Source organism: Chanodichthys erythropterus, chromosome 2 (genome assembly GCF_024489055.1).
Source record: "Chanodichthys erythropterus isolate Z2021 chromosome 2, ASM2448905v1, whole genome shotgun sequence".
In the NCBI taxonomy this organism is placed as follows: domain Eukaryota; kingdom Metazoa; phylum Chordata; class Actinopteri; order Cypriniformes; family Xenocyprididae; genus Chanodichthys; species Chanodichthys erythropterus.
Genome location: NC_090222.1, coordinates 15213449 through 15285537, shown reverse-complemented (window position 1 = coordinate 15285537; position 72089 = coordinate 15213449). Strand labels below are relative to the sequence as shown.

General features: G+C 38.0%; 3 protein-coding genes across 8 annotated transcripts in view; 2 read left to right on the top strand and 1 right to left on the bottom strand.

Moving 5' to 3' along the window:
• Positions 1-27606: 27606 nt before the first annotated feature.
• Positions 27607-29343, top strand: sp8b (sp8 transcription factor b). Its single transcript, XM_067393220.1, has 2 exons — positions 27607-27627; positions 27997-29343. Exons 1-2 carry the CDS (start codon positions 27607-27609, stop codon positions 29341-29343), a joined length of 1368 nt encoding a protein of 455 aa, XP_067249321.1.
• Positions 29344-31424: 2081 nt separating this feature from the next.
• abcb5 (ATP-binding cassette, sub-family B (MDR/TAP), member 5) lies at positions 31425-53243 on the bottom strand. 2 transcript variants are annotated; one of them, XM_067393210.1, is made up of 28 exons: positions 53192-53243; positions 52793-52910; positions 51298-51361; positions 51014-51176; positions 50693-50795; positions 50334-50525; positions 50045-50216; positions 47970-48094; positions 47618-47795; positions 47414-47527; positions 47202-47312; positions 46753-46878; positions 46363-46566; positions 43907-44077; positions 43553-43714; positions 41576-41809; positions 41321-41464; positions 40432-40536; positions 40198-40275; positions 40011-40094; positions 38053-38256; positions 37823-37923; positions 36882-37022; positions 36633-36789; positions 36282-36479; positions 35968-36174; positions 32662-32808; positions 31425-32253 (listed from the first exon to the last, which is right to left on the bottom strand). In XM_067393210.1, the coding sequence occupies exons 1-28, from the start codon at positions 53241-53243 to the stop codon at positions 32053-32055; spliced, it is 4056 nt and encodes a 1351-aa protein (XP_067249311.1). In that variant the 3' UTR covers positions 31425-32052. The 2 variants fall into 2 exon arrangements, with proteins under 2 accessions (XP_067249311.1, XP_067249307.1); XM_067393206.1 differs by having other exon boundaries at positions 41321-41470; positions 51026-51176.
• A 14873-nt stretch (positions 53244-68116) lies between these two features.
• macc1 (MET transcriptional regulator MACC1) overlaps positions 68117-72089 on the top strand; it is a 6188-nt gene continuing 2215 nt past the window's right edge. For 2 of the 5 annotated variants that reach the window (XM_067393201.1, XM_067393175.1), the window contains exons 1-4: positions 68160-68209; positions 69801-70090; positions 70309-70469; positions 70681-72089. The exon at positions 70681-72089 is cut by the window's right edge and continues 642 nt beyond it. In XM_067393201.1, coding sequence (XP_067249302.1) covers positions 70352-70469; positions 70681-72089 — 1527 coding nt within the window. In that variant the 5' untranslated portion in view covers positions 68160-68209; positions 69801-70090; positions 70309-70351. Of the gene's footprint in view, positions 68210-69800; positions 70091-70308; positions 70470-70680 lie in introns of all 5 variants that reach the window. The other 3 variants (XM_067393188.1, XM_067393180.1, XM_067393194.1) reach the window with 3 other exon arrangements.

The following is a 72089-nucleotide window of genomic DNA, read 5'->3' as shown; positions in this document are numbered from 1 at the left end:
AAGTCAAAAGAAATGTTCAAATATGAAATGAAGATCAGGTGGAGTTTCATTCACTTTAAATCTCAAAAACATCAATTCAATTATTAGAAGTTAAAATTCTTGTATCTTTCAAGACTAAAATAATGAAAATATCCTTCTCTAACTATTGTATGTGTGGCAACTGTTTCCGAGCTGTGATTCTGGCAGGTGTGCAGTGAAATTCCACCCTTCACCACAAGTGATCTTGATAACACAGTACATCTCCCATTCTAATCATCATTAATATCTCATCACAGTTTGTGTTAATTAAAAAAGCTACAAGGCTGATGAGTGTTAAATGTGATGTGGCTGGATCTTATATTCATTGGCTTGGCTCGTCCCATCTTTAAGTAATTTTATAAATGTGCCAAACATAATCAGATAAAACAGGATGGCAACTTTTTTTTTTTTTTTTTTTTTACAGAACCATTAAACTACCCTGAGGAACAAACAAAAAAACAACAGTTCAGATGTGATAAGATCATTATTATTGTCTACACTTGCTTTGGCAAACTTTTTGATCGTAATAAATCTTCCTTAAATCCTACATAAAAGTCAGATTCAGAGTTTAATTATATTACCTACTAGAAAGCATAGGGAATAAGAACATACGGCACAATTATTTAAAGGGTTAGTTCACCCAAAAATGAAATTTCTGTCATTAATGACTCACCCTCATTTTGTTCCAAACCTGTAAGACCTTTGTTCATCTTCGGAACATAAATTAGGGCTGGGCGATATATTGCATGCTATTCTCACGCGCATTTCGTCAGTAAAGCCGTTTCCCTTATTACCTCTAAATCGCCATCACCTGCTTTCAAATGGAGCGGCATTTAATAGACAAAGCCGTAGTTCACGGAGAAGCCACGCAAAATCGCGTTCAGTATCGAAGATGAATCGACTTCGATACTGAACCCGATTTTGCGTGGCTTATCAGTGATCTACGGCTTTGTCTATTAAATGCCGCTGCATTTGAAAGCAGGTGATGGCGATTTAGAGATAATCAGGGAACCGGCTTTACTGACGAAATGCGCGTGAGAATCGCATGCAATATATCGCCCAGCCCTAACATAAATTAAGATATTTTTGATGAAATCGGAGAGCTCTCTGACTCCTCAATAGACAGCAATTTAATTACCACTTTCAATGCCCAGAAAGGTAGTAAAGACATCATTAAAAAAGTCAACGTGACTGCAGTGGCTCAACCTTAATTTTATGAAGTGAAGAGAATACTTTGTGTGCAAAAACAAAACAAAAAATATAGCTGCTAGCAGCGATGGCGGGCCCAAGCCCGGTGGCACCGCCACCCCGGTGGCTTCAGGGCAACTGTGCACAGCGGGCAATAGGCACTTAAAATGGTTAAACATCAAAGGACTATGTCAAATTCACTCCACATTTACTGCACTACAAGGTGCCGCTATAGAGCCCCTCCTCCCTGCCCATTTTCAAAGGATTACATGTGCCAAGTTTTAACATTATTCTGATGAATTTTGAAGCAAATCAGGTAAAAATAAGAGGGTGATCTCAATGTATGCTGAAAGTGACACATTTTCTGCTTCCAGTTGGTGGCGCTATGACTTTGAATCACAATAGTCAAATCCATGTGATCAGCCTTGTACAACGAAGACTAAGCCAAAGTTTCATCAAAATCAATTAATGTATGCAGAAGTTATCACACTTTGTTTCCCTTTTCTTGTCATAAATTCGTTGCCTCGCCACGGCCAAACCGTTTGAGATATCCAAAATCCGTTTGCAATTAAACAACTTCAATGTGTTAGCAACAAGTTAAAAAAGCTTGGTGTAAATTGGATAAACCCTGTAGGAGTAGTAGTATAAAATTCATAGCCTGTTTTTTTCAAAAAATTAACATTCAAACAAAAATAGCCGACTTCCTGTTGGTCGGAGCTAATGAATGTAAATTAGAAAATTGTCCAGCTTGATGAGATCAATATGTGTACAGAGTTTGGTGACTGTAGGAAAAACTAACCCCCCCACTTTTGTCAAAAGGTGGCGCTACTGAGCCCCTCCACCACGCCCATTTCTATGGCTTTGTCCATGTCTACTGGTTGACAATATTGATGTGTGTGTCGAGTTTCATGCAATTTGAAGCATGTTAAGAGCCTCAAAAACACTCAAGAATAGTATTACAGTTTGACCTGTTGCCATGGCAACAATATTTCAAATATCAAAAATCCTGTCATAGGTCTACATCTGCTGTGTATTGACATTACATTGATGAAGTTTGAAGCAAATCAGGTAAAAATAAGAGGGTGATCTCAAAGCATTTCAAAAAGTGATACACTTCCTGCTGCCAGTTGGTGGCGCTATGACTTTGACTCACAATAGTCACATCCATGTGATCAGACTACTACAACCAACACACTCGTGAAGTTTCATAAAGATCAATATATGTATGCAGACGTTATAACACATTTCCTGTTTCCTTTTTCTCGCCATAAATTCGTTGCCTCGCCACGGCCAAACCGTTCGAGATATCAAAAATCCCCTGGCAATTTTTAATCATCAGTGTCTTGACTTCATGCTGACCGAGTTTGGTGGCGATCGGATTAATCGTCTAGGAGGAGTATATCAAATTCCAGAGCATGCGTTTTTCAAACAACCCTTAATAGCTGACTTCCTGTTGGCGTGGCGTTTAACTTAGAGCGCGAAAGTTGTTCGGCCCGATGAGGTCTATATGTGTACCGAGTTTCATACTAATACGTGCAAGTGTGTTTAATATATGGACCAAATTTTCAGACTTTTTTCAAGGGGGCGCTGTCGAGCCCCCCTGCCACGCCCGGATACCAGCCTCTGGGGCGTCCTAATGGCCGCGGATTCCAATGTGTGTGCCAATTTTCAAGAGTTTTTGAGCATGTTAAGGCCCCCGAAAAGCCCCGGAAGATGAAAAAAATAAAAATAAAAAAAACGAGCAGCGATGGCGGGCCCAAGCCCGGTGGCACCGCCACCCCGGTGGCTTCAGGGCAACTGTGCACAGCGGGCAATAGGCACTTAAAACGGTTAAACATCAAAGGACTATGTCAAATTCACTCCACATTTACTGCACTACAAGGTGCCGTTATAGAGCCCCTCCTCCCTGCCCATTTTCAAAGGATTACATGTGCCAAGTTTTAACATTATTCTGATGAATTTTGAAGCAAATCAGGTAAAAATAAGAGGGTGATCTCAATGTATGCTGAAAGTGACACATTTTCTGCTTCCAGTTGGTGGCGCTATGACTTTGAATCACAATAGTCAAATCCATGTGATCAGCCTTGTACAACGAAGACTAAGCCAAAGTTTCATCAAAATCAATTAATGTATGCAGAAGTTATAACACTTTGTTTCCCTTTTCTTGCCATAAATTCGTTGCCTCGCCACGGCCAAACCGTTTGAGATATCCAAAATGCGTTTGCAATTAAACAACTTCAATGTGTTAGCAACAAGTTAAAAAAAGCTTGGTGTAAATTGGATAAACCCTGTAGGAGTAGTAGTATAAAATTCATAGCCTGTTTTTTCGAAAAATTAACATTCAAACCAAAATAGCTGACTTCCTGTTGGTCGGAGCTAATGAATGTAAATTAGAAAATTGTCCGGCTTGATGAGAATAATATGTGTACCGAGTTTGGTGACTGTAGGAAAAACTAACCCCCCCACTTTTGTCAAAAGGTGGCGCTAGTGAGCCCCTCCACCACGCCCATTTCTATGGCTTTGTCCATGTCTACTGGTTGACAATATTGATGTGTGTGTCGAGTTTCATGCAATTTGAAGCATGTTAAGAGCCTCAAAAACACTCAAGAATATTATTACAGTTTGACCTGTTGCCATGGCAACAATATTTCAAATATCAAAAATCCTGTCATAGGTCTACATCTGCTGTGTATTGACATTACACTGATGAAGTTTGAAGCAAATCAGGTAAAAATAAGAGGGTGATCTCAAAACATTTCAAAAAGTGATACACTTCCTGCTGCCAGTTGGTGGCGCTATAACTTTGACTCACAATAGTCACATCCATGTGATCAGACTCCTATAACGAACACACTCGTGAAGTTTCATAAAGATCAATATATGTATTAAGACGTTATAACACATTTCCTGTTTCCTTTTTCTCGCCATAAATTCGTTGCCTCGCCACGGCCAAACCGTTCGAGATATCAAAAATCCCCTGGCAATTTTTAATCATCAGTGTCTTGACTTCATGCTGACCGAGTTTGGTGGCGATCGGATTAATCGTCTAGGAGGAGTATATCAAATTCCAGAGCATGCGTTTTTCAAACAACCCTTAATAGCTGACTTCCTGTTGGCGTGGCGATTAACTTAGAGCGCGAAAGTTGTTCGGCCCGATGAGGTCTATATGTGTACCGAGTTTCATACTAATACGTGCAAGCATGTTTAATATATGGACCAAATTTTCAGACTTTTTTCAAGGGGGCGCTGTCGAGCCCCCCTGCCACGCCCGGGTACCAGCCTCTCCGGCGTCCTAATGGCCGCGGATTCCAATGTGTGTGCCAATTTTCAAGAGTTTTTGAGCATGTTAAGGCCCCCAAAAAGCCCCGGAAGACGGAAAAAAAATAAAAAAAAAAATAAATAAATAAATAAATATAGCTGCGAGCAGCGATGGCGGGCCCAAGCCCGGTGGCACCGCCACCCCGGTGGCTTCAGGGCAACTGTGCACAGCGGGCAATAGGCACTTAAAACGGTTAAACATCAAAGGACTATGTCAAATTCACTCCACATTTACTGCACTACAAGGTGCCGCTATAGAGCCCCTCCTCCCTTCCCATTTTCAAAGGATTACATGTGCCAAGTTTTAACATTATTCTGATGAATTTTGAAGCAAATCAGGTAAAAATAAGAGGGTGATCTCAATGTATGCTGAAAGTGACACATTTTCTGCTTCCAGTTGGTGGCGCTATGACTTTGAATCACAATAGTCAAATCCATGTGATCAGCCTTGTACAACGAAGGCTAAGCCAAAGTTTCATCAAAATCAATTAATGTATGCAGAAGTTATAACACTTTGTTTCCCTTTTCTTGCCATAAATTCGTTGCCTCGCCACGGCCAAACCGTTTGAGATATCCAAAATCCGTTTGCAATTAAACAACTTCAATGTGTTAGCAACAAGTTAAAAATAGCTTGGTGTAAATTGGATAAACCCTGTAGGAGTAGTAGTATAAAATTCATAGCCTGTTTTTTCAAAAAATTAACATTCAAACCAAAATAGCTGACTTCCTGTTGGTCGGAGCTAATGAATGTAAATTAGAAAATTGTCCGGCTTGATGAGAATAATATGTGTACCGAGTTTGGTGACTGTAGGAAAAACTACACCCCCCACTTTTGTCAAAAGGTGGCGCTACTGAGCCCCTCCACCACGCCCATTTCTATGGCTTTGTCCATGTCTACTGGTTGACAATATTGATGTGTGTGTCGAGTTTCATGCAATTTGAAGCATGTTAAGAGCCTCAAAAACACTCAAGAATATTATTACAGTTTGACCTGTTGCCATGGCAACAATATTTCAAATATCAAAAATCCTGTCATAGGTCTACATCTGCTGTGTATTGACATTACACTGATGAAGTTTGAAGCAAATCAGGTAAAAATAAGAGGGTGATCTCAAAGCATTTTAAAAGTGATACACTTCTTGCTGCCATTTGGTGGCGCTATAACTTTGACTCACAATAGTTACATCCATGTGATCAGACTACTACAACCAACACACTCCTGAAGTTTCATAAACATCAATCAATGTACGCAGAAGTTATAACACATTTCCTGTTTCCCTTTTCTCGCCATAAATTCGTTGCCTCGCCACGGCCAAACCGTTTGAGATATCCAAAATCCGTTTGCAATTAAACAACTTCAATGTGTTAGCAACAAGTTAAAAAAAGCTTGGTGTAAATTGGATAAACCCTGTAGGAGTAGTAGTATAAAATTCATAGCCTGTTTTTTCAAAAAATTAACATTCAAACCAAAATAGCTGACTTCCTGTTGGTCGGAGCTAATGAATGTAAATTAGAAAATTGTCCGGCTTGATGAGAATAATATGTGTACCGAGTTTGGTGACTGTAGGAAAAACTAACCCCCACTTTTGTCAAAAGGTGGCGCTACTGAGCCCCTCCACCACGCCCATTTCTATGGCTTTGTCCATGTCTACTGGTTGACAATATTGATGTGTGTGTCGAGTTTCATGCAATTTGAAGCATGTTAAGAGCCTCAAAAACACTCAAGAATATTATTACAGTTTGACCTGTTGCCATGGCAACAATATTTCAAATATCAAAAATCCTGTCATAGGTCTACATCTGCTGTGTATTGACATTACACTGATGAAGTTTGAAGCAAATCAGGTAAAAATAAGAGGGTGATCTCAAAACATTTCAAAAAGTGATACACTTCCTGCTGCCAGTTGGTGGCGCTATAACTTTGACTCACAATAGTCACATCCATGTGATCAGACTCCTATAACGAACACACTCGTGAAGTTTCATAAAGATCAATATATGTATTAAGACGTTATAACACATTTCCTGTTTCCTTTTTCTCGCCATAAATTCGTTGCCTCGCCACGGCCAAACCGTTCGAGATATCAAAAATCCCCTGGCAATTTTTAATCATCAGTGTCTTGACTTCATGCTGACCGAGTTTGGTGGCGATCGGATTAATCGTCTAGGAGGAGTATATCAAATTCCAGAGCATGCGTTTTTCAAACAACCCTTAATAGCTGACTTCCTGTTGGCGTGGCGATTAACTTAGAGCGCGAAAGTTGTTCGGCCCGATGAGGTCTATATGTGTACCGAGTTTCATACTAATACGTGCAAGCATGTTTAATATATGGACCAAATTTTCAGACTTTTTTCAAGGGGGCGCTGTCGAGCCCCCCTGCCACGCCCGGGTACCAGCCTCTCCGGCGTCCTAATGGCCGCGGATTCCAATGTGTGTGCCAATTTTCAAGAGTTTTTGAGCATGTTAAGGCCCCCAAAAAGCCCCGGAAGACGGAAAAAAAAAAAAAAAAAAAAATAATAATAATAATAATCCTTAGAAGAACAAGAGGGCCCTGCGCGAATTTTCGCTTGGGCCCTAATAATGACTTTATTAAACAATTTATTCAACAAAAGTCGTTATTGTTGTTTTGTTTTTGCACACAAAAAGTATTCTCATCGCTTTTTAAAATTAAGGTTGAACCACTGCAGTCACGTTGACTGTTTAATAGGGGTGTGACGAGATCTCGTATCACGAGATCTCGCGAGACTAAAATGTAACGAGATTTCTCGTTGAGGCGAAAAGTAGTCTCGTGATGTTGCCATGACAGAGTGGTTAGGATGATCATGAAAGAATATGCCACCGCTACATTTACATTACACCCCCACTGTCGTTTTGCTTTGTATTAAAAAAAAAAACAAAAACATTTAATTCAGTTGAATAACGGCTACTGATGCTCCATATTTACAGAGTACGCGTGATCGCAAAAGTGAAAGTAAACGCGAGCGCACATTCAAACACGATTTCAATACCCCGCATTTTGAAAGCGGCTCCCTGAAGAATGAAAATATCTCTCAATATGAAAGCTATTTTAGGCTGGGCAGTGTAGTTGTAACCATCTCTTAGCTCTGTATCAAAAAATTTTGGTCTTATTTGCACTTTGAATATTGAGAGAGTGCGATTATGGTTGCACTTTTTTGTAAAGTGTTACCATAAAAATGAATAACAGTTTTCTCTTAATCTTATTCAGCACAAACAGTAAGGTTTCATTTGTTAACATTAGTTCAGTACATGGAAAAGACATACAGTGAGTCTCAAACTCCATTGTTTCCTCCTTCTTATATAAATCTCATTTGTTTAAAATCTCAACATAACACCGACTGTTACGTAACAGTCGGGGTGTACGCCTCCAATATTTGCATAAGCCAGCCCATGTTCCCAACATTATGAAAGGGATTACACGTCTGGATCCGCACAGCCGAATCAACAGACTAGGTCAGCAAGCAAGGACAATAGCGAAAAATGGCAGATGGAGCAATAATAACTGACATGATTCATGATAACATGATATTTTTAGTGATATTTGTGAATTGTCTTTCTAAATGTTTCGTTAGCATGTTGCTAATGTACTGTTAAATGTGGTTAAAGTTACCATCGTTTCTTACTGTATTCACGGAGACAAGAGAGCCGTCACTATTTTCATTTTTAAACACTTGCAGTCTGTATAATTCATAAACACAACTTCATTCTTTATAAATCTCTCCAACAGTGTAGCATTAGCCGTTAGCCACGGAGCACTATCAAACTCATTCAGAATCAAATGTAAACATTCAAATAAACACTGTACTTACGTGATTAGACATGCTGCATGACGAACACTTTGTAAAGATCTTTGCTTATCTTTCTGCACTCTTTTATTTTTTCTCATTTCTCTTATTGCATTACTTCATGGTCTCAAGCAGGAAAATCTACTCTTAGACCTTTACATAGTTTATACAAACGTGCTATAAAAGTGTTTGATAAGAAACCAGACAGATATCATCATTGTCTTATAATTCAAAAACATAATCTTTTGTACTTTTAAAAACTTTGTAATATTTCACAATTGTAGTTTAATGTATAAAATCGTGAATGATCTTGCACCTCCAGCTTTAAAGATGTTTGTTTCACTGCGCAATGAAAGTTTAAGACAGACGAGCCTCCTTAAGAGGTGACTGTGAAGCGCATTTTAGAAGGACAGATTTTGGACGCTCAGCTTTTTCTGTAAAAGCTGTTAATAATTGGAATAGTTTACCAACTGATATTAGAAAGTGTACTACCTTTGTCCAGTTTAAATTTCATTTGAAAAGATTTTTAAAGGCATGTCAGGTTTGTGATCATTAATTATACAAGGTAATGTTTTTTGAATATGTTTTTATACTTTTTGTATTCTATTGTGTTTGATTTCTATTGTATTTTTATTGATAATTTGATGTACTCCTGCCCAGGGACAGCAGATGAAATTTAGCTTGGTAGCTAATTCTGGGGTAATATTTTATTGTCCATTGTCCCTGTCAAATAAAGAAGAATAAAAAAACAAAATAATAAATAAAGATCCATTTTGAGGGTTATATTAGCTGTGTGAACTTTTTTTATGTTATTTAAGGCAAGCACAAGCTCTTGGGGCGTGGAGCACCAGATTTAAAGGGGCTGCGTACCCTGAATCGGCGCATTTATAATGATGCCCCAAAATAGGCAGTTAAAAAAATGAATTAAGAAAAATCTATGGGGTATTTTGAGCTGAAACTTCACAGACACATTCAGGGGACACCTTAGACTTATATTACATCTTTTTAAAAAAAGTTCTAGGGCACCTTTAATGTTAATAAATTAGATCTTATTGTAAAGTGTTACCATTTTTACTTGTACTGTTTTTATTTCTATGATCAGTTTGTGGAAAGGAGTTTAGTTAGGAGGTCAAAAGTTGTAGAAGCTCATAAATCATGTACAGCAAGGTCTGAAGAGACTGAAATCATACAGAAGAGAAGTCAGTCAGTTGAGTTAGTGGCAAAACCTTTTACTTTGGTTGAGTATTGTTGTCTGTTACTGCATCTGATAATTCATACTCAGAAAGTAGAACTGAAATGACATTCATTACAAGATGATTAGTTAAAACATTTCAAATGCACCTGCAGAATATTTTTTCTAGTCATGTATTTCGCCATTGAGGATTTCTTAAAAATAGTGTGTAAAAATCTTGTCTCGTCTCGTAAACTCAATCTCTAGTCTCGTCTTGTCTTGTGAGCTACCTGTCTCGTCACACCACTACTGTTTAACGATGTTTTTAATACTTTTCTGGAACTTGATTATGGTAATTATGTTGCTTTCTATGGGAGATAAAAAAACTCTCAGATTTCATCAAAAATATCTTAATTTTTGTATTCCAAAGATGAACGAAGGTCTTACAGGTTTGAAACGACATGCAGGGTGAGTAATTAATGACAGAAATTTAATTTTTGAATGAACTAACTTCAGACTATGACACTGGCATCATTAAAACACAAATGATAAAATGAAAAACATCCAGCATGCGCATGTGCAATAATCATTAAGCAAAGCATAAAAACAAAAAATATGTGTATTTATTATAATACTGTGTACTTATTTAAATATTTAGTATTTTAAATATTTCTTCCTTTTCAATTGGTACAATGACTTATTATTAGAGTTAAATTTCCAACTTTGAAAAGGTTCTTACATGATTTGTGATCTAAATTAATATTCGGTCATAACATTATAAAATCACTGACAAGAAATTAACCCTGCAAATTCTCCAGGAACTCAGTGCTTCTGCCAAAAAGCCCCAGTATTAAGACTCGGTCAGACTCCATATGAACAGCATGAAAACATTTCTCCTGCATCTTCGCTAATGTTAAATATAGAGGCACTGTTTGTCTAACATTTTTGGCTAATGAGCCATGAAACACATTTGCTACTGTTGACCTAGTAATTTTAAGTAATATGGCTATTAAAAGCCATTATGTGTCAGTCAGCTGGAACAGAGTGGGGTTGAACTGTTCTCAGAGGGGTTTGAAGTACACTGGTAAATCAGATTGACTGAAGCAGCCTTGCTGTTAGCTCTGTGTGATAACCTGACTGAAGGTGTGCGGGCCGACCAGGGCTGGAAGTTTAATTTACATGCCACATATTAGGGGAGAAAGCTACCCTCTATCACTATACCCAATAGTTTGCAGGAAAAGACAGTTTCGAATGTAAATACTGTGAGCATAAAATATTGCACGCATTTACCATATTCTTCTCCCGATTCTCCTTCATAAATGCAAACTCCCTCGAGAACCATCAGACGTTCCAAGAACTAATTCCCTTCCATATGCATGAACCTCGACCACACACACACACACATCCATACACACACTAATATCCTCCCAGACCTCATTAATACAGTGCTGTGGATGACTGCTCTACAGGGCCTGACTTAGAATCACAGTGGAAGGCAAGAAAATCAGATTAAACAATTAGTGTCAATTAGCCCCGGCCAAATCATTCCACAAACAATTGGTCTCTAGTGCCCTGCTTAATTACGAGCGACTCTCAGCGCCTTATCAAGAGCCTCGTCTGGCCCGTGATTCATGTCCGACTCTCCACTGTCCCGCAGGCACCATCAATTATCCTCCTGTAAACAAATCCTTGATAATAAATGACATGCCTTGCTGAGCTCTATTAGCATAGCCTTATTTATGCCTGCTCGCTAGTCCCACTGCAAAACTGCAAGTGATCATGAGGCCCTCCTGATTAGAGAGGGCCGGACACTGGGGGAAACTGTGAAACGATGAGGATGTTAATAGAAACACCAGACATCCTGGGCAGAAATGATGTAGTGCACATGTGTTTGTCACTGTTTTTTTTTTTTTCTTCTGTTCAGCTATCAAAGTGATAAATATTAAAGATTTAAAAATGATTCTATGGCTGTGTTTAGGTCCATTTTTTTACGCCCTTCACTCGCCAACTTCCTTCCATCTCATTCACTTGGATGTACGTCATTGCTTACATTGCACGAGTGCCCACTACTGGCGGAATCCTTGCAGTGGGTTTTTATGGAACGCCCTTGATCACTTGGAATCCACAATGGAGCTGATTTATTATTTACCGTTTTTTTCCCTTGTAAACTTGTTTTACACATCATAGGCCTGTATGTATGCTTGGGCTGTTGGAGAAAATATTTAAAAAATATAAAACGCAACATCAGTTACGCTTTCTTTCTAAGTTGAATACGGAAGGCGGTCTGGCGGAAGCTATTTTACTTTATAACTTGTTAAATATGGATATCTTCGCTTCAGAAGGCTTTTATTAAGAAGGCTTTTATTTTATCCCCCCTCCCCCCTTGGGTCAAAATCGAGGGGTCAACTAGAGGGTCTGTCCAAATAGACAATGCCCTTGCCCACTTGGCGAACACACTTAAAAATGGCAGCGGGGAAGTGCTTAGAGAAGTTTGCAAGTGTGTCTAAAAGTGAAGACACAGACTACAGGTGTCCTATATGGGCCCTTTTGTGTCAAAAAGGATGATTATTATTTAAATGATCAATTTAATTATTTTATATGAAGGCCTCATTATTTTTAGATAATGTCTTATGTGTAGATGTTATTGTTTTAGCTTTGTCCCAAATCTTTATTCATAAAACTTCACTGTAAAAAAAATCCCAGTAAAATTTACGGTAAAAAAACGGCAGCTGTGGTTGCCAGATCTTTACCGTAAACAATACAGTAGCAACGTAAAAAAGAAATCTGTTAAATTTACGGTAAAATAAAGTATTTCATTAACTGATATAATGTTAATTTACCAAGCTAATGAAGTACTAATATCTGTTTTGTACCTTTATAATACACTGACAGTCACCAAACACAGTGGTGATAAGAGTCACATGATGAATCAAAGTTCATCACAAGCAGTTTTTCCACAAGCTGAGAAGGACAACACTAACATATAGAAGGTGCACACAGTGTCATTCACACACTAAACACCATCATGGTAAGATGCATGAAATTTAAAAAATGCAATAAACATTAATTTAACAACATTAGATGTAACATAAATCCCTAATGTACATAACTGATAAGAAAAAAATGAGAAAAACTAAGAAGAAACAGAATTATTTCAACGAAAATATATCAAATGTGAAGTGTCACGCAGGGAATTGTGGGAATGTCAATTTACGGTTTTTCACTGTAAATTTTACAATGAATTGTTATTTCTCACTTCCAAAAACTGTGAATTTAATGGTATTTTACCATAAAATTATTAAATGTACCGTTAGATCTATTATGGTTATTCACCGTTTATAGTACGGAAACTTTCTGTAAACCAATTGACAGTTTTTCACCGCAGCATTTTTAGTCTTTTACTGTTAAAATCACGGTCATTTTTTACAGTGTTGAAAAAAATTTTAATTAAATTTTTACTTAATATGAAAATTGATTCAATAGGGTAAGGCTACAATAATGATTTATATTTTGAGCTATCGGGTCGAATTTCATGGGAAAATGGCTTACGTGATTCGTTCTTCTGTGTTATGCCACCCATGTCCTTAAAGGGTTAGTTCACCCAAAAATGAAAATTCTGTCATCAATTACTCACCCTCATGTCGTTCTACACCCGTAAGACCTTTGTTCATCTTTGGAATACAAATTAAGATATTGTTGATGAAATCCGATGGCTCAGTGAGGGCTCTATTGAGAGAAAAGCTATTCAAACACTCAAGGTCCATAAACATATTTGAAACAGTTTGTGTGAGTTCAATGGTTCTATCTTAATATTATAAAACGACAAGAATACTTTTTGTGAAAAATGAAATAAAGACTTTTCAACAATATATGGGCCGATTTCAAAACACTGCTTCAGAGCTTTACGAATCAGTGAATCGGAGCACCAAAGTCATGTGATTTCAGCAGTTTAGCCGTTTAATAGGAGATCAGAATCACTAATTCCAAACAAAAGATTCATAAAGCTCAGAAGCTTCATGAAGCAGTGTTTTGAAATCGGCCCATATATATTGTTGAAAAGTCGTTATTTTGTTGGTTGTGGTTGTTTGTGGTTTTTTGGTGCACAAAAAATATTCTTGTCGTTTTATAATATTAAGATCACTTAATATTAACTTAATCACTTAACTCACACGAACTGTTTCAAATATGTTTTAGTACCTTCATGGACCTTGAGAGTTTGAATGGCTTTGCTCTCAATAGAGGCCTCACTGACCCATCGGATTTCATCAACAATATCTTAATTTGTGTTCCGCAGATGAACTGAGGTCTTACTGGTGTGGAACGACATGAGGGTAATTAATGACATTATTTTCATTTTTGGGTGAACTAACCCTTTAACAGAAAACTAGGTCCATCTACTGTGGTGTGTGGTTTATAGAGCAATAAATAGAGTTGCGTAGAATTTGAACTAGTGAGCTAGCTAGCATTTAACATGAACCGTTTTAAACGCGATCTCGTTAACAGTTAACCTCTGTCGAATCACCCATTCGTCAAAACAAAGAAACGTCGAACTGCGGAGAGTCAGTGAAAGTTACCAAGCCTCTGCCAAAACCAAATTCAAACCACATCGGTAGACATGATGATACTTACTTGCTCTGGTGGCCTTTTTCTGAAACAGTCTTTGTTGGAAATTACTGTCAGTGATGCTTGACAAATGTGACAGATCCGCTCCCGTACGACGATCACATTTAACCATGAAGATTCATCCGCGCAGAAGTGCCGAAGCACAGCTGACGTAAAAGAGCTAATACGCAAGTAACATTCAGTTTCATTTCAAACACAGATGTCGATAGAGAGCTCAAGGTTCCGTAGTGCTGTTTTTAATGTAACATTTCAAAAACGATAATATTCTATTCTGTATTTATAGGCCGATACATATGGGCTACATAAAGACTTCATTACAACGCACTTTTTTTTTTTCAAACTTTTTGATCACCAGACAATTCTGTACAAAGACCACTAATAAATAAAAATAAAGAAACTAAGCTAAATATCACGTGTTTCCAGAATATTTTATTGTGTAATTTTAAACAATAGTTGCGTTCCAAATGACGCACTATACACTATGCACTTGTACACTATGTACTTATGCACTATGTATACTCATCCATGTAGTGCGTAAATAGTATAAGGTTTTTTTATGTGCGTCCCAATTCACATACTTATGCACTATGCTATGACGTTTTTAAGTATAAATAGTGCGAGTAGTGCGTTCACACTGAAAATTCCAAAAAGAAAAAGTACACTTTAAATACCCGGATGATGCACTAAATTAACGGAAAAAAAAGAAGTGGGGAATGTTGGACACTTCATGCACTCAACTGTCGCAGCTTTAATTACGTAGTGGAGGGTAAGGGGGTGTCAGACACCGATGTTAAATGACAAAATAACCTTATTCAATTCACGCACTACATGGATGCGCATAAGTACATAGTGTATAAGCGTATAGTACGTAATTTGGGACGCAACTTTTGTCATTTAACATCGGTGTCTGACACCCCCTTCCCCTCCACTACGTAATTAAAGCTGCGACAGTTGAGTGCATGAAGTGTCCAACATTCCACACTTCATTTTTTTCCATTAATTGAGTGCATCATCCGGGTATTTAAAGTGTATTTTTTCTTTTTGGAATTTTCACTGTGAACGAACTACTCGCACTATTTATACTTAAAAACGTCACAGAATAGTGCATAAGTACGCAAAATGGGGCACACCTCAAGTTTTTTAGGATCAAATATTAAAATAGCCATTGCTTTCCATAGAACACTATTAAACAAAAAAGGGCCTAGCCTTCATAATTTGAGATTTACATAACTAGGAAATGATGACTTTCAGAAACATTGTAAGACACTTAAAATGAGTGAGAATCTGAAGTGTGTTTTATGGGAGTTTATTTTTGAAAAGTTTACAGGGCCATAGTGCCCACAAAAACAAACATACATGAAGTTTACCCTTCCATATCAGTTCTTACCCATCATGAACTTACCCTGTTGGCTTTTACAAATACCAAATGAGGGGAGGAGCATAGCAATTGCTTCATTTCAGCTTGGTATAATGCTGCATATCATTCCTCACAAAATAAGATCCGCCAACACCCAAACCGACGCTGATTCTTTGATGTACAGTGTAACCATGACAAAAAGCACACACAATCTCACACCCCCACGCACACATAAATACACGTGTTGCAGGGGGAGACAGCAGGCGTGATGACATGTTAAATTACCCTAGTGATGTATGGTTTAATGAACCCCCTTGTGTTGATCATGCTTCACATTAATCAGCCTGCTCCAGCAGATTCCCTTATTTTCTCAATGCTCCCCTGATAAACTGCAATTTCATTTAACCTTGGACAGCAACTTTAATAGCTTCCACAGGACAACTGTCAATACTTGCCTGGGTATACAGTGATTAAATTGCATGGCGAGAAGACTGTCCTGACTTCCTTTATCAAGCCCCTCCCTCATCCCTCCATTTCTCTTATTTTTACTTCTTCCTCAACATGATTTTTACTTAAGGATGGAAATGCGCATGGGTTTCGCAATGCAAAGTTGGACAATTTAATATATCATGACCATTCTCAGAGTACTTTTGGCATGTTAAAGGGTTAGTTCACCCAAAAATTATGTCATTTATTACTTACTCTTATGCCGTTCTACACCGTAAGACCTTCGTTAATCTTCAGAACACAAAATAAGATATTTTAGTTGAAATCCGATGGCTCCGTGAGGCCTTCATAGGGAGCAATGATATTTCCTATTTAAATCAGTTCATGTGAGTACAGTGGTTCAATATTAATAGTATAAAGCGACAAGAATATTTTTGGTGCGCCAATAAAATAAAAAATAACGACTTATAAAGTGATGGCCGATTTCAAACTGTTATGATTTCGGACTGTTAGGGGGGTTTTTGGCGCACCAAAAATATTCTTGTCGCTTTATAATATTAATATTTAACCACTGTACTCACATGAACTGATTTAGATGTGTTTTTAGTACCTTTATGGATCTTGAGAGAGGAAATGTCATTGCTCTCTATTCAGGCCTCACTGAGCCATTGGATTTCAACTAAAATATCTTAATTTGTGTTCTGAAGATTAACGAAGGTCTTACGGGTGTGGACCTGCATGAGGGTGAGTAATAAATGACAGAATTTTCATTTTTGGGTGAACTAACCCTTTAGTTAATGTGGCAATGCTAATGTATTTGGTCTTTGCAGATTAGATCTGCTATGAATGCTGTTGCAGTATCCTGGCATATCTAGGCAGGTGGAGCTGGGGGAGGTGGAGGGTTCCTGGGAACTTTAATAGCAGTAGGACTAGCAGAGAATGCTTACACATATATATCACAGATCTTATTTTGCTTATTGACAAAAATAAGGTGTTCAGCACCCCTGCTGGACAAGTCGATCAAAGTGAAAATTGGAGCCAATGAAAAATCCAATAAAGAGCTAAGCATAATCTGATTAAATGCTCATTGGCTTGTATGTATTTACATATAATGTTCTAATGCACACAATCAAACTAAAGATATAATTTCTCATATCAGTTAAATCTTTATTTCCACTAAAGAACATGGTCGTGTTTCGACTGCCAAAACAATGCTGAGAACATCCGATTCAGGTTATTCAAAAGCAGTAGCGAGCCCAAATATGAGACCTTGGCATCTGATGGTACAAGACGATTTGAACCAGCAATATTCCTGAGGTCTCAGTGGCATCTTATTGCAGTGCCTGGAAAAAAAAAATAATAATTTGAGACAAAAAGTGTTTTGAACATGACAAACATTAGGTAGATCATAAAAACTGCAGCCAAAGCAAAATAACTCTTGGTTTTTAGAGCTATTTAGTACAATGTAGCTTATAGGATTATTTTTCTAGAACAGGGACATCTTTTTGTTGCACTGACATGCCGCCAGATATTTCTAGTGTCTAGCTCTGCAGGTGCCTGCTGACCTCAGCACAGTTAGAGCGCAGTTCTGTCTGTGACATCTAAATTCTCTTCGTGTCAACTGAGCACAAATTATAAGCCAAGAGACATCAGCTGACTGATTAAAAACAAGTGTCAAGCTATGGAAGGACAAAGGAATGTCTGTGAATAAAAAAATAATCAATACACCTCCTTCCCCAAGTGAGCAGTGTATGAAGTAGCCTAGAATATACTTTGGAGGGCGTTAATATAACACCATCACATATATAATAAACATAGTTTAAATCTAATAATTGAGATGATCAGAGATTGCATAATTTGTATAATCGCAATTGACAGTTAATGTGATTGGATCAAAATCTTTGTCGACCCTGGAACAACATTACAATCAACCAATCAGATTTGAGGGACAAGTTTACAGTTTATGTCAAATTTAGACTTACAACCAGGGTTAGGTGCTTCTACTTCAATGTTATTCACCTGTTATCTTTTAGAGATAAGTTATGTTTAGGGGTACGGATAGGGTTATTTTTCAGATAGGAATGTTGTTCCAGGATCAGTAAAATATGTTGATCCAGGAACATGTCTTGGCAAAAATCACGGCAAAACAGGCCCAAAGAACACTGAATGCAACATTTTCAAATCTGAAACACTTTTATATTTACTGCTAATAAAATATTTAGATATTTAGATATATTAGTAGTAGTATTAGTAATGTTAATATATTTTATAAGAAAATCAGATTGACGGCAAACTTTTGAATGGTACTAAAACCAATAATAATAATAATGTTGTGAAATATTATGACTATTTAAAATAGTATATAATATAATAAATAATAATACATATTTTAATCTATTTTGCAAATGTATTTTTGTGATGGTCGCAATGCTGAATTTTCAGTAGCCATTACTCCAGTCTGATTACTCCAGTCTCAATGTTACAGTTTTTTCCAATTGCTAACACACTAAAATGACATGCACAGCACAATTATTTAAACTGACACACAGAGAGCAAAACTTCTTCTCAAGTCTCCAAAAGTCTAAACACCTTTTCTGTTTTACACACATTTTGCATTTCAAAATAGCACTTTTTAAATTCACTAAATACAGTTCTCTGCATAAGACACAACAATCTGACATAAAGTCACATGTTTGCCATTTCAAAACACTGCCATTCAAAATGACACTACATGAGCTAATTGGCCAATTACATGTGCCACCTGGCCAAACACCTCAGTGGTTAATTGTTAACACTTCAATCAGGATGTAAGCACTATGAAAAGACCACAGGTGAGAACCTTTTTTTTACAACAACAATGGAAGACATTGCAGAGAGAGGAAGAGGAAGAGGAAGAGGAAGAGGAAGAGGAAGAGGGAGGTTGAGAATAAGAGGGGGAGGAAGAGTGAGAGGTAGGGGTAGAGCAGGTAGAGGAGTTCATGGCCAAAGAAGACAAACACTTTCAAATGAAATCAGAGCAACCTTAGTAGATCATGTCATCAACCATGGGTTGACAATGCGTGAGGCTGGACAGAGAGTGCAGCCAAACTTGAGCCGTTTTACTGTCGCCTCTGTCATCCGGACCTTTAGACTGGAGAACAGGTATGTAACCAAAATTTCATGTAGTACACATGTAGTATACCCCATGTCATAGTGTATCAGTTGGGTGACACCTGTTTACTTAGTGTATGACATCAGCCATTCATGAACTGTACAAGTTTCCTGTACAATGTACTCTACTGTGGGGGAAAATATTTAGGCTGCATTGTCCAAGCCCTATATATATTTTTATTTTATTTTTTCTAAAGGACTGAGAGACGACACCATGGTGGAGGAAGGGGCCAAATGTTCACCAGGGTACAGGAAGCTGCTATTGTAAACTTGGTTTTGGAAAATAATGAAATCAGATTACGAGAAATTCAAAGCCACATCATCCAAGACAACACCTTATTCAACAACATTCAACGAGTTAGTCTGTCCACATTGGCTCGCATTCTCAAGCGAAACCAAATCAGAATGAAACAACTTTATAAGGTGCCGTTTGAGAGAAACTCTCAAAGAAACAAAGAGTTCAGACGAGCATATGTGGATGTAAGTACTATATTGACTGCAGTACACTACACACAACATTGTTTCCCAGTGTACTGGATAACACCATATTGAGTGATTTTTGTTCTTTGTTTTCAGGGAGTACTGGAAATGGATGCTCATGCAATCCCACATGAGTTCATCTTTATAGATGAGGCTGGGTTCAACCTAGCAAAGACCAGAAGAAGAGGGAGAAACCTCATTGGCCACAGAGCCATTATAGATGTTCCTGGCCAACGTGGTGGGAACATCACAATGTGCGCTGCCATCTCCAATATGCATGGTGTCCTCCACCGTCATGCCAAACTTGGACCATACAACACAGCCCATATTCTCACATTTCTGGACAGACTTCACAACATTCTCATACCACCAGAGCGTATGAATGATGCAGACCATCAAAGAAACCGGTACGTTGTAGTATGGGACAACGTGAGCTTTCATCGTGCAGCCCCAGTCCAAAACTGGTTTGCTGACCACCCAACATTTCTCGTGCAATACCTCCCACCATACTCACCATTTCTGAACCCCATAGAAGAATTCTTTTCGGCATGGCGGTGGAAGGTATACGACCGGCAGCCCTTTGTGCGCATGCCTCTTGTGCAGGCCATGGAAGAGGCATGTGATGAGATTGATGTGGGTGCAATTCAGGGATGGATAAGGCACTCAAGGCGCTTCTTCCCTCGATGTCTGGCAAGGGAAGATATTGCCTGTGATGTTGACGAGGCGTTGTGGCCAGACCCAGCTGTGCGGCAAGATGCTGCCTAATTATTTTTCTTGCCTTTTTTTTTTTTTGTTTGTTTTTTTTACTGTAATATATTTTTTTCAGAAATTTTCTTTTTCAGTTTACTTTTTTTGTAAGAATATTTTTGTTCAGTCCCATGTAAATATATCTGCTGTGCTTATGTTGTACTGACTTGTTTACTGTAGTGAAGGAAAAAAAATAAAAATGTTGCAACAGCATGTGTGTGTATCTGCAAATATTTCTGTGCATGTGAACAATCTGATACATATTTTAGTATTATGGCAAAGCATACTAAAGATGGGGGTGCTTTTCATTATGCCCAACAGTGTGTAGGTGGTTAGGCAAAAATCTGGTAATATGAATGAAGTGTGTGCCATTTCATGCAAAAGTTTGATTTTGATAATGCTCTGTGTAGTTTCGGTTGCAGTGCTTCATTTTGCAGGATATATGAGGTATTTTGCAGTTTGGGTGTGTGGTTTTGTGAATTGTGTTAAGTGTTTTGATAAAACCAGACTAGTTTGAAAAATTGTGTGTTAGCAATTGGAAAAAACTGTAAAAACAGTTGTATAGTTATAACAATTACAACAATTACATTAAAGTACATTTGTTAACTTACCTACAAGTACATAATTTAAATTAGTATGCATAATATTATGAGTTGGTAATGATAACTGACTTTTGAGTGTGTGTGTGTGTGTGTGTGTGTGTGTGTGTGTGTGTGTGTGTGTGTGTGTGTGTGTGAGTGTGTGTGTGCACACGTTTTTGTGATTTATGAGGACACAAATTTGTATAATGACATGGGTATTACACTGCTATTACAAGGTAAACATGAAATATGAGGACATTTCATGAATCCTCATATTTAAAATGGCTTTAAAAACATACTAAACAATGTTTTATTAAAAATGTAAAAATGCAAAATGTTTCCTGTGATGGGTAGGTATGGGGTAGTGTAGGAGGATATAATGTACAGTTTGTACAGTATAAAAACCATCACCTATGGAATGTCCTCACTAAGATAGCAAAACAAACCTGTGTGTGCCTGTTTTTACATTTGCTCTGAACAGAACCTGAAAACAAATATAATTCTGGATCATTTCATTGTCTAATAAGTCTAAAAGGTCCATGAAAGTTAAACTAATAGAAGCAAACCAATAACAACATTCCAGGGCCCCTCTCGAAATGAGTTTGCTAACTTAAATGTTTTGTCACAGTGACAAAAGAAAAAAAGAAGTTGCCATTGTGTCATCGCAAAGACATAATGAGGTAGGCAAATACTTGTCTCTCCGCCCTGTCTCTCCCCTGTCCCTTCCCTCCCTTTCTGTAGTGGTGACAGGCACACGCTCTGGTCTCCATTATGGCCGTGGATGGACAGAATGGGCAGTTGTAGATAATTACTGAAACTGTAGGAGTCAGGGCTGACTCTCAGCACTTTACTCAGTGCCAGTGTCCCTCACACTGACAAACTTGCCCACACCCACTGGAGTAATGTAGAGGACAGAAAAGTCTAGGAATAAACTGTGTATTGAAAAGCTGCAATCTATCTATCTTTATTTAATATTTTTAAGTTGATGTACTAGTGTCAAATAATATTCTTGACTTAAAATGAACTCATTTTAATTTAGATGTTATTGTACATGATTTTTTTTTAGGTTGACATATTTAGTGAATATTTATTCATATATGTGATGCATACTTTTATTGAATAACATGCACACATTAGCAGCTCAGTTAACTGTTAACTCGCAGTTAACTAAACCATGAGGTACACTCAAAGACATTTTTTCCTTTTTTGTCTACATGCTTTTAAAATAAAAACTATTACCTAATTAACTAGAATAAACTACAAAAAAGCCTTTTAGAAAGAAGCAACACCCGTCTACCCAGCACACACACACATACACACACACAGACACGCACATAAACTGCGACCCATCCCTCCCAGCCAAAGGGGCTTCCATCCAGGCTGACAATAACCCAGTGGCAGCTGGTCGATCGATACCCGACAAAAGCTCTGAGGTTGGGGCAGTCAAAAGATTGTTAACTAGCCATTTCATCTCACAGACATTTAGATGATTGTTCGTGCTTCACTGCACTCCTTCAGCAAGGGCTGCTGCCACACCTGTGCAGGGGCCCTTACAAAGCCTGCTTACCCACTCCTGATGACCTCACTGGACAGCAAATAGCCTGACAAACCCTCTCGCACAAAAGCACTGCTCCTCAGAACGCATCATACTTAACCGCGTTCTCATGCATGGCTGAAGGAACACAAGTGTTAGATACTGTATATGGCAATACCACTGCGATTAAACTGGTAGCTTTTGAAAAAAGCACTTATGTAAAGGCATGGGAAATGTGTTCTATTTATTTATTTATTTGCTATCCATCTGCTGTCTGTCTGTCTATCTGTCTATGTTTATTTATTTAATTGTATTATTTATTTTTTTCATAAATTAATCTATATATCTATCTACTGTCTATCTATTTGTTTATTTAATTGTATTATTTATTATTTCTTTCATTTTTTCATTAATTAATTAATTAAATTATTTATTTATCCATATCAATCAATCAATCAATCAATCTATCTCTCTATATCTCTACCTATCTATCTGTCTGTCTGTCTGTCTTGTTTATTTAATTGTATCTATTATTTATATTTTTGTTTTAATTTATTTATCTGCCTATCTATCTATCTATCTATCTATCTATCTATCTATCTATCTATCTATCTATCTATCTATCTATCCATTTGTTTATTTATTTAATTAATTTTATCTATTATTAATTTCTATTTTTGTTTTATTTATTTATCCATATCCATCAATCAATCAATCTATGTAGTTTATTTATTTAACTGTATCTATTATTTATTTGTAATTTTGTTTTAATTTATTTATCTATCCATATCCATAAATGTATTTATTTATCCATATCCGTAAATTAATTAATGTATTTATTTTTTTATTTATTTATTTATTCTCTCTCTCTCTCTCTGCCTACCTGTCTATTTATTTATTGTTTGTATCTATTATTTATTTCTATTTTTTGTTTTTATTTATTTATCCATATTTTGAGATCTGTCTAGTTGTATTGTCTGTGGGATTATATATATATATATAACTTTGTGATAATATTGTAGATCCTAGAAATCCATGTCACTTTGTTTGTCTCCTTATTTCTCATGCAACTTTAACAGACACAATGCAACTTCCGGTCCAAATCTTGCAATCCAGACGATTAACTTTTGAAACATCAAATCGCCCCTGTAACCCCAAAATTAAAGTTTCTGATCAAAACAAGTCCCTCAGATTATAGCAAAAGCTGACCTGTTGTCATATTTAAAACCTAAGAAAATTTGCATCTGCCATTCATTAAGTACACTGGCTCCTGTATACTGTGTTACATTAGCATGTGATTTGTAGGTTAATTAGAGGGCTTATGATAATGATAATGACCACATAGCCCATGATGCCATGTTTCCAGGTGTTTAGCTTTGGTGATTAGCCACTGGATGCCTCCTCCCCCATCTAGTGTCCACACAACACTGATTAAATCAAGATGAATGAGTTATTGGACACAGGACACATAGAAGCGATGTACACTGGTGTATGTCAAATGACAAATACCACCTTATCTGGTTGCTGTCAATTCATTAGTTACCCAAATGCAGATTATTTTCATTGCCAATGGTGTTTTAAATACATAAGAGCCTAGAATAATGTATAAAATTACATTATAAATGTGTTTTTGGGAGGAGTACGCTGTGCATATGTGTGAGCTTGCTGCTTAAACCGCGCACACTTGTCCTCTAGTGATCATATGTCAGCGTTTACACTCCTGTGATCATGTCTATGGTTGTGTGATCCAGCAAAAAGTCAGCACATGGTCCGTGGCCCTGCTCTAGTAGTTCAATGGGGTTGTGGGACGTGGGCCGAGGGTTGGGGCTGGGATGTGGATGTGGACTGGCGCTCTCTGAGGTTCATCCAGGCAGAGCCAGGCTTCCTGCTCCTCCTTTGTCACACCATTTGGGCTCTTGTGTCTCGGGCTTCACTGCTCTAGCCTCACTTGGCAGCCCTGCACACACAGGGACATCTGGTCTCTCTGTCCCACCTCCTGCTGAAAAGAAAGAGTCCGGCCATGGCCCCACATTTATGTGATATTTTACAAAAGGCAATACACTTAACTAGTAACAATGCATAATGATTGAAATAATTTGTATGATTGAAATAATTTGTAAAAATAATATATATATATATATATATATATATATATATATATATATATATATATATATATATATATATATGTATGTATAATAATATGTATTATATAATATATATATTATTTATATATTATATATAATATATATTTATATATTATCTATCTATCTATCTATCTATGTTAGCAAATAAAAGTGTAAATAAATAAATAAATAATTGTTTTTTAAACAATATATAATTGTCTTTCATTTAAGTATTATTTTTTGTTTTTAAATCGATGCTTTCCATGTAGTCCTAAAATCTTTATTACTAGTTTCGAATTCCGGCAATTAGTCTACTGGTGTTCCGCTGGACTCGGACAGGTATACCACTGGATTATCAGTTTTCCTGGATAATCATAAGATTAAAGAAGAAAGTGCTCCCACCATCTCCGGGACACAGGCGCTAACTTCCCCTCTTTTCTCTTCGCAAAATTATTGAGAGCATGCAATATTAAACCCATTTTGTTCGTGCGCACTGGGCCAGAATAACGCGATGATTAGGGCCACGAATGGGACAGGTTTCTTCAGCTTGATTTCATGACGGTAATGTAGCCTATGCATGGGAGAAGAAAGGCAGAGATGGGGACATCTGTTCAACGCAGGCCAAAAGGAACCTCAGTGGCCTATATGGCATCTTGGGAAAGAAAGCAACAGGATATTACATGCACGAACGTTTTGTTGTTGCTTTTGACTCCTTGTATTTATTTATTTATTTATTTATCTGTTTTGTTTTGTTCGTTATTTTATTTTTTAGTTTGATAATTTACAGTATTAAACCTCTGCTCTGATATGAATTAATATAAACAAAAATCCACGAATTAAATTATTAAGGCCATATTTATATAGTAATTGCACATTTTCCCTGTATATGTTCTATAACTTATTTTATTTTAATTTTATAAATAATTAAATTATTAATAGTGTTTTCAGTATTTAAAAAAAACACCACACGCTGTTACTGCGCTTCCGTCTAATCCTCTGCAGATCACACAGCTCGCGCGCATCTCTCGCGCTGTCTTGTCAGAGGACATGAACACATGTTTTGATTACACCACCGGTGGCCGAGCGGCTCCTCCGTTATTCGTAATTAAACTCAATTCCCAAAGTAACATTTATCTTCCAGGGTCTGCGCGTTCCCTGTGCGCGAGCGCCACTACCTTCTGCTGTGCGAGAGGAGATGCGCGCGGGGTCAATCAATAAACCAGGACACAGACACGGTATGTGCATCATGCATCTGTTGGAATCAAACAATGCTGCAGTTTATGAGACATTTGTTTGTGTGTGTGTGACATTTGTATTTTGGCATGAGTTGCGCGTGCATGTTGAGTTACGGATGTATATAAATGTAGTTTTACTACATTTATTAGTCGGATGTTTATGAAATGTTTTAGTGTGAGATTTTTTTTTAAAGTCTTTTTTACCACAATCTCACCATCCACAAAAAAAAGTCTGAGAGAAAACTTAAATGTTATTGTGACGTGCTGGAAAATTTAAAGCAAAAGTTGTACGTTTAATTATTTTTATCTCAATTTTTATAATTCACTTTACAAACTTTCACACAAATACGGCTGGAATTTCAAATTGTCGCAAATGATTCCCTTTTATTCCTAATATGCCTTGGTTAATTTTTGTTCCCTATTTTATTATCTCCATTTTGAGTTCAACTGCTTGTTCTTTGAATTAGAAAGGCTAAGAGGAAACAACAGAAGTGTTGTGCAAATCGAAGAAACAGAGAAATGAATCTGATCAGCCATCTATCACTTCCCGCAATAAAGGAGGCGACACGGCAGAGGCAGATGATTTGATGAATAATCTTCGGTCATTTTAATTAACTTTTTGCTGTCCTATAATGACTAAGTTGGTCAACGGAGCCGGTCAATAAGAATGTTAATATCAAACAAATAAAACTTCTCATGATTAAAAACCTCCTGCTTTATTAAATTTGAAATTCAAATGAAATTTATGCCTCCGGTCCACGGCGCATGTAAATAGAGTAGCCAGGGCTACATCATTATCCTGAGAGCATTTCTGCATTCATCGTCCTGATATCAATAGCCCGCCACTGTATTGCTGTTGAGACTTAACAGAACACAAAAGCCATATTCCACCTTGTAAAGACGTTTACATGCATTATGTGAATGTTGTTGTTGCTCTGACCAACATGAGTTAATAAGTTCGCAGAGTTCAATGCCCGAATTAATACGTATAATACTAATATATATCGGAAAACACACCAGAGTCCTAAAAAGCCTTGTTTGTTACTTGTCATTATAGTATGTCTGGAGAGAGAGAGAGAGAGAGAGAGAGAGAGAGAGAGAGAGAGAGAGAGAGAGAGAGAGAGGCCTATGTCATAATTAAGTTATGAAAATTCATATATTAATTTCTTCAACTTGCAATGCACGTTTATACATTTTAAATTGACATTTTAACTTATGTTAAAATTGAAAATAACTTTTGTTGATGAAATTAAAGTTTTATTAAACGTGTTAATTTCCAAAACAAAATCACGTGGTCAAACATTTGTAGATTAGTTATTCGTTTTGTCTTTTTGATAACTTCTTTAAAATAGTTTGAGAATCTACATCTACAAAACAACCAATGACAACGACTTGTATAAGAATTATATGACAATTGCTATTATCACAACTTGTAGCATTACATAGTAATAATAATAATAATAATAATAATTCAAAACAGATCAGGGGGTTCAATAACCTTATTAACCCCTTTACAAAAGAATAAAAAAGTTTCCCCAAAACTTTCAGTCCTTCTCATTTAACTTCAGTTTTATTATGAGGGGGGTGTTGGAAGGGGTGGAGATCTTGTCTGAAGTGCTCTATCGATGACCTCACGCTAGAATGTGGCCGCGTGAAGGTACGGCTCTTCCTGATTGGTCGCCCGTGTCACAGCGGCACTTCAAAGCCGTGAGAGGAGCTACAATTGTGCTGGAATGGGCGGACCACATCATTGTATTGCACACCTCTAAAAAAACAGTGCTCTGATTCATAAATATAAAAAGATCCTCTGAGGAGGGCACTTTTGTGATGGCAACTTCACTTCTAGGGGTGAGTCTAAGGAGTTTCGTGCTGGTTTAATTAGTTTCCTTTATTGTCCTGCCGTGGGGATTAAAATTTCTTGGGTCAGCCGGGGAGAGAGTCACTTGATTATGTTTTAAGCGAGAGAAACGAGCAGGAGTTCCATTTCTCAACTACGACATTGTATGTATAACATTCATTGGTATTTATATGCTGTGTTTCGCTTTTGTTTTATGTTTGCGACTGGTTGTGTTTCAGTAGCTAGATATTTCTTTACTAGCACCCTTCAGGTGTGTTTGAGGTTGTTGGATAAAAGACAGCAAGTCAAAACTGTTCTCCTAATGCACCCGTCTCCCAAACATACCATCTTTACTTACCTTCTGATTCATTTTCTTCCAGGAGGAGCCGAGATTGGGGTCGACTCCTTTAGCCATGTTGGCTGCGACGTGTAACAAAATCGGGAGCCCGAGTCCTTCTCCTTCCTCTATTTCGGATAACTCCTCTTCGTTCGGGAAAGGATTCCACCCGTGGAAACGAGCGGCAGCCAGCAGCTGTAGTTTAGGATCCAGTTTATCCTCTTTCACTCGGAATGGTGGTGGTTTAAGCGACTCTTTTGGCACGAACACTTCCACGGGATCCAGTGCCTTTTCCTTAACTTCTGGTACTTCATCCAACTCCCACTTCGGAAACGACTACTCCGTTTTCCAGGCGTCTGTTTCCAACAACTCCCAAGAGCCCAGCCACCAGCCTATGTTTATTTCCAAGGTGCACACGTCCGTGGACAGTTTGCAAAGCATTTACCCGAGAATGAGCGTGGCGCATCCCTACGAGTCGTGGTTCAAGTCCTCGCACCCTGGCATACCCACGGGGGATGTGGGCACCACGGGCGCATCCGCGTGGTGGGATGTGGGAGCCGGCTGGATTGACGTACAGAACCCAAACGGGGCCGCGCTCCAGACGTCCCTTCACTCCGGTGGGCTGCAGACTTCTTTACACTCTCCCCTGGGCGGATACAACTCAGACTACTCGAGTTTAAGCCACTCTGCCTTTAGTACCAGTGCGTCCCCGCATCTCCTGACCACCGGTCAGCACCTCATGGACGGATTCAAACCTGTGCTCTCCTCGTACCCGGACTCCAGTCCCTCTCCCCTGGGTGGAGCGGGAGGCTCAATGTTGACAGGGGGTCCGACGGCCTCGCTGGCGGGATCTCCGCGGTCCTCAGCGCGGCGCTACTCGGGCAGAGCGACGTGCGACTGCCCGAACTGTCAAGAGGCGGAAAGGCTGGGTCCAGCAGGCGCGAGCCTCCGCAGAAAAGGGCTACACAGCTGTCACATTCCCGGTTGTGGGAAAGTTTACGGCAAAACGTCGCACCTCAAAGCTCATTTGAGGTGGCACACCGGAGAAAGGCCGTTTGTGTGTAACTGGTTGTTCTGTGGGAAGAGGTTCACGCGCTCCGACGAGCTTCAGCGACATTTACGTACACACACCGGCGAGAAGCGCTTCGCTTGTCCCGTGTGTAACAAGAGGTTCATGCGGAGCGACCACCTCAGTAAACATGTCAAAACGCACAGTGCCGGAGGCTCGTCAGGGTCTGGGTCTGGGGCGAGTGGAGGCAAACGAGGAAGTGACACCGACAGCGAGCACAGTGTGCCCGGTAGCCCCTCGTGCCACTCACCTGACCTGTTGCAACCTTCCGAGTCTGTCCAGACGACGGGTATGAACGGCCGAGCAAACTCCATCGATTAATCCCATTCAAAATGCACGTACACGAATCTCGAATGGACTTATTTGACGGTTCACAAAAGGCTGTGCTGTAATACTTTATATAAAAACTTTCAACAATTCAAGCTGTTAACGAACGTTGTAAAACGGTGAACAGATCGATAGATAATGCACATTCAATCCTACATGAAACTATAAACCAAAGTTTCATTTCTTTTTAGCTAGTTGAATGTACATTAACTAATTTTCTGTCAAGCTTAATAGCTATTATTTTTTATTATGGTTAACAGTGAAAGTTAATATAAAGTGTCACCTGGTGTTCCTTGAGAAATAACCGTGTGGCCATTTCACTTGGATGTTGTGAAGTGATTCAATTTACGATTAAAATGTAATTTACAATGAAGTAAGATTGTTTTGGTCTGCACAGATTCTATGCGACATGAATTTGGTAAATTAAGGGAATATTAAAAAGGACATTATCTGATATGTGCATTCTGATGGGTATTTGTCGAATAGTCTTTTACTTACTGTTGTTATGAAACAGAAAACAAAAATGTATTTTAGCCATCAGTGAAGTGGCCTGTCATTGCTAACTTTTTTTTTTCTCAAAACCAAACTGTGGCACTTTATTCATGAACACTACTAAAATCCAATTTCGTAAGGATAAATTGCCGTAGTGTTGAATAGACTTCGTTTTGTCATTTACAAATTCACTTCTTTAATATTCGAAAAATAGTCTATATATCGCACATTGGTCTTTGTCGAAACTACAGACTACAAATCCTAAGTTGTATGAAATGTACTTATTTCCTGTTACTGCAAAAAAAAAACAAAAAAAAACAAAAAAACATGTACATATTGAAAATAAAATAGAATAGACTAGAAGGTTATTCCACACTGATGTAAAAGTTGGGTATGTGTTTGTTCAAGACGCAAATTTTGAATAGTATTTTTAGTTGCATATATATTGACTCTAGTAAATATCCAAAACTGTACGGGAGTGTTTTTTTTTTTTTTTTGTTTGTTTGTTTTTTTTTTTTTTTTTTTTTTTGTGAAGAAAAACGTCATATTTATCCACGAGTTGGACTTGATTTTTTTTTTTTTTTTGGAGGTCACTTTGAAATGATTTGTAAGATTTTAAATTCAGAATTCAGTGTTTAATCACGTTTTCTAATTTATGTAAGCATGCACATGTAAGGTGAGCGTTTATTTCACATCTTTTATTTGAGAAATTGGCTTTCTAATTGAAGCCACTCAATAAAGTCAACATGGATTCAGCCACAGTGAACGATTTGCCGTTGATATTATTACTGCAATGTCCAACTTCTATAAATTAAACTGTGATCAAGTGCAGGACCTGTTACGCCATTTCATTACCAATTGAAAAAATAAAATGTGTTAAAATGTTAAAAACTGCAGTTGTTGTGAAACACGAAATGAAGCAGCTTTGGTAAATTGACGTGTATTTGCTATACAATTATTTTTAGTCGTACACATTCCTTCAGTAGCTAAGAATATAGATAATAAACACGTGCTTCTGAGATCATTTAATGTTGTGCCATGTAAAATTATTCAGTCACTCGCGTGTTCATTAAAAACGGTGACTATAAATGTAGGTTGTTTTACGGATGATATAACTTTGCAGTCACTATACAATTATGAGTTTTTCCGATAAATCTCAGAACACACCAACCAAATAACACAAATTATTACGTTTTTCAGTTGCCATGAAAACAAATAATGTTTAAGGATTTTTGTGTATTTCGAAAAATAATGTTATCAGCGCATGATTGTGTATATGAAAAAAAAAAAAAAATGTAAAAAAATAAAAATAATACATACACAAAAGGTAAAAACAGGCTGATCCAGCCAGGAGTTTACTTTAAACAAGGTAGTTTTACTTTAAATAAATAATTTTATTTAAACATTTCAGAGGAAGGAACGACAGCAGAGAATTATGGGTAATTCATTTTATAAAAATCGAAAAAAAGCATCTTAACAATAAACAGTACATAATAACAACAGACATTATACAAGAATAAAGTAGCCGTTTCCATTCGGGAGACAATAAAGTTAGCCTGTGCGGTAAAAAGGTCCAACATGTTGGAGGCTCGAACCACGAGCACATTGCGCCCCCATGCGATGCTGAGGTCATATAAACAAAACACTTATGCGAATATTCACATTCAAATGGTTTATGCTCACTGTACAAACCTGCAAAATTTGTAGGTAGAACTGTTGCAATTGACTGTTAAGGTAAAGATGCGTTGGGGGACAAAAGTGTCAAGGGAGTTTTACTGTAAATTGCTTTATGTACAATAAAATATCAATACATACACTATATAGAATACATATAACAAACAATATTTGTATATAAAAATTGAGAAAAATAAATCTGTAGATATACAACATCTTTTTATATAAGAATAGTATCTTTTCAATGAGCTGTAACAAAGTAACAAAAAGAAAGTGTACAAGCAACAAAGGCCTTGATTTTTTTGTTTGTTTGTTTGTTTCTCCTGTTAATATCTGGCCACATGACAATTAAAACATTTAAATTCTGTTTTTCAAATAATATTGTGCAGAATTTGATTGTAAGCTTCTTAAAATGAATTCGCGTAACATTTAGTAAAAAAAATACACCCTCGTTTAAATTTAAATGTAAGATTAACTGCACCATTTAAATACTTATCTTTGCCCTTCATTTTAGATATACAAACACTAGAGTTTAAGTTAGTGAGCAGATACTTGTGCATTCACCAGAGCATAGTAGGCCCCTTGTTTGTCTATGAGGTGGGCATGTGTTCCCTGCTCAATCACCTTGCCATTCTGAACCACCACGATGATGTCAGCATTCTGAATAGTGGACAAGCGGTGGGCAATGACGATACATGTGCGGCCAAGCCGAGCGTCATCGAGAGCCTTCTGCACAATCTGTATAGCAGGAGAGAAAGAAGTGGCCGAAACTTTAAAGTTAAGCTTCCACAAAAATGATGTAATATGCACATAATGAATACTAAGTAGTAAATGCATATTTAAAGCAGCACTTTTATGAATGGCTTGATTCTTAGGTTTGATCTTCTTTTTTTTCTTTTTCTAAATGTGATAAAATACAAGTGTGTAGAGTATAAATCCGTGATTTTCAAGGCATTCCCTAAAAGCAACAGGACCACAAGCACACAAGTTCAAACTACCAAAAGTGCCACCTGCTGGTTCAAGACAGAATTGCATATTGTCCTAACAGCGTCAAAAAGGGAACAGTTGGAATAAATCAAATTAGCTTAATGATGACATACTCTTAAATAGTTTTGCAAATATGTATGTGTAACAGTTTTTACAAACCTTCTCGCTCTCTGTGTCGAGGGCTGATGTGGCCTCGTCCAGCAGCAAAAGTTTGGGCTTGCGGACCAGAGCTCGAGCAATGGCTATCCTTTGCTTCTGTCCTCCAGACAGCTGGGCGCCTTTATCTCCAACTCGAGTGTTGTATTTCTGAAGGGATATTACATATGTATAAAGAGACAGTTTTTATAGACGGCTTTGATGTATAATAGAATAGAATAGAACAGAACAGAATACACTCTAAAAAATGCTGGGTTAAAAACAACCCAAGTTGGGTTGAAAATGGACAAACCCAGCGGTTGGGTTAAATGTTTGCCCAACCTGCTGGGTAGTTTTATTTAAACCAACTATTGTTTAAAAATTGCTATATGGCTAGCTTAAAATGAACCCAAAATAGTTGGGAAATTAAAAACCAGATGCAATTAGAGGCAACAATAATAGACAAAAGGTGAATGTTTATTAATAAGCTTTAATATTTTATTAATATAAATTTAATAGTTTAATAGTTTATTAATATAAATTTGTTAATCAGCAATTTAATAAATGTTTATTGTTTAATAATTATTCATTGAACATTAATAAATGTTCATTTCCAACATACTTTGGGTTAATCTTAATTAAGCAATACAGTATTTTTTAAACAATAGTTGAGTTAAATAAAACTACCCAGCAGGTTGGGCAAACATTTAACCCTACCGCTGGGTTATAACAACCCAATTCCTGGGTTTGTCCATTTTCAACCCAACTTGGGTTGTTTTTAACCCAGCATTTTTTAGTGTAGAATATGATATAATATCAGTGTTGGGAATTACAAGTACACATTACAAGTAACGTGAGATATGTAATCAGATTACTTTTCAAGTAACTAGTAATATATAATATAATATAATATAATATAATATAATATAATATAATATAATATAATATAATATAATAGTAACACTTTACAATAAGTTTTCAGTAGTTAATTTTAGTTACAAAATGCATTAACTAACAAACATTTGTTATAGTAGATATTAACCTTTGTTTACATTCTTTAATAAAAATACAACTGTTCATAGTTAGTTCATGATAGTTCAGGTCCATTAAACAATATTATCAAACACAACTTTTGATTTGAATAATGTATTAGTGAATGTTGAAAAATAAATAAACAAATAAATGCTTTAAAATTATTAATGTTAACTTATGTTATCAAATGGAACTTTATTGAAAAGTGTTACAAGTGTTAATTAAGTGTTATTATTTTTTAAAGAAATTAATACTTTTGTTCAGCAAGAATGCATTAAATTGATCAAAAGTGACAGTAAAAACAATTTATATTTTGAATATTTTTTAAATAATAATATAAATAAATTCTGTTGCTTTGAACATTATTTTATATATACACACACACACACACACACACACACACACACACACACACACACACACACACACATATATATACACAGTGGGTACGGAAAGTATTCAGACCCCCTTAAATTTTTCCCTCTTTGTTATATTGCAGCCATTTGCTAAAATCATTTAAGTTCATTTTTTCCTCATTAATGTACACACATCACCCCATATTGACAGAAAAAAACACAGAATTGTTGACATTTTTGCAGATTTATTAAAAAAGAAAAACTGAAATATCACATGGTCCTAAGTATTGAGACCCTTTTCTTCTGATCATCCTTGAGATGGTTCTACACCTTAAATTGAGTCCAGCTGTGTTATACTGATTGGACTTGATTAGGAAAGCCACACACCTGTCTATATAAGACCTTACAGCTCACAGTGCATGTCAGAGCAAATGAGAATCATGAGGTCAAAGGAACTGCCTGAAGAGCTCAGAGACAGAATTGGGGCAAGGCACAGATCTGGCCAAGGTTACAAAAAAAATGTCTGCTGCACTTAAGGTTCCTAAGAGCACAGTGGCCTCCATAATCCCTAAATGGAAGACGTTTGGGACGATCAGAAGCCTTCCTAGAGCTGGCCGTCCGGCCAAACTGAGCTATTGGGGGAGAAGAGCCTTGGTGAGAGAGGTAAAGAAGAACCCAAAAAATCACTGTGGCTGAGCTCCAGAGATGCAGTCGGGAGATGGGAGAAAGTTGTAAAAGGCAACCATCACTGCAGCCCTCCACCAGTCGGGGCTTTATGGCAGAGTGGCCCAAAGGAAGCCTCTCCTCAGTGCAAGACACATGAAAGCCCACCTGAAGGACTCCAAGATGGTGAGAAATAAGATTCTCTGGTCTGATGAGACTGATGTGTAGAGAAAACCAGGCACTGCTCATCACCTGTCTAATACAGTCCCAACAGTGAAGCATGGTGGTGGCAGCATCATGCTGTGGGGGTGTTTTTCAGCTGCAGGGACAGAACGACTGGTTGCAATCGAGGGAAAGATGAATGCGGCCAAATACAGGGATATCCTGGATAAAAACCTTCTCCAGAGTGCTCAGGACCTCAGACTGGGCCGAAGGTTTACCTTCCAACAAGACAATGACCCTAAGCACACAGCTAAAATAACGAAGAAGTGGCTTCACTACAACTTCGTGACTGTTCTTGAATGGCCCAGCCAGAGCCCTGACTTAAACCCAACTGAGCATCTCTGGAGAGACCTAAAAATGGCTGTCCATCAACGTTTACCATCCAACCTGACAGAACTGGAGAGGATCTGCAAGGAGGAATGGCAGAGGATCCCCAAATCCAGGTGTGAAAAACTTGTTGCATCTTTCCCAAAAAGACTCATGAAGGTATTAGACCAAAAGGGTGCTTCTACTAAACACAAAGGGTCTGAATACTTAGGACCATGTGATACTTAGGACCAGTTTTTCTTTTTTAATAAATCTGCAAAAATGTGTGTACATTAATGAGGAAAAAAAAACGAACTTAAATGATTTTAGCAAATGGCTGCAATATAACAAAGAGTGAAAAATTTAAGGGGGTCTGAATACTTTCCGTACCCACTGTATGTATATATATATATATATATATATAATATATATATATATATATATATATAAATAAAGCAGCACAACTGTTTTCAACATTGATAATAATAATAAATGTTTCTTGGGAACCAAATCAATATTGTTTTCTGAAGGATCATGTGACACTGAAGACTGGAATAATGGCTGCAGAAAATTCAGCTTGGCCATCACAGGAATAAATTACATTTTAAAATATATTCAAATAAAAAATATTTATTTTAAATGGTAATAATATTTCTCAATATTTACTTTATTTTGATCAAATAAATTGTAGCGTACTTGTTTGTAAAGCAAAATTAATACACACACATATTAAGGGAAACATCATGCATACCTCTGGAAGGCCAAGGATAAAATTATGTATGTTGGCCTTCTTCGCAGCTTCCTCAATCTCCTCCTGGGTGACGACACGGCTGTTGTCCCCATACTGAATGTTCTCAGCGATGGTGCAATCAAAGAGAATAGGCTCCTGAGACACCAGCCCCATCTGCGCGCGCAGCCATGCCAGGTTCACATTTTTGGTGTCATTACCATCTACAAACTGTGCAACAAGCAAAAATCAGGCACAATGTATGCCATAAATTGAACACTTGAGCCAAAATAATGGTTTAGACCTTTAGGCACACATAAACCACCTGATGAACTCACCACTTGGCCTGCCGCAGGGTCGTAGAAACGTTCTAAAAGCTGAATGGTGGTGCTCTTTCCACAGCCACTGCTGCCCACCAGAGCCAAAGTCTGTCCCTGAGACACTGAGATATTCAAGCCCTGTAAGACTTTCACATTCTGACGGGTTGGGTAGGAGAATTGCACATCTCGGAATTCAATATGCCCTGAAAAGTTTGTCTGAAAAAAGGAAAACATTTTTTTTTTTAATTATTAAAAGAATATTTTATTTTATTTTATTTTATTTTATTTTATTTTATTTTATTTTATTTTATTTTATTTTATTTTATTTTTGACAGCGTCATGCCACAAACTCTAGAATTTCACACTTACTGGTCGGTCTCCAGACTCATCATAGATATCAATGGCTGGTTTCTTCTCTAGCAGCAGTAAGATCCGCCCAGCTGCTGCTTTGGCTTTGGCGAAGTCAGGAGCGAATGATGAGGACTGGCCAATGTTCATTGCTGCAAAGATAATCACAGAAAATACCCTGTGGAGGAGGAACCAACACGTGGTAAAGAGCATGTATGAAATTTTCAAAAAACATATTATTGATAAAGTCTTCATACAAACTGTACTTACAGGAAAACATTTTCATATTGCGTGTAACAGTGTGCAATAAGCCAGGCTCCAAAGCGGAAGATTGCAGCATTGACCATGTAAGGAATGGCTTGGGCAAGGGCAAAGGTGATTCCGTAGATGGGTGCATTACACAAACTAGATCTGAAATATCAAAAGTTTTTGAAAACTTATATTCGATTGGGGTGTATGATCCTCAAATATAATGATTCTCTTGCGAGCAACAACTATTAAATATAAGTATTAATTTTATTAATATTTATTAAATATAAGATTATATTTATAAAATTAAGTAATTATTTGTTACATTTATATTTGTATCTTTTCACACAAATATATTTTCAAACATTTTAAACAATTTTAAAATTAAATATTTTAAGTTAACCCTATAAATCACAGTTGTTATTGTTAACTAAAACTAAATATAAATCTTTTGAAAACATTTCTGTTCATTGAAATAAAGCTAAGATAAAATAAAATATAAATATTAGTTGAAAAATGAGAAATGAGAATGAGAAAATAAGAAATGTTGCTTTGGTAATAACTGAAATAAGCTGAAGCACTAAAATTAACTGTAAATAAATAAAAACTAAAATGACATAAAATGAAAATTAAAACTGAAATAAAAATAAATTAAACCTAAATAGCAATATTCAAAAAACAAAACAACAACAATAACAAAATGACAAAGATAAAGAAAATACAAACAATTAAATGAGAAAAAAAGTACAAACATGAGAGCTAAAAATTAATAATATTAATTATAAACATTAATAAAACTATAACAAAACTTAAATAAAAAATAAAATAACACTGCCTGTAAAATATTTTTTCTTTTATCGTTTGCTTAATTTTCCATGGGCCCCCTAGCACCCCCTTTTGGCCCCTGGACCTCAGTTTGAAAACCCCTGTATTGAGGTTTTTAATCTTGAAAATTATTTTACCGATATGGCAGGATCAGGCTGTCATTAAACTTTCGGAAGAAGACATCTTCACGGGTTAATGCAACAACCGTCCTGAAGTTCTCAACAGTTTCTGTGGATATCTGAGAGGAAGAGTTGGAAAGGATACCATCAGCTACCAATTAACCTTACCTAATCATTTACTGAATAAATTGAATCACATTGTTCTCAAACAAAACCAAAAATAAAGGTCAATGACCAGTGTACCGTACCTTGCCAGACATCTCCAGTGCACTTTGGTCTTTGGAGGTGTGTCCTGCCATGGCTCTCATCTTGATGAAATTTGCCCCCGTGAGGAAGGGGACACAGGTAAGTATAAGCAAGGTGAGCTGCCAGCTATGGATAAACGCCACAATGACAGCGATGCCAAGAGCACAGATAGTGTTTGTGGCCAGTCCTAATCTGGATCCTGCTGCCTAGAGACGAGAAAAAGGCAGAAGCAATTAAGACACTACACAACTAAACAGGCTATTTGGATGTCAGATCTTATGGTACAGTATAAGAGTATGTTTACTCCAGTATAAGACTAAATATTTATATACACTACCATTCAAAATTTTGGGTCAGTAAGATTTGGGTTAGTAAGCAAAGATGCATTCAGTTGATCAAAGGTAACAGTAAAGTATGGAAGCTCGGGAAGCTCACAGAGCGCAGCCTAAATCGGCTCATATTTAATGATGCCCCAAAATAGGCAGATAAAAAAATTAATTAAAAAAAATCTATGGGGTATTTTGAGCTGAAACTTCACAGACACATTCAGGGGACACCTTAGACTTATATTACATCTTTTAAAAAGATGTTCTACAGCACCTTTAAAATTGTGAGATTATATCTCGCAATTTGACTTTACAACATGCAATTCTGAGATATAAACTCACAATTTTGAAGAAAAAAAAAAACATCAGTCTTTTTCACCTCACAGTTGGACATTATAACACACAATTGCATGTTTATATCTCACAATTCTGACTTTATAACTCACAGTTCTGACTTTATATCTCACAGTTCTGATTTTATATCACGCAGTTGACTTTATATCTCACAGTTCTGACTTTATAACTTGCAGTTCTGACTTTATATCTCACAGTTCTGACTTTATAACTCACAGTTCTGACTTTATAACTTGCAGTTCTGACTTTATAACTCGCAGTTCTGACTTTATAACTCGCAGTTCTGACTTTATATCTCACAGTTCTGACTTGATATATCTCACAGTTCTGATTTTATATCACGCAGTTGACTTTATATCTCACAGTTCTGACTTTATAACTTGCAGTTCTGACTTTATATCTCAGTCCTGACTTTATATCTCACAGTTCTGACTTTATATCTCACAGTTCTGACTTTATAACTTGCAATTCTGACTTTATATCTCACAGTTCTGACTTTATAATTCACAGTTCTGACTTTATATCTTACAGTTCTGATTTTATATCACGCAGTTGACTTTATATCTCACAGTTCTGACTTTATAACTTGCAGTTCTGACTTTATAACTCACAGCTCTGACTTTATAAAGTTATAAAGAGTTATCTAAAAGTCTGTAACTTTGCAACAACCTGTCAACTTATTCTACAAACCCAAACCCTAACACTGAATCAAAACCTAACAGTCTACTAATACTCTAATGAGAGTTGACATGTAGTTGTAAAGTTACTTGAAGTTAGTAGAATGTCTGAAGTGGACCAACGAAATAAAGTGTAACCAAAGAAATGTTTCTTGCATATTGGAATATCAGCATATTGGAATGACTTCTAAAGGATCATTTGAGACTGAAGACTGAAGTAACGATGACGAAAATTCAGCTTTACCATCACAGGAATGAATTACATTTTAAAATATATTTTAAAATAGTATACAATTATTTTATATTGTAATAACATTTTACAACATAACTGTTTTTACTGCGTTTTTGATGATAAATAAATGCAGCCTTGGTGAGACTTCTTTAAAAATAATTAAATAAATATTACCAACCCTAAACTTTTGAATGGCAGAAGCTGTAGTCATATGGATTAGCTCTCACATTAATACAACTGAGAAATAGATTCAGCCAGGCCTATAACGGTTTAAAGAGATGGATGTAATGAACCAGAGCCAAAACACAGGCTGTATCCACAGTGAAAGCTTAATTACTGGTTCTGATGGCAAATCACTGTGTTCCACTCACCCCTTTAACCAGAGACGCATCTGTGGCTAATTTAGTGGTCAGGACTCCCACTGCATTGTTGTTGTCATCAAACCAGGCAATCTCCTGTTAAGAGAAATAGGCTTGAGGATGAAGCACACATTTCAATAGCCATTTGTTTGTGCCAGATTAGCTCTCAGCTGCATTACTATACAGTAATGTGCCGTACCTGTCTTATCATGGCATTGAAAGCCTGCCTTCTCAACCTCATGGTTAGAAGCTCCCCAGATTTACCAAACATGAAGCCCTTGGAAAGGAAAGAGCAACAGATGTGAAACTTGCATACAATATATATAAGGGTTGCCGAAGGATGCCTAAGTTGAGTATTAAGCTAACCACTAACCCCAAGTATAAAGCAATAGAAATGATAGTGAACGCTACTAATAACCCAACAAAATCTCACCTGGAAGAAATAAGTTATAAAGGCCACTGCTCCAGTTAGCAGAAAGAAGAGTGAGAACATCATGGTCTTCTGTCGCTTTACTTCAGGATCGACCTCTGCAAACACCTACAAACAGAAGAGGTTCTATTGAATCGAACATCTTGGTTAAATCATTATAAATGCTTTGTGCTTATGAGTAGTGTTGGGGAAAGTTGTTTTTAAAAGTAATGCATTACAAGATTGCGTTACTCTCTAAAAAAGTAACTAATCACGTTACTTAGTTACTTTTTATGGAAAGTAGTGTTACGGTACTTTTGCATTACTTTTTCTCATCTGGGCTGCTTGTTTGTTTGTATAACAATAAAAAAAGTTGTATTATTGGCAAATGTAAAGGCAATTTCACAACAAAAGTGAAATGAATAAGCCTGAAGGCTGAAAGAGATGCAAATTCACGCCGGTACAGTAGAGGGCGCAACTCAAAACAAACCTCTTAGCTGTGCTGCCATTCTGGATTACAGAAGAATAGGATGCAGGAGAAGAAGTAAATGAGTTAATGTATGGTAACATTTAGTCTAGAATAACGATTATATTTACACTCACAGGAGAGCAATGTAAATGGGAAAAACCAATTAACTTGCATTACATATTTGAAAAAGTAACTCAGATATTTTGTTGTAAATTTAAAAGTAATGCATTACTTTACTAGTTACTTGGAAAACACAATCTGATTATGTAACTCAAATTACTTGTAATGTATTACCCTCAATGCTGCTTATGGGATATATAGTATCCAATCCACAATTTTTATATCAATCATTTTTAAACGATCATGGGGAGATGAGCAGGAAGCAAAAATATACACAATAGAGATTTTTATTCAGATGTATGAATAAAGACAAAGGACACTCACACCAATGATTTTGGCAAACAGAATGGCCACACAGGGATAAACAGCTCCGCCCACAAGGCTGGCCAGTGTGCCCACCAGCAGGTAAGGCCATTCCGGCTTGTTCAGAGCCAGAATTTTAGTGAAAGGTATTTCTGTAACTTCTTCCTTTTCCTACAAGATAATTTTTTTTTTCTTAATTATCTAATTGCTAATTTATAAATCACAAGTATGATTAACTCTCAATAGCATTAAAGCAGTGAAGACTGGAGCATGTACCTTTTTGTCTTTTTTGGATTTCTTGCTCTTCTTCTTTGAAGAGGACTTCTTTCTTGAGGAACGTCTCGTACTGCCACGTCTTAAGCTGTTTCTAAGAGTTCCGCTCTCCATTTTAATTTCCTCTCCTCCTTCAGGAGTCTCTGTGTCTGAACATTCCTCACCGGTGTCTCCCTCAGAAACATCCTGAATATCATCCTCATTGGCATCAAGATCATCATTTGGTCTCCCTGCGCTCTGTTAGTGTAAATTAAATGAAAACAAATTATGCCAAAGAAACCCAAATATGAGGTCCGCTTATGAGAGAACCTTCCTAAAGGATTCAGGGAGTTTTTAAAATCCTAGTTTTTAAATGATTTCTCAGACTCATTTATACCGAGTAGCATACATATTAAGTGTGATATTATAATGGTAATATATTGTTTCCATTATATTTGTCTTTTATATTGTCATGGCACTGCAAACAATACACACACACATACACTATTCCAAATTTTTTTTTTTTTTAAGAAATAAAGTCCCTCTGTGGTGAATATCAAGTTTTTAATGTTGTTTATATGCCTATGTGGTGTTTTTAATATGCTTTAAGACAAACTATGTGCAAATTCATAAGTCAAACACCATTGCTGAGTATTAAAAATAAAAAAGACAGTCTCAAACGCGCGGTTTGATATTGCTGGTGTTTCCGACATCAAAAACTACCTTGTAACCAATCACGTCAACGTGCCACTGACGTACTGTTCTTGTTCAAAGTGTTTCTAAGTATAATGAATTAGACAGCTGTCTGACTCATGAACGGGAACATGGTTTGTGTAACATTAGCAAAACATTATTATCTGTTTCATAACATAGTCAAACAAAAGGCTAATTATATTGATTACCGTTTATGTGTACGACGTTGTAAAATACGATACCACTGTGCAGCGTTTGCCTCACTAAGTTGACCAAGTGGATCTCTGAGCTGGTGTGAGTGAGTAGAGGCGGGGCAAATTAGCATATTCATGAATCCGCTTATACTAAATGAAGCAATGGTGTAGAGTTACATTCAAACTATTTTTAAAGCATGAAGAATTTTTTTCACAGGAAAAAAAATTTAATTTTGGTGATCAAAGATGAGTTGTAAAGGTTAAAATTATTGACTACAGTGGGACTTTAACATTTTTTTTTTTGAGTAAGGTTGCATTAAATTGATCAGTCAAGTGAAAGTAAAAGACATTCATAATGTTACCAAAGATTTCTATTTCAAATCATTGCCATTTTTCAACTTTCTATTCATCATAGAATCCTGAAAAAAAAAAAAATGTATCATGGTTTTTCTTTCTGACGAGTCATGTGACACTGAAGACTGGAGTAATGGCTGCTGAAAATGCAGCTTTGCCATCACATGAATAAAATTAACATATTTATATTGGTAACATATATTAAAATAGAAAACAGTTTTACTTTACAAAATTACTGTTTTATTGATCAAAAAAATGCAGCCTTGGTGACCAGAATAGACTTTAAAAGCATTAAATCTTACTGACTCCAAACTTATATATATATATATATATATATATACACACACACACACACACACACACACACACACACACACACACACAACAAGATTACATCTTATATTATTTTATACTGTATTATATATATTTATTGAATAATTATACAATTAATATTTCTTCACAAGTTTTTCTTCTAGCTATAAGAATAATATAAGATGTATAAACCTTTAAAAGTAATAATAAAAAGTGTATTATTTCTTACTGGTATTACTGTTAAAAATACGGGCTGTCAATAGAATAAAATAAAGGTGATTAATTTCATGGTTTCCAGTTTAATAAGCAAAATAAAAGAGAAGGAATACTGCTAAATGTATTGAGTTTGAAAAACAAGATTTAGGCAACAACTGCATAGGAATTCATAAAGTCGGTTCTGTCCTGTCCCACTATTAGATAGTTCCCATGTAGAGAGACATACATGTACCTGTTGCATTACAAGAGAATAGTACACTCCTTGCTTGGCCATGAGTTCTCTGTGGCTGCCCTGTTCAACCACTTTGCCGTCGCTGAATCCTGCAATTATATCTGCTGAACGAATAGTTGACAGGCGGTGTGCAATCACAATGGTAGTACGTCCTGCTCTGGCCTAAGAAACAACACACATGATTATTTATTGCTTGTTTACTGCAGTCTTGAACATTGTTTGGTTAAAATTTTGTTACCACAACAACAACTGTAATAAAAGATATTCGTATTCATAATCTGCAACTATACCTATATCTTTTCCAGTACTCATGCAAATGTCCTGAATGTTACAGCGTGAACTGCTTTGCATTACCTTGTCTAAAGCTGCCTGAACAATAGACTCGCTCTGTGTGTCCAGGGCTGATGTGGCTTCATCCAGCAGGAGGATTTTAGGGTTTTTGACGAGAGCTCGAGCAATAGCGATCCTCTGCTTTTGGCCTCCACTCAGTTGAGCTCCTCTCTCTCCAACCATAGTGTTTAGCTTCTATCTCAGAGAAAACAATTTTTTAACCAACTTTCAGACTAAACAAACACAAACTAGTGTAGCGCACATACAGTCTAAAAATGCTAATTTCTTTATAGAGATCCTCTAATATTAAAATTCAGGTCCAAATCCATAAGCAGTCAGTCATTTTGCCAAGTAAGACATGTCCCTGGATCAATATATCTGTCTGAAAATTTAGTCCTAACCACCCCTACCCCTAAACCTAACCCTACCCTACCTATAACTTATCCCTAAAATCAAAGGGAAATGACAGGTGAATAACACTGATGTAGAAGCACCTGGTGCTGGTTTATGCCTACACTTGACATATACTGTAAACTTGTCCCTCAAATCTGATAAATAAAAAAAAATAAATCGATGCTTCTCAATTCATGGATCGATTCTGAGATTTTCCGAATGCAACGAGATTCTCTCTCTAATCAATTCTGAGCTTAGTTTTTAACAGCAGATGGCGCTCTAGGCTAGTTTTTAAAAGCACACTCAAATGCTCACGAAGAAGAGCACTCGTGCATTCGGGTGAGCCTGAGAATGTTCAGCAGAATGCTTTTATGACGCGAGATTAAAGTGCCCTTGATTCAAAAATTTAATTTACCTTGGCATAGTTAAATAACAAGAGTTCAGTACATGGAAATGACATACAGTGAGTCACAAACTCCATTGTTTCCTCCTTCTTATATAAATCTCAAAGACCTCTGAAGAACAGGCGAATCTCAACATAACACCGACTGTTACGTAACAATATTTGCATATGCCAGCCCATGTTCCCAACATTATGAAAGGCATTAGACAAGGGCAGCCAGTATTAACGTCTGGATGTGCACAGCTGAATCATCAGACTAGGTAAGCAAGCAATAACAACAGCAAAAAATGGCAGATGGAGCAATAATAACTGACATGATCCATTATAACATGATATTTTTAGTGATATTTGTAAATTGTCTTTCTACATGTTTCGTTAGCATGTTGTTAATGTACTGTTAAATGTGGTTAACGTTACCATCGTTTATTACTGTATTCACGGAGACAAGACTATTTTCATTTTTAAACACTTGCAGTCTGTATAATTCATAAACACAACTTCATTCTTTATAAATCTCTCCAACAGTGTAGCATTAGCCGTTAGCCACAGAGCACTATCAAACTCATTCAGAATCAATGTAAACATCCAAATAAACACTGTACTTACGCGATTAGACACGCTGCACGATGAACACTTTGTAAAGATCCATTTTGAGGGTTATATTAGCTGTTTAAACTTTTTTATGTTAAGGCAAGTGCGAGCTCTTGGGGTGTGGAGCACGAGATTTAAAGGGCCACACACCCTGAATCGGCTCATTTCTAATTATGCCCCAAAATAGGCAGTTAAAAAAATGAATTAAAAAAAAATCTATGAGGTATTTTAAGCTGAAACTTCACAGACACATTCAGGGGACACCTTAGACTTATATTACATCTTTTAAAAAAAGTTCTAGGTTACCTTTAATGTAAACAACCCACTACAAACACACTTGTAATTCGTGATGGTGTGTGTAAGGCATTGGAAGCAAGCAGGCAGTCCTATCTGCTGCTCAGAATGATTCAAGAGAGAATCATGATGCATTAGGAAAAATGATGCAGAATCATTTCTCAATTCACGATGCATTGATTTATTTTCCCAGCCCTAATTGGTTGATTGGAATGTACTTGGTGAAATCACCTTCACCATCGGGAAGCAGATGGTGTTATGGCTGATTTCTGATAAATGGCCGATATGTCTAATTTGTCTAAATTAAAAAAGTAAACACTAAAAATTAAAAATCAATCATTTTAAATGCTAGTGAATTTAGGTATTCCACCATTATAATGTCCATCATGACAAATGTACATTTGGAGATTATATTTCAATTTGTTATTAAATTGTTAATATTTTTAAAGATTAACTTTAAGGGAGCATTAGATGATGGCAAAGGTAATCAAAATGTAAAAATAGGGGAAATGTGTATGCACAATTAAATATTCATAAAAAAAAAAAAAAAAAAAAAAAAAAATAATAATAATAATAATAATAATAATAATAATAATAATAATAATAATAATATATATATATATATATATATATATATATATATATAGGCAGATAACAAATACGGTACTGATATATTATGCATTTCCATTTCTTAGACACTGTAATTTAATGATATCATAAAAAGGAAATCTTTTGTTCTGCAATATGCAATAACTTTAGAGGTATAACTTTTCAAAACGTTTGACTTTACACTACTCACATCTGGTAGTTTGGAAATGAAATCATATGCATTGGCCTCTCTAATGGCTCGTTCAATATCCTCATCAGTGGCGTCTTCTCGGCCGTAGCGTATATTCTCTGCGATGGTGGTCCCAAAAAGAACAGGCTCCTGACTCACGATACCCATGTTCTCCCTCAGCCAGCACACATTTAGAGAACGGATATCATGACCATCAAGAGTCACCTGCAACCGTATACATTTCATAAACTAATTAGTTCTTCATTCATGGAATGCACGTCAGTAAACTAAAATACAACATATTTTGTGTCACACACGTCACGTGAAGTATTGAAGGAATGCAGCTTTAACTGAGAGGTGAAATGATTTATGGTTGTTCATTGGAAGATTCTTTAGGTATGTCAGTTTTACCTCTCCTTCATCCGGGTCATAGAACCGCTGCAGAAGCTGAATTGTTGTGCTTTTCCCACAGCCACTGGCTCCAACCAAAGCAATGGTCTTTCCATGAGGCACTTTCAGACTCATTCCCTGTAGAATCTGCGATGGGACAAATTGAATCAGTCTTTAGTATGTCACCATTTTTAGGCTGGACAATATATCATCACAATATTGATAATAAGCCAACTTTACAGACATAAAATTCATCAGTATTTGGTCACACTATAGTTGAGGGTCCAATTCTCACTATAAACTAACTATTATCTATGACTTTTGCCTCAATAAACTCCTAATTACTGCTTATTAATAGTTAGTAATGTAGTTGTTAAGTTGGTAAGGTATTGGGAATTATGGGATGTAAAATATGGTCATGCAGAATAAGGCATTAATATGTGCTTCATAAGTACTTATAATATTAATACCTTCACATCTTTTCTGGAGGGATAGCTGAAGTTGATGTTCTTGAATTCAATATCTCCTTTCACATGGTCTGGTTTGTGACCTACTTTTGAACTGCTGTCAATGGGACGAGGCTGCAACATGTAACAGTCATCCAGAATAACAATATGAGCATATACATATAATAAAAAAATAACGTTATTGTGAAGATCGAGCACAGCCTGAAAGTTTGTACCATGTCAATTGTTTTGTAGACCTCATAGGCCGCACCCCGGGCCTTGGCGATGCTCTCTAGGTTTGGAGCACCCTGACCTAAAGAGAATGAGCCAATCATCACAGAGAAGAAAACCTGGGATCAAAAGTAACAAAGTTGGTGGTTATTCAGAAATTTCTCCTGCTGTATCTTTATTCAGAAACAGATAAAGTTTAACAAACTCACAGTGATGACCCTTCCAATGGTGTAATTCTCTGGTTCATCCACAGACAGTTTTGTCCCATACCAAAATGCCAGTGCATAAGTGCCAAATATAATGAACTGTGTCAACCCCATGGACACATTAGTGGTAATGGCTTTCTTTACCCCAAAGTCCTTTGCTTCTATCAAGTTTTTCTCATACCTAAAATACAGAAAACAGTTTGTCACAGAAAGCGGTTTGTCACCATGTACCTATACGCAGGCTCTTAAAACAGTTTGGTCGCATTCTTGACATTTAGAAGACACAGTCTTATCTCTCTCATTTAAGTGACAAATGTTGTGAACTTGATAAATGAAAGGTACAGAATGTGCTCACTTTTCCACTGCTTTCTTCTGTCCATTAAATGCCACAACAGTCCTGATAGCGACCAGAATCTCTTCAGCTACTGCTCCTGCTTTAGCATATGCTGAAAGCTCCTTACTGGTCAAGGTGGCAAGAATCTGTAAGATATTAAATTGGGCCCTACAACTTATCTTGATAAAACATTTGTATTTGTACTGAAGCCAAACCAAATTATTTCATTTAGAAAATATGAATTATTAAAATAAAATATTATATAGGGGTGTAACAATGCACAACATGTTTGTATCTCGAAATTTCAGTATTTGTCTTTTGGTTCGGTACGCATGTGAACACAACGAATACAGCGTTAGCCTATAACCACTTTGAACCACCATTAACCACCAATAATCACAATAAACTCTGTGTATTGTTACTTTCGATAAGAAACAAAGTGTCATCTTTCAATTCTGTCTATTTTATCATGGAATTCAAACAATCATGCCGTTTTGACACTCTCTGATGTGGCGTGACAGATCGCTGTATAGGCGCCTTCAGTTCAAGCGGCAGGGTGGAGCGCAAGTGAACCCAATCATTCCTTCCTTACAGAATAAACATGAATGAACATCTGAAGGTATGTTGAAAGATACAGTACAACTTACTGAAACTTATCATAGCCTATCTCATGTAATCACTCAATCAGTGTTTCAAACATGGAAAGATGTAAACGATATGTCACTTAACATTACATTTACCTCAGGTAAGTCTTCAGTGTCCACATTTGTTAGTTCGCTAGAGATCTGATTTCTCTGAATATATGCACTATTTTATCCTATATATGCATGATCTATTTTACTTAACCTGTTAGAGATGTCTTAATTATTTATAAATTTATCAAGAAAACAAGTTATGACAGCCACTGTGTAAATGATTATTTTAACAACGAATTGGAGTAGAAAACTCATTTTATAATTAAATTTAGAAGTTAATGCCAAAACTGCCTTAAGTGCAATTTAGATGTTTGCATACAATTTGTTATTTGAGTTTTTATATCTAAAAATAAACAACAACTGAATTTAACTCAGTTTGGTCTCTGTTGTTAATTGTAACCTTTAATGTATTAGTTCACTTCAGAATTAAAATTTCCTGATAATTTACTCACCCCCATTTCATCCAAGATGTTCACGTCTTTCTTTCTTCAGTCGAAAAGAAATTAAGGTTTTTGAGTAAAACATTCTAGGATTTTTCTCCATATAGTGGACTTCACCAGGGTACAACAACTTGATGGTCCAAATTGCCGTTTCAGTGCAGCTTCAAAGGGCTCTACATGATCCCAGCTGAGGAATAAGGTCTTGTCTAGCGAAACAATCTGTAATTTTCTAAAAAAATAAAAATTTGTACACTTTTTAACCACAAATGCTCGTCTTGCACTGCTCTGTGATGTGCCACGCATTACTATTATTATACATTACTATTACTATAATATTTGCAATACATAATACATTTGTGGTTAAAAAGTGTATACATTTTTTTTTTTATGACCGACTAGACAAGACCTTATTCCTCAGCTGGGATCATGTAGAGCCCTTTGATGCTGCAATGAAACTGCAATTTGGACCTTTAACCCGTTGTGAAGTCAACTATATGGAGAAAATCCTGGAATGTTTTCCTCAAAAACCTTACTTTCTTTTCGACTAATGAAAGAAAGAAATAAACATCTTGGATGACATGGGGGTGAGTAAATTATCAGGAAATTTGTGAACTAATTCTATAAAGTGTAAGGGCTCCCTATGTAGTTTACAGCATTAGCAGGGAAAGATTTTTTATCTTTAAGAAAAATGTAATTATAATTGAATATATTTAGAGACAGAGACACAATTTGTTCAGTAAACCACTTTTCTCTTTTTTAAAAAAAATGCAATTTTATGTTTAGTTTTCTCCCCCTGCCCTGCTGTACCAATATATATATATATATATATATATATATTGCATTTATAAAATGTATTTATATTGTAAAATATTTACAATATATTGTGTATAAGATATGTTGTGTATAGGATTATTCATCAAACAATTTGATCTAAAAAAAGACAAAGAAACTTTATACATACTTTAGACCAAACAGCAGCCGATCCTGCTAGCAGGGGACTGACAGCAAGAATGACCAGTGTCAGCTTCCAGCCATAGATAAAACCAATGATGAAACCAGTAACAAATGTGCAGAAGAACTGGACAAACACACAGATCTTGTCCCCAAGGCCATCGTTGATTGTGTTTATATCACTGCGTTGAGGGGAAAAAAGGAGATTGATACATTTTGAGATCAAACACCTGAAATGTAACCCAAGAACATATCAGGTGACAGAAACAGAGTCTGGAACATGGTTGCACTTCACTTACTCTGTAAGCCTAATGTTCAACTCTCCAATCGGATGCGTGTCGAACCATGACATCTGCTGGTGTAGGATGGCATGAAAGTACTTCTCCCGGATCCTCTTTGTTTGTTTTGCAGCAGTTAGCAGGAAAAGCATTACCTGGAATGTTCCCAGAACCAGGACCGCAGCCCCGATCGCAACAAAGTAATAAGCATGTCTGTGTAAACAAACCACAGGCTTAAGTTAAGGATCAGAAAAGAAGTGAATCAAAGGTGAACAGTCTCACAACTTAGTGACTTATTTTAAAAAATAATTAAGAAACTTCATTAAATTATTCATGAGTGAATTCAATGACAATGAATCTGACACCAGGCGGCTCCTCACTTTGTCATATTATTTTCAATGCCTATTTCAGGGGAACCTGCCAAACACGTTGAAGAGTTGGTGGAGGTGAAGTTACTATAGGTGAAGTTTCCAGTGAAGTTGCCTGCAAACATTTAGCAGAAACATTTCTTGAAACCAGCAGTTCCAGGCCACAGCATTACAGTAAATATTTATAAAATGATTGCTGAACTGTAACACTAAGGGTAAAGTTTACATTAGAAACTCAAATCTGTCCATTCTTTAACAGAGAGATATTTGAGAAGGAGTTATGTCATTAGTTTATGGATGTTTCCTTATCTTTCAAAACTATGGGTATTGTACTATTAAATATACCTGTCATATTATATTGCTGCCCACTTATCACAAAGCTGTCAGTCATTTCTCCGAACACCACACACATGAGAGGCAATGCAACGCCATGGGCAGCTGAACATATCAGGCCAATCAGCATTAGCAGCACCTCCGGACAGGTGGCATACCGAAACTGCAGCCCAATAAACATATGAGTCAAACACGTGACTTCTACCCTCAGGGTTTATCATTGCATGTTACATCACTGCTTACAAAAGTTACATATGAGATGTAGAAGAGATGCGCATTCTTACCAGCTGAAAAAATCCAACTGCTTTCACCGGCTCGTCTTTCTTTTTGGGCTTTTTTTCCTTTTTTCTATTTAAACAGAACAAGTAAAAGTACAATTGAGAAAAAAAGTCCTCTAGTTTTATAATTCTGGGCATTTTTTATCTTTATGAAGCCATATTTACACAAGTCAGCTTAATTAATTAATTGATACAGTCACTTTGGTGGCTAAACCATAAAAAAATAGAATAATTTCAATATAATATATGAAATATAATGTTAGACCAGGGATGTGCAAACTAAAATATGATGGCTGTTGTTTTTTAATACTATGTGAGTAAAATAATGGACTGGATAAAATGTAAATAACTGTCATTTGTCAATATAGCCAAAAGAAATGGATTAAAATATCATCTGACTTCAAATGTATTTAAAAACGTACAATAAATATGTCTAAAGTGGTTTTGACATAAAAAAGTAAGCTGGTGACAATGGCAAAGAGAAATTAGAAGGATAAAACACAAGCACAAACTTTCCTTGACAATTGTATAAATATCAAGGAACAATTACAACTAATTTTGTTACAAAACTACCTGTAGATTTATTTGTATTTCTGTTATCTTACTATTACTATTGGACATTTATTACCACCCAAATGGTCAAGAAGGCACAACAGCGACTGTACTTCCGTAGAACTGAACCATTGAAAGTGTGTTAACAAGCAGCTTGTCTGTGTGGTACGGAAACAGCATTGTACAGGACCGAAAGTCATTGCAAAGAGTTATAAGGAGTGCGGAGAAAATCACTGGCACTCCTCCTCGAACTATTGAAAAATTGGTAGGTGAACCCATGTATGGTCTCTTTATGTTTCCACCGTCCAGTAGACCTTATCGAAGTATTAAAAATAAAACAAACAGCTTTTATCTTCACGAATACAGGCATTAAACTGACTTCATAACATTCAACCTCAATATAGTTTTTATGGAGGGTGAAGGACTTAAGCATAATACACGGACACTCTTTTAATAATACAGTATAGGAATCTTGAACAAGAACAGTTCATTACACTGTGTATATGTCATATATACACAGTGTAATGACACATCATTATCATTGTGCATCTGGTTTATATTTATATATGACTTTTTGTTGTAAATTTTTAAATAGCAGGTTTCTTTTAATTGATGCAAAGCATTTCATTGGTGTAACATGCATATGACAATAAATTTAACGTAAAATCGAAAGTATGGCTCTCAAAAAAATCAAATAAAAATAAATAAATTGTAATTTATTAATAAGTAAATCTATTTATTAACATTTTAAATATTGCTGGAATTTTTGCCATTTTCTGTAGAATTTTTGCACCAAGCTCTGGTTAATTTGTGGCACTGATTTATATGTTTCTTTATTTTATCAGTTAATCTACTTGCAAATTACAAAACTTATCAGACACATCTAGTTTTTCTTTCTAGACAAATGCTTTCTCATGGAAAAAAAAAAAAAAACTGCTTCTACCTGAACCGGCTTTTGCCCTTTGATTTGGCAGAGGACTCCTCATTTGGTGGCTCCTCTGGTGTGCCTTCCTGAGGTTTCTCATCCTGGGTGTAAGCTAGGTTGACGAAGCCCTCAGGTATCACCTCTGCGGAAAAGGGGTTTATGTTTACTTAAGGAACAGACGGTGCAAGTCTAAGGTGTCAGCAGAATCTAAATAATTAATTCTAAATGATTCAGCACTTTACAAATTAGACAAGCTATGTAGATATTATATTTATAGTACTATCATTTAGACTTGCCATTGCTTACTACAAATATTGCTGGCTCTTCTATGACATGTGATGTTTCACAATTGAAAGAAAAAAAAAAGTGTGTCAAATGAATTAATGTAAATATAAAATGTTAAGTGAATACATGAGAACACACCATGCAAGTAAGGTGGAGGGTCTGTCGATTGACCGCTTGGCTCTTCTTTCATTGTGATAGCACAGTGTTTGTGTTGCTAGATAGAGAGAACAGTCACTCTAAGCAATGCTGGTTCATAAGGAGGTACACATTTAAAAATAATAAAGCTTACAATTGCAATCAAAAGGGCTTTATATCCTGATGTCCAGGTTTTGTGTGTGTGTGTGTGTGTGTTTACAGTTTTAAAGGCTTTAAGTACCTCAAAACATCACCTGAAGAACTTGTAAATGTAGCACTTTTAGAATTGTCAATGAAGGTTCTATAGAACCGTAAAGGGTTCTGTCAGGTGGGTTCCCATCATGGGATCATTTTATAGATAAAATTTTGTTTTAATGCATTTTTAAATGTAAATTGCATTTTATGAGCTCGTAAACATCTCTAGAAAAAGATTTAAACAACCAGTTTAACATGAAAGGCATTTCTCTTTAAAACCTCTTCAGCATAAAGTGAGTCAAGAACCCCATTGAACCTTCTTTTCTAAGAGTGCAAAGAACCTTAAAGACAACACAAAAAGTCTATATAGCAAAAAAAACACTGAAGAACCTATCTTTATAAGGAATGTAAATACTGTCAATGCGGAGAGAGGATGAAAACTATTTTTAATGGTGCAACGAGCAGATTTATAACAGGAAAAATATATTATTGCACTCATATATATATATACAGCTATGGAAAAAATTAAGAGACCACTCCAAGTTCAGAAATCAATGTTAAGTGGTCTCTTAATTTTTTCCATAGCTGTATATATATATTATATATATATATAGGACCTGTAAATACTCATAAAAGACGTTTTCTTTACATTTATTATCTAGAATATTGGTGTTATTATTACATAAGCGCATCATTGAGCTGATTCATCCCGCCTCCGTGTTACCTAACCAGTTCAAAAAGAAACGAAAGTGTAGTTGAGTGCAATTAAAATATGACAGGGCATAAAATAAAAGAGCCTACAACAACATCACCAAAAAATAATTTCAAAACGTAAACTGGCTCCCATATTCACATTTCTATATATAAAAATATGATATTTTAATGGTCTGTAATATTTAGCCCAGACTAAATGATACGCAAACAAGCATTTAATATATCTTTTTTTTTTTTCTGGCTTACCCCATGTGGTGATCACAAATGCTCCAAGCCGACAGGTACAGAAGACACCTGTGACATGATGATTTATAGCGCATTGTGCTACCTGGACACGCCTCCTCCTGAGTCAATACTGCACAAAAAATGTGGGCGTGCAAAGATGGAAAAACTGTGAATTTTGCCCTCATAGCAGAAAAAGAGTCCATATGAACAAATGATGACCTGTTTCAGGTCATCACAGGTATGAACTTTGGTCCTCATAAGATTTAAAGATGGGGAAAATGTTTATTTGTCAGCTGATATCATTGATTTCTGCTATGGTGCGCGTTCCTCAGTGTTCATTATTTTTTTTCGTTTTATCGAAAAAGTACTTTTCCTATCAATATTTTATGTGCAGAAACATCTAAGCTCTATAAACAAGATAACTACAGAGAAAAACTAAACGCTTGGACGCTGTTGTTTGAGCATCCCCACCAGAGCAACCAATGGCGTGAGTTTGGGGGGCGAAGGGGAAAGTTCGTGAAACCTGTTTGAATACTGTCGTAACACTTGCAATTCTGCTTGGTCACGCTAGTGGAAATGACAGAGTTCATTGGTGTTATTGGGAGAAAGTTCCTCAATGCAAAGTTTATGTTGTATTTACAAAGCCTTGACTTAAAGTTTAAATAAAGTTTAGTATAATTAATGGCAGGTGTGTCTATTTGTTATTAACATTATATCATCAACGTTCCTACCCAGTTTCTGAATTACAGTAGTACAAATATTGTGGTACTTTGCTGCTATCTGGCCCCTATGGTATCTCTACTAAAGCTATGGTATTATTTATTTGTTAAGTGTTTTAAGCCGTTTGATAATCTGCTATAGGCTACTCAAAAAAATCTGCTAGGAAATATATAGCACAGTAAATCAGAATGGTTGAAAGACTGGATTGAGCTGAATGGATATAGCTTGATAGATGTGTGAGAAATCTGAGGTCTCAAATAAATAAATAAATAAATAAAGGCTTCAGATTATCATAATGTATTTGTAAATCAAATAAATAAGAGAGGAACATCTGTGTATTAATAATATATGACATACAAACTGGATTGGTACAATTCAAATCCACCAAAAAGCCCAAATTACTTCAATATTGTGCTGCCTTTGTTTATTCCATGTTACATTTCATTGCAAGATTTTAACAAAAATCCAATAACTTTTTTAAAAAAGTTATTAGAAATCTGTATTGAGGAGGTTTTAAATTGAGCCTATTTCAGCCTTTATGCCATAATTCACACATAATGCAATAGTTATTTTTCTCAGCTTTGCTCTTCGCATTAACAAACCAGTTATCCAAACATAGAGTAGCTTGTCTAAGACAATATCTAAGTTCTTTCAAAATTTGTTCCTAGAGCTGTTGACCTCTAACACATTAAAAAAACGTGGTCAACCCAGTCTTAGCATGACTCAGTCCATATTTTGGCGCCATGCACATGCAAACTAGTCTTTCTTTATTTATATAACAGTGGTTTTATGAATAAACTCAGTTGCACTATGAACTTTAGTACATGATCTAATAAATAACTTGCATATTTGTCTCCAGTCAGCACACTGCTTTGGTGATCTTCTCAAGATTATTAGTGAACCCGCATAAGAAAGAACGCTTCGGGGAACATTCCTCCCTTTTAAATATGCATGCCATCTGTACAGCAGGTTTGTTATTGAACATGAGAGTTTTTCACAAGGAGATAACCATAAAATTATGTTTTGATAAAAAAAGTTGACTTCTACACAGGGTTACACATCAAGACTATGAATGATATTTGAGGAAAGGATTGTCCTTTATACACTCATATCTATATATTGCTCACATGTTTTTTGAGGGGTGTTATGAACATTTTGTTCTAAGATTTATTTTTGTTTCAGAACTAATTAAACTTTCCATAAGACAATACTCTTTAGTATTCCGTAAGACAATTTTTAGTATTCTTTAGTATTCCGTAAGACAATCTTTAGTATTCTTTAGTATTCCGTAAGACAATCTTTAGTATTCTTTAGTATTCCATAAGACAATACTCTTTAGTATTCCGTAAGACAATACTCTTTAGTATTCTTTAGTATTCCGTAAGACAATCTTTAGTATTCTTTAGTATTCCATAAGACAATACTCTTTAGTATTCCATAAGACAATACTCTTTAGTATTCTTTAGTATTCCGTAAGACAATACTCTTTAGTATTCCGTAAGACAATCTTTAGTATTCTTTAGTATTCCATAAGACAATACTCTTTAGTATTCCATAAGACAATACTCTTTAGTATTCCATAAGACAATACTCTTTAGTATTCCATAAGACAATACTCTTTAGTATTCCATAAGACAATACTCTTTAGTATTCTTTAGTATTCCGTAAGACAATCTTTAGTATTCTTTAGTATTCCATAAGACAATACTCTTTAGTATTCTTTAGTATTCCATAAGACAATACTCTTTAGTATTCTGTAAGACAATACTCTTTAGTATTCTTTAGTATTCCGTAAGACAATACTCTTTAGCAACACAATGGCACCTTTGACCGTTTTAATATTAACACTATGGGCCCTATTTTAACGATCTGAAACGCAAGTGTCAAAGCGCGAAGCGCAAGTAGCTTTGTGGGCGGGTCTCGGCGCTGTTGCTATTTTCCCGGCGGGATAAATGGCTCTTGCGCCCGGCGCAAATCTAAAATGGGTTGGTCTGAAGTAGCTTCATTATTCATAGGTGTGGTTTGGGCGTAACGTGAAATAAACCAATCAGAGTGTCATCTACCATTCCCTTTAAGAGCGAGATGCGCTCGCGCCATGGCGGATTGATATTTACATGACGGAATTTGTTGGCGGAAAAGCTGAAATTGCCTGTTAAGTGGCCAGTCAATCTTTCAGTCGTCTGCGTTGGATGCAGGCTTTCAAATAGCTCCGCGCGATGAGTCGGTTAATATATATGTGTGTGTGTATTGGCACGATTGTCCAATTAATTAGCCAATTTCGTTCATCATTATTTGTAATAGCAGGCTGAACTGAAAATAGGTAGCCTAATTCTAATACACGCAATTACTATTCATCATTACATTTTTATATTTATGTAGCCTACACAATAATATTCTTTTACACTGTAATCCTTTTGTTTTTAATGTTTGGCATGTTTGTGTGATGCGCATCCCTGTGTGTAATAAGCAAAGTCAACGCGCACTGTGGACGCGCCCAGAGGTGCAGTTTCTACCAACGCGCTCTAACAAAAAAATATTGCTCCATTGACTTTAGACTAGGTTTTTTCTGGTCAGTGGCGCAATTGTTTAATGGAACAGCAAAATAGCACCAGGGATTGTTTGCGCCGGAACACGCCTCCTTTTTTGCGCTGAACCGCCCAGGGAGCGCAAGTTCATTCACTAGTTTAGCGACGTGCTTCTGTGGAGGGAAAAGCGCGCTTTGCGCGGGTGCAAAATAGGAATGACACATGCGTCGGTGTACAAAGTCAATTGCGCTGGGTGCAAGATAGGGCCCTATCTGTTTTTTGATCAGCATTATGGTCTCTGTGTTCAACAAAATAAAAATACATTCTTCCAGATAATCTGATCTCTTGTGATGGTGGCATGAACTCAATGTCCACAGATGTTATTAATTTTGAGCATTAGGACAGCATTTCATTGCAGATTACATTTAAAGATCTTTGGTTGCCTGGAAACATGATTTTTTTGTCTTTTCTTATTTTCACTGAATAAATGTGTTAGTAGTACACTGTTAGACATTTCAAGGGGTTTTTGCACTGTTGCCAGCAAGTTACTGTAATTAAGATTTACAGTACTATAACCGTATTTCAGTTTTACAGTAACTACATGATACTGTAATTATGTAATGCGGTGCAATTACTGTAAAAAAACCCAGTTAATCAGTACACTACTGTAATTATTTGTCCGAAATATAGATTTCATAATTTTTATATAGAATTATAGAATTAATTTAATTAAGTACTACTGAGACACAATTCACACAAAATTATTCCAAAGTATCATTTTATTTTTTCATTTAAAAAATTGCATATATATCACAAAATAAACAGTCTGCCAATGCTGGAAAGGATGTGTTAAAAATGACATTTTTTACACATTAATGGGAGAGTATAGGGACAACATTTTTTGTGTTAATTTTAACTCATTAAGCTGTCATTGTTTGTAACAAAATAAATGTGTCAAAAAGTTTAGCAAAAAGATGTGTAAACGGGTTAAATTAACACATTGGGTCTCATTCATGAAACACGAGCAGAACGAATTTTTGTGTAAATCATGTGTAAAGTGGTTCTGGCGTAAATTTTCGGATTCATTAAAATGTTCGTATTTTCCAAATGTTAGTTGGTACGAAAGAAATCTACATCTGCTCCCAGCCACGCGTAAATAGTGCGTTTAACATCCGAATGTTTTGCTCATTAATAAGGCTGCATTTTAATTCACCTTAATAAGATACATTACACAGCATTTTGAAAAAATATTATATATAAGAATTACATACGTTTTTTCTTTTTACTTTTATTGTGAGAGCCAGTAATAGCATCTGCAAACGGAGCACTTTAATCAAATAATTAATTGATTTCAATAGGGTTGGGCAAACTAATGGCCCCAAATGGCCAAAATCCTTCGTTTGGTGTCATAATATGATGCCCATATATAGTTGTCAGTCAGATTTAATGCGCGGGATTAATGGTAATTGAGAATGAGCATGCACGCACGTCCCATTTACGACTGATTGGAATTCATTAACACACACACACACATTTCACTGTCACTTCTGACGTTTACGAAGTATTTGTGAATCAGGAGAAGAGTTTCCGGGAAGGTCTTGTTCGAGTCAATCTACTTCGAGTGTAACTAAAATGAGCCAATGCACATTGGCATGCAATCATATGCATCAGCTGATCGCCTCGCAGCGCGGGTATATAATGATCAGCAGGTGCGTTGCATCTTAAGGTTTTCGCTGAGGAGCCGAACCGGATAGGCGGCAGCATCAGCGGGGTACAGCGACTGTGGCGACGGGACGTACGTCTCCGTTCCCTCCTTCAGGGAACGAGGGTTACCTTTGTAACCAAGACGTTCCCATTCAGTCGGTCACGTTCGACGTACGTCGGACAGACCAACGAATAGGAATCCCTACCAAAGCGCCACAGGAGCTGCCCCCTTCCAGCGCTCTGTTGTAAGCCACCTGAACCCGCTTGCCTGAGGATGGTGGGACAGGGCTAACACAGAGAGAGTCGATCACTGCTGTTCCCCAAAACCCATTAAGTGAGACTATTGGATAACGCTGGGAAAGCGTACCCTTCGCTGGGAAAGGAACGCTGCGGAAGCCACATCCTTCCCCAAAGGAGTTATGTGGAGAAGTACATATGGACTAACCTGTAGGGCTGTGCTACATATGGAAGAGCTGGGGTGACTCCAACCCGATGAAGGGTAGGTTCTCCCAGAGGGAAAGACACGGGCTTTGTTTAGGAGCAACCGTGGAACCAACCATATGGGATCCCCGTAGGGTCACACATATGGAACCCAGCCTAAACCCGCTTCTCAAGGATACAACAGTATAGGCCTGGCGCCAGACGCTCCGCCACGTCAGCTGCCGAAGGGATATCGGAGGACTCGACAGGGTCCGCCTCATAGGGACTCTCTGGAGAAAAGAAGCGCATGTAGCGCAGCAAGCTGACACTAAGCCGGGGCCTCTCCGTGCCTCTGACCTGTGGCGAGAACACAGGAGGAGACCGGCTGGACACGAAGGCTATAGTATCTAGCGAACGTGTTAGGTGTCGCCCAGCCCGCAGCTCTACAAATGTCTGTCAGCAAGGCGCCACGAGCCAGCGCCCAGGAGGATGCGACACCTCTCGTGGAGTGAGCATGCAACCTGAGCGGGCAGAGCACGCCCTGAGCTTGGTAAGCCAGGGTGATGGCATCCACTATCCAGTGGGCCATCCTCTGCTTGGAGACAGCCTTTCCCTTCTGCTGGCCTCCATAACAGACAAAGAGCTGGTCTGAGGTCCTGAGGCTTTAGGTTCTGTCTATGTACAGTCGCAAAGCGCGGACTGGACAGAGTAAAGCCAGGGCTGGGTCTGCCTCCTCCGAGGGCAGCGCTTGCAGGCTCACCACCTGGTCCCTGAAGGGAGTGGTAGGAACCTTGGGCACATAGCCAGGCCGGGGTCTTAGTACCACGTGGCTATCACCCGGCCCGAACTCCAGGCACGATTCGTCGACCGAAAATGACTGCAGGTCCCCTACCCTCTTGATGGAGGCCAATGCCACCAGCAGCAAAGTCCCAAAGAGTGCCCCGTCTCTGAGAAAGAAGGTCTTTCCTCAGAGGGATGGGCCAGGGAGGGGCTGTCGCGAGGAGTGAGAGTTCTGGGAACCAGATCCGGTTGGGCCAGTAAGGCGCAACTAACAAGATCTGCTCCTCGTCCTCCCTGACTTAGCACAGGGTCTGTGCAAGTAGGCTCACTGGGGGAAACGCATATTTGCGCAGGCCCCGGGGCCAGCTGTGAGCCAGTGCATCTGTCCCGAGTGTTCCCTCGGTCAGAGTAAAACAACTGGCAGTGGGAGGTTTCTGGTGAGGCAAACAGATCTACCTGAGCCTCTCCGAATTCTCTCCAGATCAGCTGAACCACCTGGGGGGTGGAGTCGCCACTCTCCTGGCAGCGCAGCTCGTGATAGCTCGTTGGCCACACGGTTGAGCACACCGGGAACATGAATGGCGCGAAGCGACCTCAGATGCTTCCGACTCCACAGGAGGAGATGGCGGGCGAGTTGCGACATGCGACGGGAGCGTAGACCACCTTGACGGTTGATGTACGCAACGGTCGCAGTGTTGTACGTGGCACCCCAGCCGGTGGCAGAAGCATCTGTGAAAACCACAGCATGCCGGGACACTTGTTCTAGGGGCACTCCTGCCCGGAGAAACAAAGGGTCCGACCACGGACTGAAGGTTTGGCGGCACTCCTGAGTGACTGGCACCCGGAATGTGCCGCGCTGCCATGCCCATCTCGGAACTCGGCCGTGAAGCCAGTGCTGAAGCGGTGTCATATGAAGCAGACCGAGCAGTGTTACAGCCGCTGCAGCCGCCATATGCCCCAGGAGCCTCTGAAAGAACTTCAGTGGGACCGCTGTCCTGCCGTTGAATGTATTCAGGCAGTTCAACACCGACCGAGCACGTTTCTCTGTGAGGCGTGCTATCTGTTCGACCGAATCCAACTCCATACCGAGAAAAGAGATCCTCTGCACTGGGGCGAGTTTGCTCTTTTCCCAGTTGACCAGAAGCCCCAACTGGCTGAGGTGACTGAGCACCAAGTCCCTGTGTTCGCACAACTGATCCCGAGACTATGCTAGAATGAGCCAGTCATCTAGATAGTTGAGAATGCGAACACCCTGTTCTCTCATGGGAACAAGGGCTCCCTCCACGACTTTCGTGAAGACGCGGGGAGACAGGGCCAGCCTGAAGGGTAGGACTCTGTACTGATATGCTCGACCGTTCGAACGTGAATCTCAGGAATGGCCTGTGTCGCGGAAGAATCGAAACATGGAAGTACGCGTCCTTCAGGTCAATCGCTGCAAACCAATCTCGGGGACGGATGCACTCGAAAATGCGTTTCTGCGTGAGCATTTTGAATGGTAGCTTGTGGAGGCTCCGATTCAGAACTCGCAGGTCCAAGATCGGTCGTAACCCGCCGCTTTTCTTGGGTACAATGAAGTAGGGGCTGTAGAACCCCGACCTCAAATCGGCTGGAGGGACCGGCTCTATCGCGTCCTTCGCCAGTAGGACTGCGATCTCCGCACGCAGGACAGGGGCATCGGCATCTTTCACTGTAGTGAAGAGGACGTCCCTGAACTTGGGGGGGAAGCCGGGGGAACTGAATCGCAAAGCCGACCCTGATGGTCCGAAGGAGCCAGCGAGACGGACTGGGGAGCGCTAACCCGGCTCGCAGAGACCGTACAAGTGGGACCAAAGGGACCACGTACCCGCAGCAGGGCAGCGAGGTGGAACACAGGGACGCGGCTCGGGGGGCTCTCTTTGTGAGGCGGCCCGAAGCGGCATCACAGTGTGCTAGGCAACACTTACCTGGCTCCACGGATGGACAGAGGGAGCAGTCGAGGCTTTGGCTGCCCGCTGCTCGCTGCTGTCCGCTGGCGACAGAAGAGGGTGATGAGAGTGGTGAGGTTTTTCTCCTCCCACTGCTCTCCAAACCCTCTTCAGACCTGGAAATGGAGGAACTGCTCTTTTAAATTTGGGTACCGCTGCCTCTTGGGTCAGTGGCGGAACAGAAACAAACCCAATAAAAGGATTTACCACCCGGCCCTCCTCCAGGGGTGGAAGAGCAGCCCCACCCATCTCTGGGTCGCCCGTCTCAGGGGTGATTCTCACCAACCACTTAAACAGCTGCAGAGACGGGAGGCGTCATCTCCCCGCAATGGATACAGCAGAGCCTGCTGGGCCGGAGTTTCTTGCAGGGGACGACACCCTTGGCGACGAGCAGACTGAGGGACGGCCCAAGAGGAACTCAATGGTTTGTCATGGGAAGCTCCCCGATCCGCTACGAACTGAGGAGAACCGCTGGGCTCAGTCCTCGACAGTGTCACTGAAAATGCCACCTCGTAAGATGGGAGCATTGAGAAAGCATTTAGCTTGACAACCTCACACCTCACAAGGTAAGCCAGGGGGCACTTCTGGACCACTGAGGTGGACATCGTCCGGCTGAGGGCCTGCGCCGTGACTTTGATCAAGGTTAGTCAACAAGCGCAGCTCAACCCCAGCACAGAACTACCCTCATGCAAAAAGAGTGCCTTGGCCTCACATGCAGGGTGGGTGTGGTCTGTGTACAGCCACCCCATCCAAGAGGGTAGTGAGAGAGGAAAAACTTATGCACATTCTGGCACCTTTGGCATTCCATATTTATGGCACCAATATACCCCCATACTGCCAAGTTTTCCATGCACATCTGGAAGACCCAGGAAAGCATGGCTGTAAACTCCGAATCTGAGTCAGCATAAGCACACACCATTACAGTGGGCAGCGTCACCCTCATTTCCAGAGCATAACAGCACTCTCTCCGATGCTGCAATCGACGTCTGTCCCTCAGCTGGAGCTCTGAATGAAATGCTAGGTTCCCCTATGAAAAGGACCAGCAATCCAATCCAGAAACTGCACAGCTTGCAATGCGCTAGAGAGGGAGGGGCCCTAGGGGGTTGGTTCCCCGAAGGAACCCCTCAACCTCATGTCACCCAAGCCATATCAGCAAAGTAGACCTCTTCTGGTGCACCAGAGAGGGCGCTACAATGGAGATTATGCAAGGGAACCGCGCATCTAGAGCGCCGAGCGAGCGCTGGGTTGCCGTGACAACCCGCGCTGCAGCCCGGCAGCTCAGCGGCACACGACACGCAGAGGAGCGAGAGGTTTGCTCTCGTTGATCTCCACAGTCTCCCAGAGTGTCGGCAGACCCGCGGCTGTGCTTTTACACACAAGCGGCAGCTGGCCAACAACAGAGGGGACTCAAGCTTCCCGGAGAAAGAAGAGTCACGACCGGCGTGTCGATGTGATCATGTTCTCATATGAAAACATGAACACCCACGAACATCATTTCAGCACGCGCCCAGACATGTGAAACGGTGATTGTGGCCGTCAGTGAGGACAGGAACGACCGCATCCAGAAACACAAGTAGGATGTCGTCTTTAAAAAGACGCGAATCTACTTGTGTAAGCTCTTTCAGGGACTTTACTCTTTTAGAAGTGCTGAAGCACGCAGGGGAACGGCCACCGCAACACAGACAGGGATTGTGTGCAGCCTATCGTGTGCTTTCTCTCTCTTTGAAGGCGCTCACTCTTACCAGCCGTAAAAACGGCTTTTCAGCGCTCAAAAGCGCACCGTACCGGCCGTGAGAACAGCCTTCTGACGCTGTCAAACAGCTATTTGCTCAAAAACGGCAAACGAAACAAAAACAGAAAAAGAGAGGACTTCGACCCCGCTGCTGTGCTGTTCGCCCGCACTCGGAAAAAAAGAGAAGTTCAACCAAAAAGCTTGACTTGTCTTCTAGCAGACACTCGCTTGCAGAGAACAGGAACAAACACCGTTCGGCTCCGAAGCGAAAAACTGAAGATGCAACGCACCTGCTGCTCATTATATACCCGCGCTGCGAGGCGAGCAGCTGATGCATATGATTGCATGCCAATGTGCATTGGCTCGTTTTAGTTACACTCGAAGTAGATTGGCCTCTCTAGCGAGATTCCTATTCGTCGGTCTGTCCGACGTACGTCAAACGTGACCGACTGAATGGGAACATTTCTTCTTATTATCAATGTTCTCCTCTAAATTAAAAAAAAAAAGACAACACACTGTTTTTGTCCACCTTTGGAAATAAATGAACTTCTCCAACGATTGGTTCCAGTTCAGAACTTGACTGACAACATCAGAATGTTTCCTGGTCTGTCCACGAAAACAAATGTACTCAGTCCTTCAAAGGATATCCAGGCTCTAACACTATATAAAAACATGAGTGAGAGAGAGAAAGGAGAGAATTCCATATTAGTGTCAAATTATTATATAAATTATAAAATAACGACTTACTGTATATAGTGGTCTTACTTAATCAGCCATCACTATATAAGTCGCACCAAAAATATTCTTGTTGTTTTATAATATTAATATTGAGCCACTGTACTCACATGAACTGATTTAAATATGTTTTTAGTACATTAATGGATCTTGAGAGAGGAAATGTCATTGCTCCCTATGCAGGCCTTACGGAGCCATCGGATTTCAACTAAAATATCTTAATTTGTGTTCTGAAGATGAATGAAGGTCGTACAGGTGTGGAACGACATGAGGATGAGTAATTAATTACATTATTTTCATTTTTGGGTGAACTAAGCCTTTAAGAATATTTATATATATATATATATATATATATATATATATATATATATATATATATATATATATATATATATAATAAGTCTTTTTGTCAATAGCATATTCAAAAATTTTAGCTGAACTGTAAATTAAATGATGCCAGATTAAATTAATACTTACATATCCTAAATTCTGTCCAAAAATGCTGAGATCCATAGAGAGAAAGATTGTAATCGACGATTTAGCCAATTTCAGCCTGTCTGGAGGGAAGGGGGAGCTAGTCTTCGGCCTAATAAAAGATCAAAATAATTCAAAAGTATAAACTAAAGTTGTTTAGAATACTAAATTTGGTATGAATGATTTAGTGAGAGTTTTAATGCAGTGCTTACCTGGATAAATGTAATCTGGTGAGACTGAACATAGAAAATGGTCCATCTTCTGATTGGTTCATTTGCTATGTAATAAACAAAATGTTTGAAATGATGAAAAGTCACTTATTTGATAAAAAAGTTAGCAAATTTATAATGCTACCTAGTCTGCACCAGTGAATCCACTGCTTTCTTCACATATTGCTAATTCAACAATGCTAGTGACTGATGCATTAGCTGTGCTTCAGCTATACTACGGACAATGACAATGAACTTTATGGCCCGCTAAATGACGGCCGCTGTGGCGCGCTTTTAAACCAGTATTACAATAAAATAGGCAGAAAACATTGCTTTTGTTAAGTCATTTAAGTAACAATATGATTTCAAGTAACGTTACAGCTTACCTCAGAAATCTTGCTAGCAGTCACCGGCGCTTTGTTGCAGTTGAGACCTTTAAAACACGCATACATAAATTGTAGTAAATATTAAATTAGATAATCTAACAAAATATTTTGTCAAATGAAACGTTAACGCAGTTTACCGTGTTAAAGATTTTTTTTTTTACCTTGTTTGCTGGTCTCTCTCTCGGGGGTAAGTCTTCATGGGGTGCATAAGTACACCGTCCGCAGACTGTGGCGCTGCCGCGCTGGTTCCGTCTCTACCCCGGACGCGAACGACGTGATTCAACAGACAGAACCCATTACATTCACTGTTGTTTACTGAATGCTCCGGCGCGACACGACAAATCCCAGACAGTATAACGTTACTGATGCCCTGTTATATGTACGGTACTCCGAGTCCGAGTTGTATTTCTGACACAAGGGACAAACAGGTTTGCATTTTGTAAATGTCCGGTAGATTCAATGTGTCCAATAAAGACAGCCATGGGCTGTTATCGTTGTAGACACGCGGTGTAAGCCAAATTATGTCAAACCAAATGTACAAAAAGAGGAAAATAAAAAAATGGAGCCAGGATCAGTTACAGCAAATACAGTAGTATACTGCAAATTTAAAAAATACAGTAAATCGCTGTATGTAGTGTGTAACGTCACAGAAAATTCCCATGATGCAAAGGGAATCATAGTTACTGTAAAGAGAATTAGCAGTATAATACTGGGTGATATATGGTAAATAACTGTAGAAATTACAGAAATGTCTAACAGTGTGATACTTTAGGATTCAGTCTTTCCCCAGGCACTGTTCGACAGGATATGCAAATTATCATAAAAATTATTTTTATCCGGAATAATGCTGTTTTGCATACTCTGCAACACATCACAAATAAGTAAAAATATCATGCAGGTGCCCTTTTTCTTTTTTCAGATTGGTCAACATAAAGTACAAATGTTGTAGGTTAAATTTGTTAAAATCAGTTAAACGCATCAAGTATTTTGAAATAATGAACTCTAGTTTATTAATATGTTAATGTATACTAAAATATTTTTAATGCATTTGTCTTATGAACAAACAGGAATTAACACTAAACAATAATTATGCAATACAATTTGTTAGTTAACATTAAAATTAACCTACTAATGCTTTAAGTATTCTTAGATCAACTAGTTGGTAAAGTGAAATGGTAAACTTTTACTCACCATGAATTCATAGCTGAACTAGCTAAAGTTAACCACTAGAGGGTGGTCACTGACATTTAATCGTGTTAATGAGGCAGTAGCACACCTGAAATATTTCATATGATTTCACAGAACTCCATAATTGATGCTTAAGTCAATCTGGTCTTGAATCTAAATTCTACTAAATAAAAATAGAAACTTAAAATAGTGGCATGTCCTGTGTGGAATCTGCTGATGAGCCTATTATTTTGACTAAAATGTTAAATTTGAGCACACAAATTTGGTATAGCCTAAACTGCACTTTCAACATGACATTTAAAATTCATTATGTAAATAATGTAATAAATAAATACAAATGAATAATTAAGATTATTAGGTCGTTTTTACTATGCATGTGTTTGTTTGTTTTTCAAAAAAAAAAAAACAAAAAAAAAACGACCTCTCAATTTTATTAGTGAAGAACCTTTTAATTTTTTAATTTATAATAAAACAGTCCATAAATATATGATATAGCCTAAACGTTATTCGTGTGAATAGGTTATTGCATTGACACCATAAGAATGTCATAAAAGGTAATAAACAAATATTCCCTCATAAACAACATTATGACCTTATTTGGTGAATTTCTATAGCCTGTTTACTGTAAACAAATTTAAAAAATGTCGTGGGAAAAGAGTTTGCTTTGTTGAGACTATCATTAATAAGAAATTAAAATATGATATTTCATAATTGGAATTTGAAATGCTGTAGTTTATTTTATTTTTATACATAAAAACAAATTTTCCTTTCATGAATTTGCATACCGAAACCACTTTTTCCCTGGAGTTTCAGGTGTTGCAACGCTGTGTACATAAAGAAGAGACTTGTGGGTGGTGGAGTCTAAATGAGAACCTGAGCATGACGTTCAATACAACTGTTTGACTGTTGGGTACTACGTATCCCAGTGTGCACTTCTTCACTATTCAAGCAGATAGAGGCACACAGAAGTGTAAGGTGTACAGTTGGAGTCACTCCCCACCGATTAAAAAGTTCGTGCATTGACTGAGTGGAAAACCTACCATGTTTCAGGTAAGTGTTTTTACGTTTAAGCAGGTTAATAATATTTTTTAGTATAGCTATAGGTATTTGTTCAACCAAAGCACTAATAAGTAAAAAAGACGTATTTGATTACATCAAGTCTTTCACGTGTTTTGATTTAAATAGATGTGCATGCTTGTTGGAGGACAGCGTGTCTTGTCGTCCTTGCGTTTTATTAATCCTTAAATGATTACATGTCAGCTATTTATTTAATAGAGGAACTCTCAGTAGAATAGAACGCTTATGTTTTTAATATGGGATGACGTTTGCATGCGCCTTACAGGACAAACAGGTGTTTTGTGACGTGGCTGATGTAGGGCGTGTTAGCGCGTGTTGATTTGAATAGAGTAATACTCAGCCCTTTACCACTGAGACAATGCTTTGTGTATGAGAGACACTGATATTTAGACAAGACAGACCTGTTTTCATGCATTGCCACTGCATAATACGCATTTAATGAGTCATTCTCGGAGACAGGACAGAGGATACTAGACAGTGATTCAGAGACTCATGACAGAAAGAAATGGTTCAAAACAACAAGAGAAGTTTCACTGACTGACTCAATGAGACTATGCATAAAGTTTGAGTCATTTATTTATTTGTAAACATCTACTGTTGAACGTTTACTGTTTGAATAAATTGCATGATTTGAATTATTAATATAAAATTCTAAATTAATGTGTGGGAAAGCATAAGTTGTTTTTTATGTTCAATAGGTTTAGTGTCAATTGATTTATAAGACTGTTATTGAATCATATAGGTTTCAGTTAGAAGAACAGTATAAAACCAAGGGATTAATAACCTAATGCTTTAAGCCCGGAACACACCAAGCCGACGGTCGGCCGTTGGGAAGTTTTTGTTCGTCAGCCAACTAAGTTTTCTCAAGGCAGGAACACACCAAGCTGATGTAGACGAACTAGTGGCGATGAAAGCAGACTGCGGGGTTGGCAGCGTCTGGGTCCAAAGTTGCCCTGACACACCAAACAGACGCTCGACACCAGACAGCCAAGTAGCACGTCCGTTCTGCGCCTGCGTAAGAACGGACTCTGCATATGATCAGATGGCCTGACGGACCGACGAGTTCCGATGCCAAAAGGCAGGAACACACCAAGCCGACGGTCAGCCATCGGGCAGTTTTTCTTCGTTGGCCGACTAAGTTTTCTCAGTGTGTTCCGCACCGTCGGCTGAAGTTGGTCCTCGTCTGCTTTTTTTCGGCCGATTCGAAATGTTGAATCGGCGTTGGAGCTTGTCGGTCCGTCGGGCCATCTGATTTTTCTGATTGGCTGTTCAGCTACTGTCACCTGCTGGTTCAGAAAGGCATTTCATCTCACGTAGGCGCAGAACTGACGTGCTACTTTTCCGTCGGCTGTCGAGTGTCTGTTTGGTGTGTCAGGGCAACTTTGGACACAGACGCTGCCGACGTGATCCAACCCCGCAGTCTGCTTTCGTCACCACTAGTTCGTCGGCTTGGTGTGTTCTGGCCTAAAGCCAACGCTGCAGAACACACTGAGAAAACTTAGTTGGCCGACAAACAAAAACTGCCCGACGGCCGACCGTTGGCTTGATGTTTTCCTGCCTTCAGTGTGTTCTGCACCGGCAGCTTTTTTTCGGCAGATTCGACATGTTGAATCTGCAACGGAGCTCGTCGGTCAGTCGAGCCATCTGATCATTCTGATTGGCTGTTCAGCTACTGCCACCTGTTGGTATGGAACGGCATTTCATCTAACACAGGTGCAGAACAGACGTGCTACTTGGCCGTCGGGTGTCGAGCGTCGGTTTGGTGTTTCAGATCAACTTTGGACCCAGACACTGCCGACGAAAGCAGACTGCAGGGTTGGCTTATGTCGCCACTAGTTCATCGACGTCGGCTTGGTGTGTTATACTGGTTCAGAACAACACTTTGCATTCATGCAATCATGCAATTCATTAATTTCTAATAACCATATAGGCAACTCAAGAACACTATACAGCAAAAATGATCTTGATAATCTTGGGTTTAGTAACCCAAGCTGCTGAGATTGAAAAACTTTATTTTTAAGAATGTAACCTCATATATTTTATGTTAATTTGTTCATTATTTTTATATATAGCTTTGACATTAGAGACAAAGACATTTGATCTTGGATATACAAAATGGCAGCCGCAAAAATAAAGTCAAACAGTCGTACAGGAAATCTGCTTCGTAGTAGATCGGAGGGGACGCTGATAGATATAGACGAGAATGTGACCATCAACAACAACAGTCTTCATGGTAATTATGCTCTTTCTATCTCTTTCCATTATTTTATCCAGCCATTGTATTTTTAATGCATTTGTTAAACGTGAAGGACTTTTTCAAAATATTATATTTGCTTCACAAATATACTATGCAAACTGATGTAACTGTCTTAACAAATACACGTATTAGGATTTCTTGGGTTTCTTAGCTCTCCTGTGATAATTGAAATCTTCTCTTCTCTTAGGGGGTTATGGTTATGAGATTGGGAAAAGCTCTGAGTGGCCTGTCATACCAAATGAAATGGAAAATCCAAAACATACCAGCAACCCTTTCTGGAATCAGATGGGCAGGTCAAATCCATTCTTAAATGATATTGTCCACACCAGCACCTACGATTCTGGAGTGTCCATGCTGAAAGAGGATCCCTTATCTCTGTTCGACAGTATTAACGAGGACTCTCTCAGCACATCATCAGATGAAACAAACTTTGCCCATCTTTTAGCACCCAGACAAAACAATTTAAACCGATCTGGGAGGTGGAGAAGTGCCTCGGATATACTTGACAGCCTTGAGAAGAAGGAGGACAAGAAGTCAATGAGACTCAGCTCTCAGGAACCATTCCTGAATCCTGATTTTGAGTGGTTGAAGAATGACAGAGAAGCTTATAAAATGGCTTGGTTAAGTCATAGGCAGCTAACTAGGTCCTGTTTGGATCTGAGCCTAATGAAACAAAGTCCTGGATGGGCCCAGACTCAGGCCACAGACATTCAAATCTTCTGCAAGATTGACCACACTGGAGGGTCTGTGCAGTTGCCAGAGTCCGATATCACTGCTCATGTTCCCCAGGGACACGTCCCCCCAGGTGAGATCCAAGAAATTGGCCTCAAAGTTCTCCTCGATCCTCCCACTGGAATAAACAACATCTACACCACAACTCTAAGCCCTCTCTTAGAGGTCAACCTCAGTAACCATAATGTTTCAGGGGGCATTTCTCTGGAAATGAGAATGGCTGCTAAAGTAAAAAATGACCCCACAAGCCAAGTCTTGACCTCTTTCGTGGGTCTAGTCTCTCAAAGGAAAGAGGGACCTTATCAGAAGATAAAAGACTGTTACATATACAATGATGTGTTACAGATGAAGCTTTTTGATTTAAAACCGCACATGTATGTCATAACTGCTGCTGAGGCCACACTTCTGGAACAACCTGCAAAGTCTGTATGGGATTACTTGGAACGCCATATGACAGTGGCCGTCTACGGTCCCAAGCACATACACCCATCGCTCAAAGTAGTAATAGTCATATTGAACCATAATAATATTCCACCCAGGCTGCCTTTCTCTGATATCCAGAGGGGTGACAGGAACCTGCCCCCTGTTGTCTTGGAGCTTTGGGGAAAGCATCAGTTCAACCCACATGGTCTTAAAGATCTTCACTTTGCTACTAGAGTTTTGGATCCAAACTTCGAAGTGAAACCGGTGGATCAGAATAAAGAGGTTAAGCAGGAGCAGCTTAAAGCTGGAAAAGTGCTCCATCTACCATTAGATCTGGTCAAGGTGGGTGGAGGTGAAATGAGTCCCTTCAAACTCAGCATTGAGGTGAAGGATACAAACAGTCTCACTTTGGGAGACTTCTATTTCACCTCCCCTGAGGCT

Excerpts from the sequence above, each read along its gene's own strand:
- sp8b (XM_067393220.1), top strand. The coding sequence starts at position 27,607 with ATGGCAACTTCACTTCTAGGG. Across the intron at positions 27,628-27,996 it reads TGGCAACTTCACTTCTAGGG|GAGGAGCCGAGATTGGGGTC; the intron begins GTGAGTCTAAGG and ends ATTTTCTTCCAG.
- abcb5 (XM_067393210.1), bottom strand. The coding sequence starts at position 53,243 with ATGAAAGAAGAGCCAAGCGGTCAATCGACAGACCCTCCACCTTACTTG. Across the intron at positions 38,257-40,010 it reads ATGCGTCTCTGGTTAAAGGG|GCAGCAGGATCCAGATTAGG; the intron begins GTGAGTGGAACA and ends TCTCGTCTCTAG. Across the intron at positions 36,480-36,632 it reads ATGAGTCTGGAGACCGACCA|ACAAACTTTTCAGGGCATAT; the intron begins GTAAGTGTGAAA and ends TCCTTTTTTCAG.